Raw genomic sequence first — 71614 nt, forward strand, 5'->3', positions numbered from 1 at the left:
TATTTGCCTTTGTGCAACACTTAACAGTGCAGGAGTTTATCCATGCAAAAGGTGCTCCTGGAGAAAAAGTATGTGTGTGAGAGGGGGGATGGACGATGACTTGGTTTCTTTTTCAGACCCTTAGCGTTTGCTTTCAAGTTTAAGAACACCCTCACCATCTGTATTCTTTAATCTTATATTAATTCATAAACAACTTTAGAAAAACCACCCTATTTTTTTTTCTTGGGAAGACATGATCCTACATTCAAACAGCCTATGAATCTTTATGATTCTTTGTTATATTCTCATGTATTCATCTGCTTTTTGCGCGCTGGCTTCAGTTGTTCTATTGACTGTAGGAAAATCCCCCCCCCCTTTTAAACCTAGAATATTTTGAATGGAAACTTATATCAATTACCTTCTTGGAGGAGGCACAAGGAATTAGGGTTCTTTTCAACCCAGCATCTCCAAGACTATTGCTTTTTAAATATATGTATTTATAACCTTTCCTTGTGGGCTGTGCAATTTTCGAGACTGTGAGTAGGGGGAACTTCAGGTATATGGGCCAAATCAGGCCTGCTTTCCAGTTCGTTTTACCCCTTGCCCTAACTTTGCAAAGAGGGCTAGCAGTTCACCAGGAAAAAAAAAAGTCTGCTTGGTAATGTGTAAAATTAGCCTATTCTCAGCATTACCAGTTTCACATAACTGTAATGCTAAAACACAGCTACAGTAGCTGTTTGGAAAAGCACTTGTTTACAACTTCCATAGGAGCTCTTATTAATTTGGCCACATTTAGGCCTTTTATGCATGGCTGTTTGCCTCGCCTTCATCCCCCTCCCCAACTACTTTGGGGCTTTGTTTTGATTATGAATGCATTTTCCAGCCTTCAGAGTTTGCCTCGCTCTCCCCGCGCGGTTTTCCCTGCATTTTCGGGATGCTGGCTAAACAGCAGCCAGAAAATGCAAGGAAAACGTGCCAATAGATCGAGGCAACCTCTGAAGGTTGGAAAACGCATGCACAATCAAAACAAAGCCCCGGAGTAGTCGGGAGTGACAGTGAGAGAAACAGCCATGCATAAAAGGCCTAGTGTCCCCCAGTCCTGGGTCAAGATTTCCAATGCGTGGGAATATCAGCCTGGAAAATGTGGCCCCCTTCTGTTTCCATTGCTGCTGATGCACTGAAAAGTGCGGGGCGGGGGGAAAGGCAACAGAGCCCCCCAACCCATTACTGCAAGGCTACCAAACTTCTACCCGTGTTACCGCTTAGTACTTGCTGCTTGCCTCATCCTGGTGACGTTCCCAGGCCAAACCAGCTATCTCCCCTTCCCACTTCGGTACCCTTAGCATGTCAGTTGTCAGGGCATACTCTTTGTGTTCCCACTACATTTAGTTTCTCGTTTGAGTACATAAAATCATAGAGTTGGAAGGGGCCATACAGGCCATCTAGTCCAACCCCCTGCTCAATGCAAGATCACCCTAGAGCAAGGGTGTCAAACACATTTGTTATGAGGGCTGGATATAACATAAATGTTACTTGTCTTGCCAGGCCAGGCCTTCCCAGCCCAGATTGGGACTGGGAGTTGGCTGCCTCGTGGGCTGGATAACAGCTCTCAAGGGGCCATATCTGGCCCCCGGGCCATATGTTTGACACCCCTGGCCTAGAGCATCCCTGACAAGTGCTTGTCCAGCCTCACATGAACATATGAACTCCTAAAGCTGCCTTCTACCGAATCAGACCCTTGGTCCATGAAAGTCAGTATTGTCTACTCAGACCGGCAGCAGCTCTCCAGGGTCTCAGGTAGAGGTCTTTCACATCACCTACTTGCGTTGTCCCTTTAACTGGAGATGCCGGGGATTGAACCTGGGACCTTCTGCATGCCAAACAGATGCTCTACCACTGAGCCACAGTCCCTCCCCAGTCTTTAAGCCTCTGCTACTGTAAAAACATTTTTCTTAATATCTAGCCGGTACCTTTCCGCTCACAATTTAAACCCACTAATTGTACAGTTTGCTGATTCTATGAAATCCTGGGCCACAAACGTTAATTCCAGTTTCTTTGGGTCATTAAAAAACAAACAAAAACCCAGCCCATGGTCTTCAAGGGACAATGGCGGCAGGGTGCCAGCTTCATTTGAAAGCTGCCATGTAGTACCTGCGAATGGCTACCATCCAGGTTTTCCGCAACAGATAAAGTACAGGGCCCAACACAACCTGACTGGCATCTTCCAAGTTCGAACACAAACGTGTGGGTGGTGAATCCCGCCCAGCAAACAGAGCTTGGCTGACAGACATGTGGGATTAGTGCAACTCCCTCTACCTGTCCTGGTCCCGCCACCCAAATGGTGATTTTCAAACGGGAACGAGAAGTGAAGGTTTTGTGCTGTTAAAGGGCGAAAACGCATGGTCGCTTTAGCTTTCTTTGTTCCATTTCAGCCCGGATTCAGCCAGGATCGAATGCATGTTTAGCGAAACACATGCTTTCAATCCTGGCTGAAACAGGGAATAAAGGAGGCTAAAGCTACCATGTGTTTTCACCCTAAAGTCTTTTCACAGCTCTAGGAAGTCAAGAAGACTAGAAACTTGTCCTTTGGGGGAAAGATTCTCAAGATTATATGTGATGCTGTAGGCAGAGCCCCCCCAACAGTTATCCCTGAAAGGGGGAAGAGAATTCTAGCTCTGAGACAGCCCGATCCCTCCTTTTGCCCTTGATTCGCCTTTGGTGGGAATGTGGATCCTTAAGAGGGCTTCTTTTAATAAATAAATAAATAAGGGGCACTCACTTGCAACAGGCAACGCTCATCAAACTTTGCTTATGCTTCATAAGAGGCTGGGAGGGAAAAGGGTAAAAGGTGATGCTTCCGGCGGCAGATGACAGGGAAACGCCCTCACAAAACAGGGATAGTGCTGGATTCTGATCTCCGAAGCAATGCATGAAAGTGAACTTGACTGCAGCTGGTGCTGACGCAGCAGCAGCAGCGGCAGGAGGAGGAGGAGACATGCGGAAAAAGGGAATCAGAACTTTTTTGTCCAAAGCTGAATCAGCGGTATCTTTCTCTCCCCCCCACCCCATCCCTTTCATAGCTGTGGCAGCAGGAGAGCGCACACATCCTTCTCCTTCAAAGATCCTTGCCTGCCGTCCCTTCTCACCCCCATTTTCTATTGCATCTCCTTCAAATAGTCCACACTACATGATTGCACTTCTAACAAACAATCACTTTCCGAAATCTCTGGAAAGCTTTCAGAATTCAGGGGGATTTTAACCCAGCGGGCGCACGGAAACTTAAAACCTGGGAAAGTGGGGAGGGGAAGTTTGTAGCTTTGGCATCCTGACTGGGGACACAGGGCCAATGCTGGCTGAAAATTCAGCGACCACCTCTCTCTTTCTCCATCTGTTCCAGTTAACCCTTTCCAAAATCTCGGGAGACAGACACAGCTAGCCCAGTCCAAGAAGCGGTACTGGCTCTTGCCTGGGCAGAAGAGTCCCCATTTTTCCTTATTCCATACAAGGGGATGGAGCGAAAATCTCATCCCTTTAGCTCCATTTGCTTGGACGGAACAGGAACGAGCCTGCAGGATGGGAAGACAGAAGGAAACACAATTGTCCTTCTGTTGTGCACACAACAAGATATGGAGGGGGGAGGCCCACAGTTTTAATTTTCATCCAGGACAGCAAACTAATTTGATCTGGCCCTGGGAATGGCGACCCCTGAACAGCCAGAAACACAGTAAAGAATAACCACCCCCCCGCCCAAAAAAAACATAATATTCCATCCAAAGGAATGTTTCCTTTTCTTTGATCATCTCACCCTATAGTTTCTCCACTACATGCAATATATGTCTTTCTTTTATTCCCCTGGCTTCCCCTCTCCCATAATCCTTCAATCCAGTTTTCCAGTTCTCTCGCTCCATCAGCCCCTCCCGCCACCACTTTTGTGTCCTGTGAGTGTCTTTTTTCCTTCTCAAAAATGCACTTCTTTTTTTCTTTTTCTTTTGTCCTCTGTTCCTTGGGTAAAAAGTACAGAGCATCCATGTGTAGGAGCTGGAGTTGCAAAAAGAGCAGTTGAGAAAAGGGAAGAAAAAAATGAGGGGGGGGATACACTAAAAAGGGTGAGAGCGAGCGGAAAGTAACTTACCAAAACAGATTAAGAGGAATTTAAAATGAGAACGGATAAAAGAAAGAAGCATGGTAAAGAAGGGGGAAACAGAGTCCTGAGTCCTTAGAAAAGGGTGGCTCATAATGAACTAAAGCGACAGGAAGATGAAGCCAAGGTAAAATGTAAAACGAAACAATGCGACTGCAAAAAACAACAGGAAGAACGAAGGGAGGAAACAAAACCGCTGACAAGCAAAAAAAAAAAAAAAGAGGGTAAAAAATAATGGGAAGAAATTGAAGCAGGAGGGGAAGGGCTCTGAATAGATTTTAAAACAAAAGGGAAGAGGGAAATACCAAAGTCTGAGAATTGTATGAAAGGAACAGAAAAGAGGAGAACAAAATCTGCTGCCCAGAGTAGCTGACTTAGCAGCCGGATAATAACCAGTCCTTTCTCTGTATTTCGCTCTCTCGTCTTTCTTCTTCAGTCTTAGCTTCGACGGCCTCAAGGGGCATCATGGCTGAAGGAAGCATGCTTGAAAAAGAGTCCGCAGTTCTCAAGAGTTTCCTTTGGTGCCAAGACATGGCCGTGACACCTGCTGATGGACAATTGAAGGGCAGGGTAGGAATCTTTGAGGCATTGACGGCTGGAAGACACAATTGTTTCCTCACCCCTCTGTTGTAGTGTTGTCTCTCGTTGGCGGGAGCCCAAAATAAAAACTGCCTCTCCGAATAGCACGGCGGGCTCTTCGTCGAAATGCTCGAAGGAAACAAAGATGGCGGAAGCGGCGGCGCCTGTCAGGAACGGTGCGAGGCCGGGGGGGGGGGGGGGGGAATTTTCCAGAAGGGTTTTCTTCCGCGATAGGAAGAGAGATTGAAAACAATGACGACAGGCCATTTCCTGACGGGAGAAGGCCGTGTTTGAGCCAACCCAAGATGGCGGCATAGCGCTTTGCTATTGGGATGCCACAGAGTCTGAGGGCCAAACTACCCATCCGGGTTTTCAACGAATCGGGAGCCAACTTGGGTTTCCCACACAGCTTTTAAAATTAAAGGAGAGACTAAATGGGTTCAGAACAATGACTTGGAAAGTCTCTGTGGGGGGAAAGGAAGGGTTCCTGCCTCACATCTCCGTGTGCACAGAATACTCCCATGTGGAGCAGCAAAAACAGGGAAATAACTCTCCCCGGCACTGTTCCCCTGTGGGAAAACGTCTTGGGGGTGAGGCAGAAACCCTTCCTTCCCCCCCACAGAGGCGTTCCAAGGCCATTTGTAAAAGGGAAAGGTCCCCTGTGCGAGCACCGGGTCATCCCTGACCCATGGGGCGACGTCACATCCCGACGTTTCCTAGGCAGACTCTGTTTACGGGGTGGTTTGCCAGTGCCTTCCCCAGCCGTCTTCCCTTCACCCCCAGCAAGCTGGGGCCTCATTTGAGGCTCTCCTTTATTTATTAAAAAAGCATTTCCTGCAGCTGCTGTGTGCCTGTGTGGAACCTGAACCCAGTGTTAAAACCCCAAACATGTAGTTTGGCCCTGAGGCAGTTAAAAAACATACAGGATAGGTGCTGGAATTGGTCTGTTGTAGGGAATACCAAAATGGTGGCCTAGTCATTTCTTGTCGTGAACTGGAAGTTAGTAATGAGGCACGAAAGGGGTGGGGGAAACACAGCTTTTGGCGGAATTGGTCATTTGTGGGCACAGCAAAATATCAGAGGAAGAATCTTATGCTAGAGTTTTGTATTTATGTGACTGAGATATTGAGAGAGATGAGTCGAAGGAAACATTTTCCGTCGGGGCTAGATATTTTGAGATCAGTAAGCATCGTAATCCTAACAGATGTATGTCACGAACTGAAGTGATGAAAAGGAAAATGGGGGCAAGAAACTTGTTTTTACCTGGTTATCTTTGGCCAAACCAAGATAGCGGTCTAATGTACTTTCTGTCATTACTTTAACAAATGGGCTGGAAGAATGGTTGTTTCTAGGTGAGAAAGCCTGAAGACTGATGGGGTTGGATCTTGCGGATATGTTGTGCTAACAGTTTTTGCCCAGCGAAAGGAACCTTCTGGTGCAAGAAGGTGTCATTTTCAGTCAGAAATGTAGGGAATCAAAAGTAACAAATTATTTTATGTCAAGGTCATTAGAGTTTTTTTGAGGGGGGGCTTTTTGGCAGAAGGAGATGATGGCAAGAGGCCATTTCCTGTCAGGACTTGGATTGACGGGGCGAGAAAAGTCCTGATGGGGATCTTTCTTTCAAGATGTGAACAATGGGGATCGTTTTTTGAAAGCTGCTGTTATTTTTTGTGAGGTTTTTTTTGGGGGGGGGGAGAACACACTAGACGAGCCCCCTCCCCTTCTTGCTAGGCTTTCCAACCACCTGAGCAAGAGGAGAGGTATTTTGAAGCAGTGGAACTGAAAGTAGGAAAACGTATTTCTTAGCTGTATTTCTTCCACTGCTCTATGGAGGAACGGGCAGGGCAGTTGTGACCGTTTACTGTATGTGTGTTGGCTGGACTTTTTTCCCCCAATTTGATAGCTAAGGAGGACAAGAAAATTAGAACAGTTTCCAAGCGGGGTGGTGGGGTAAGGGACATCCGGCAATCTCAAAGTTTGGTTGAACGGTTCCCACCAGCTGGAGAGAAAGAGAGAGGACAATTCTAGCAGAGCAGGTGGTATGAGTCTTCAGAGAGGGGGGGAAGACGGGACCCCCGTTGACAGGGGTGTCTCCTAGGCAGGGAGGGGCAGGACGGTACAGTCTGCAAGCAAATGCTGGCTTCCTTGTCCAACGCGTTCTCCGGCGCGTTTAGCAAGGTGAGGTGGATATGTGCATGTGTTCGGGGTACTTGATGGCCGGTGGGTAGTTCTGAGTCATCTGGATGGAAACGTCGCTGGAGATGTCCGAGGGGCTGCGTCCGCGGTGCCACACCTCCGGGTGCAAGAACTGGCCCGAGTAGTCAGAACAGTCGCTCAGGCGTGGGCGGTAGAAAGCGGGGTGGGGACGGTACATTTCCTCCTCGGCGTAGCGCTTCGTGAAGAGGTAGACAGACATCACGCCTGCGCCCTGCAGAAGCAATGACAGAGAGAAGGAACAAAATCAAGAGAAGCCCTGAAGGTGTCTCTTATTCAGAGGGTGGCCGTGTTCGTTCCAGACTGAATTGCCCCATGCATTTTTAAAAAATTTTTCAAGCTGAACTGTCAGTCCAGAAGTGACTGTGAAGCCGGTGCATACCTGCTTCACATTGCTTAAGAGCCCATTTAACGCGACCTTTGGTGTTTTACGAGAAGAATCCCCTCAAGGAACCATGCAAAATAACAGTGGCACGTTAGCTATCCACATGCTAATGGCTATGCAAACAGGAACGAAGGAGCAGGTGAGTGGGGTGTGTGGAATTTCTCCTTTTGTGTTGGGACCGTGAATAGGCATTTTTTTAAAAGAGCTTTGAGTGAGCATCAAAATTGACCATACATAAATGGCCTTAGATTCGAGTCCAGTAGTGCCTTAGAGACCAACAAGATTTTCAGGGTATGAGCTTTCGAGAGTCAAAGGTCTAAGGTGCTGCCGGACTCAAATCTACCTGTAGATGTATTTTGTCACAAGATTACAATACTGAGCGGTGTGTTGATTCTGATTGCTTTTTAAAAATCGTTCCTCAGCTTCTCAGCTGTTTTATTGATGATTTTATGAGTGGTGTTATGCTGCTGGTGGTTTGCATTTTATTAAGGTAGAAGAAGAAGAGTTGGTTTTTATATGCCAACTTTCTCTACCACTTAAGGAAGAATCAAACCGGTTTACAATTACCTTCTCCACAACAGACACCCTGTGAGGCAGGTAGGGCTGAGAGAGCTCTAAGAGAGCTGTGACTAGCCCAAAGTCACCCAGCTGGCTTTGTGTGTAGGAGCGGGGAAACAAATCCAGTTCACCAGATTAACCTCCGCCACTCATGTGGAGGAGTGGGGAATCAAACCCGGTTCTCGAGATCAGAGTCCACTGCTCCAAACCACCGCTCTTAACCACTACGCCACGCTGGTAAACACTAGCAGCAATTAAAAAAAACGGGGAAACTAAGGAACAGTAAAAACAGCAGACTCTACACACAATTCAGTCCCGTAAACCCATACAAACTGTTATCTACGAGGTGTGTCTGTAAATTTTCTATGTTTGTAATACATTCCGTTCTCATCTCAGTTGTAAATCCCCTTGAGTACTATTTTAATAGTGGGAAAAGCGGGGGCAAAATTATTGTGAATGAATGAATAAATCAGTTTCTAATAGCACAGGGTTTGCATGAACAGGAAATGATAGAATCCTGGTTTCGGATGGGAAACATTATAGACATAATCTAGTGAAAGGTACTCCAAGTCAGAGCTTCTTTAGATATTATGGGCATCCCAAAGAATGTGTTATGTGTGTGCGCGTACCTGTGCGTGTGCAATTATGTCCCTTCCTGTACACAAGATGCATTTCACGTCCCACCCCTTCCCCTAGGGATGCCAGGCATGTCTTCTGTAATGGGGGGCTGCCTGGCAAAGCCCTTTTATTGCCCACTGGTGCTTCAGGCATTGGTGGGAGGAAATGGGGAGGGAGGAATGTGCACCGGCATCACATCAGTGTGCTCATATCACTTCTAGTTAAAACCGGACGTGGCATAGGGATACTTTAGCATTTCACTAAAACTCTATGGTAAAAATGTAGTTTGTGCAAAATGTTAAGAGTGTCCACTATGTGACTTCCGGTTTAAACTGGAAGTGAGGTAAGCGTACCAGCATGATGCTGGTTCAGCAGCCCCTTCTCCCAATTCCTTCTGGGAGTTGCCGGCTGTAGCCTGTACCTCCTCCCAGCATGGTGTAGTGGTTAAGAGCAGTGGTTAGGAGCAGCGTACTCTAATCTGGAGAACCGGGTTTGATTCCCCACTCCTTCACATGAGCAGCGGACTCTAATCTGGTGAGCCATGTTAGTTTCCTCACATCTGCACATGAAGCCTGCTAAGTGACTTTGGGCTAGTCACCATTCTCTTAGAGCTCTCTCAGCCTCACCTACCTCACAGGGCGTCTGTTGTGGGGAGGGGAAGGGAAGAAGATTGTAAGCCGGTTTGATTCCTCCTTTAGTGGTAGAGAAAGTTGACATATAAAAACCAACTCTTCTTCCCCAGAAATTCCTGATCCCCCACCCAACACACTATCAGCCACAATAGCAGGCTTTCGTACCTAACTTTTATCTTGCTAGCAAAGATCTATAGAAATGGGAGTAGCAAGTGCTGGTTTGGGGAGGTAGAAAAGGAAGACCTTTTTTCACATGCAGTAGACGCGTAAATGGATGACAGATTACTGGAAACATAGTGGAACTTATATCGGTCATATTGGAGAGACAGATTCCTTCGACATCATAGATTTTACTGCTAAATTGTGTAGATGACATACCTAAAAATCTTCAAGTAGCAGCTTTACATATGATTACAAGATTGGTCTTTGCTAGGAACTGGAAGCAAGAAAATAGGCCCAAGATTCATGGCTGGCTGATGAAAGTATAAGAGACCTACACAACAATGAAGCCAATGACCTGCCAACAAAACAGAGATTCTTCCAGATTAGACTCATTGTGGTGTAAGAGTTGGGCAGAGAAGGGAACTTGCAGCGACATGTGAGAGAGTTCTTAATTTCACAATTTTTTATGATTTGTAGGAGATGCTTGCCATGTCTCTATTATGTATATATTTATTGTATCTCATAAATAATTTAAAAAGCCAGCATTTTACTCATGCATAATGACATAGTGGAATAACATTAGAATTTCCATGTGCAAAACTGAAATCTGGGCATTTGACCCCGTCACAAACCTAGTTTTAATTTTGATGTCTATACGCTGGGTTGGGTTCTGTTTTCACTGCATGTTTTGGAGGTCAGCATTTGTGTGTGTGTGTGTGTGTGTGTGTGTGAAACCTGTCCATTGGTGAAATTGAATATATTTGCATTACTATGAGTTTATGTTTATACATTCACACCATTTAGGGTTAAACCAGATGAGATGGTGGGAGATCTATAACTTAATTTCCTGTGATTTTTTTTAAAAGTTAAAATAATTCTGAGGCTTTGAATTGGATGAGGGCCACACTGACCCTTGGTCTATCAAAGTCAGCATTGTCTACTCTGACCGGCAGAGGCTCTCCAGGGTCTCAGGCAGAGGTCTTTCACATCACCTACCTGCCTAGTCCCTTTAACTGGAGATGCCAGGGATTGAACTTGGGACCTTCTGCATGCCAAGCAGATGCTCTGCCACCGAGCCACGGCCCCTCTTGAGGTATCCATGTCTTGTGCTGCTGATATTTAAAACGAGGTTGTTGTTTTTAATGCCCTATACGAAGCTACCTAAAATCAAGTCAGACCATTGGTTTGCCTTGCTCAGTGTTGTCTGTTCCATATTAAAGCAGCTCTCCAGAATCTCACCTGCTACCTTCAGAACCCTTTAGTGGAGATGCCAAGGTCTGAACCTGAGACTCTTTGGCATGCAAGGTGTATGCTCTATGTGCCACATCTGCAAATAAAAGACAAGGCCAGCTTACATTGCATTACAGCCCAATGTGGGAATGGCTGGAAATGGCATCAGTGGCCGGCTACTCATATGGCCTTTCAGGCTGGCAAGAGGCCCAACCCATAAAATCCAAATCCCGATCAGCCATTCGAGACCCGGCTGGGGAAGTACAGAGGGGCTTGTCTTCTGTACTGTACCTCTTTAAGCAAGAAGGAAGAAGCAGCAAAGGCAAAGGACCATCCGTAGCGGTACTGAAAGTACTGCTCCGAGCCGCTGGGACGGTTCATCACCTCGTCATTGATGCTGGAGATGTAGAGGACCAAGCCCACCACGAGAGAGAGCCCTACAAAAAAAGCACAAGAGGGGAAGAGGGATGGAGAGGAAGAGGAAAAACTGGCTGTTATCTCCCTCCTCCTTCGTGCCAGCTTGGTTCGCCCCAGAAACCTTTCCTGTGTGCATAACTGCTTTCTGGTAGAGAACTGAACACATGAACGCATGAAGCTGCCTTATACTGAATCAGACCCTTGGTCCATCGAAGTCAGTATTGTCTACTCAGACCAGCAGCGGCTCTCCAGGGTCTCAGGCAGGGGTCTTTCACATCACCTACTTGCCTAGACCCTTTAACTGGAGATGCCAGGGATTGAACCTGAGACCTTCTGCATGCCAAGCAGATGCTCTACCACTGAGCCACAGCCCCTTCCCTGAATAGATCTTTTACAGTTAACTCAGTATCAAATGCAGCTGCTTCTGAGCGCACTGAGGCTTATCATGTTTCCTCCCACCACCCCACAGCCCTAGCCAAGATAGAGGTTGAAGGGTTTTTTGCCCCCGTGATGGTAGCGTCCCCAGACTGCAGTCTATCTTACCAAATGTAATGGAAATAATTGATAACTAAGCCTGCTCTAAGAGCCCCGTGGCGCAGAGTGGTAAACTGCAGTACTGCAGTACCAAGCTCTGCTCACGACCTGAGTTCGATCCCAACGGAAGTCGGTTTCAGGTAGCTGGCTCAAGGTTGACTCAGCCTTCCATCCTTCCGAGGCCGGTAAAATGAGGACCCAGCTTGCTGGGGGTAAAGGGAAGATGACTGAGGAAGGCACTGACAAACCACCCCATAAAACAAAGTCTGCCTAGGAAACGTTGGGATATGACGTCACCCCATGGGTCAGGAATGACCCGGTGCTTGCACAGGGGACCTTTACCTTTACCTTTAAGCCTGCTCTAATCTGCCTAACCCCACCCCTTCATCTGCATACCCCCCACCCTACATTCCATTATTTGGTTATGATGTGTAAGCGCACACAGTCCGCAGTCGGATGCACCTGGCTCTGTGGGGCATCGTGCCATGCTGAGGTGCCAAAGGCTGGTCTCTGCTTGCCCAACACACCACACCGCAGCTGCATCACATCTGATGCTCAGTTCTGTACGGCTGACGGTGAAATTTCCCCTTTGGCTGCCTTGCCACCATCACTCATCCTGCCTCCTTGGTTAGTCCAACTTGCAACCCCGGGCTCACCCCCTTTTTCAGGTTTACCCAGCAGAACTACCAATTCCTTGCAGCTGAAACCATTTGGCCTTAGCTTCCTCTCTACTTTCCATCTCTCCAAATTAATGGGAAAGCAGGATCACAGGCAGTTCTCCCTGCTGCTCCTTCCTCTGGATCTCTTGCTTCGTAACCTGGCTTAGATAAGGAGGGCTTCTCCCAGTTTCACTGAGCTACTGGGCACTTGTCGAATTTTGAGTGCAGGGAGTGGGCACCGCTACAAAATAGCTGCCATGGGTGGGGGCGGGGGCAGCCAACCCAGATTTACAACTGAATTACAACTGATATGATGTAAGTTGGGGAAGTGAAGTTCCCAAATTCCACGGAGCTGGATTTGGCTCACAAGTGTGGTGCAGGCAGAGGAGTTTCAGTAGGGTTGCCAACAGCCAGGTAGCGGCGGGAGATCTCCTGCTAATTCAACTAATTCAGCCAATAGAGATCAGATCACCTGGAGAAAAATTGCCGCTTTGGCAATTGAACTCTATGACATTGAAGTCCCTCCCCTCCCCAACCACGGCCTCTTCAGGCTCTGCCCCCAAAATCTCCTGCCGGTTGTGAAGAGGGACCTGGCAGCCCTAGGTTTCAGCCTTCTCCCCTACTCCATTTTCCTGAGCTGAAATGGCCTGTTTGCCCTGCTGTTTCGGTTTGGGGAAATGGTGCAGGAGGGAAGGCTGAGGGCCCTCCTGTGCCTGCACCACATTTGCAAGCTGAACGTTAGTTCCCTGATGTCAGGTGTGACACTAGATGGGTTGGGGGACCTCTGACCTGCCTTGTGCCAAATGCATTGTTTAGTTGAGCCCCTTAGGAGCATGAGGTCAGGAGGAAGCAGCCAGTGTTTTCTCAATCCTATGGCAGCAGGCGGAGATGGAAGAAATAGAGAGGGAGCAGGAACAGAAGTGCTGGGGAAGTGAGGAGAAGGAAGAGAGAAGAGGGTGGTTCCTTCCCTTTCCAAGCATCCCACACACATCCATTTGATAGGCTAATAGTTGAGAGCTGCAGCTAGTCGTTTCTGCTCCCTAGTAGACAGACGTTTTAAAAAACTTGTGCGTCTGTACATACCTTCCACTATTTCCTTCCTTGCTTTGAACAAAAATGCCACTTACAATGATACTTTCTCAGCGCTTGCTGCACCCTTCCCCACCCCCACTGTGTTTTGTACCCTGCTTAGGTATGGCCCAGTTTTCCCTGGTACTTTAATAAACATATACCACTTGAAAGGAAACCTCCATCACTTATAAAAAGAATCCTCTATCACACTATGAGGAATACGAGAGCCCTGAATAATCCTTCTCTGCTTCATAGAATCATAGAGTTGGAAGGGACCACCAGGGTCATCTAGTTCCAACCCCCTGCACAATGCAGGAGATTCCAAACTACCTCCCCCCACACCCCCAGTAACCCCTACTCCATGCCCAGAAGATGCCCAAGATGCCCTCGCTCTTACATGGTAGCACCCCAGCCCATGTATAGCCCCCTCCCCCGCACAGTGCCAAAGACAGCGCAGACGCTGCAGCCACAGCACCCTCTATTGAGAGCCCCCCCTCCATGCCTCACCGGAGAGGATGAAGAAGATTCCGGAAATGAAAGCCAGGATGGTCCTCTGGGGGCGGATGTGTCCAATGTTGCTAATGACGAACGCGGTGAAGACGAGGAAGAGACTGACCATGGGGAAGGGAGTGGCTGTGCGGATGGTTTCTGCAAAGGGATTGGGGGGCAGACAAGGAAGGCAGGGGAAATCATACACAGGATTTAAACATAAGGCAGTTTTTACCAGAGTTCAGTCTACTTGTATATCGCCTTGAACTGCAAAAAAAGCCAGGGTATACATTTTTTAATAAATGAATTAGAAACTCTTTTGAATGCCAGGACTCAGCCCTATAATATGTGAAGTGATCTGAGGGAGAGGGAGAAACTCTGAGCATGTGCAGAGGTGTTTTCCTTTGCCACCGAATATGTGGCTTGTGTTCTTGTGGGGCCAAAGTCAGGGGAGTTCGAGGTTGACTTGAACCTGTCACCTCTTCTTTCAGAAATTGAACACGCAGGGCCCCGTAATTCAGTGAACGGACTGGAAAATCCTACCATGCTCTCAGCAAACCATGCAGATCCCCAGCTGTCTTACGCAGAGTCTGACCACTGGTCCATCTGAGTATTGTCTACTCTTGAGTACTGAGTATTGTCTACTCTGATTGGCAGTGGCTCTCCACTGTCTCAGGCAGAGAACCTGCTAGCTTCAACACCCGTTAACTTCTTTTAACTGGAACTACTCTGGGTTGAATCTGGGACTTTCTCCATGCAAAGCACAGGCTCTGCCAACTGAGCCATGGCCCACCACAGCACCTCACTTTAAATGTCATGGCTAAAGCCCATCAACTGGCCATTTGAGGGATGGCAGGTAGGAACTCCGCCTGAGTACCACCATCGTTGACATTTCTGGCCTGTCCCATCTCGTGAGCTTTGTTCCAGTTTAATGCATTGCATATACCTATTCAGATTTATTATTAATACAGCATAACCCAGTAAAAAAAAAAAGGTAAAGGTCCCCTGTGCAAGCACCGGGTCATTCCTGACACATGGGGTGCTGTCACATCCCGACATTTACTAGGCAGACTTTGTTTACGGGGTGGTTTGCCAGTGCCTTCCCCAGTCATCCTCCCTTTACCCCCAGCAAGCTGGGTACTCATTTTACCAGCCTCGGAAGGATGGAAGGCTGAGTCCACCTTGAGCCGGCTACCTGAAACCGACTTCCGTCGGGATCGAACTCAGGTCGTGAGCAGAGCTTGGACTGCAGTACTGCAGCTCACCACTCTGCGCCACGGGGCTCCTAACCCAGTAAAACACATGTGTAATTTATACAAAAGGTAAAAAATTATAGCAGTTCAACCAAAAACATTCCTAATTAAAATTTCCAAATAATTTATAATAGACCAAAATTGACCAAATTGTGATTTAATCTAATGGCAGTTGCCCAACATTAGGGGTCGAACTTTATATGCTATTGCACAAAATTTGGGTACCTGTTTTGCCATCTGGGTATTCCCTTCACAGAGGAGACTCTTAATTCTCCCTTCATCTGAGCTGACTGTGATTTGGCTTTTGTATATAAAAGATACCTAATAAAATCTGTTTATATTAAGTGATTAAATCAAAATAATATTCTACAAGCAATCTACCCAGTTCTGAGACCTAGTTATTTTAAATGTTTAACCTGATAAAACCAGGAAATACCTTGTAATGCTTCTAAAATAGTATTTCGGTTGGGTTTTGGCAAATGGGAGGATGATGAAGGGGCAGGATTCGAGGATAACCGTCTACATTTCTTTGACTCAAAAAAGCAAGAGTCCAGTAGCATCTTAAAGACTAACAAAATTTCTGGCAGAGAATGAGCTTTCGTGAGCCACAGCTCACTTCTTCAGATACAGCTAGGATGTGAGTCTATCTGTCCTTAAGTAGAGAAGTGTGAATTCACACATCCAATGGCAAATTGGCAATATGATGTAAATGTCAATACCAGGTAAATGACATTAGCAGGAGTGATTGGATCAGGTGTGATATGCAGAGGGGTAGTAGGCGTGGTGAAATCAGCACTGGTAATGAGACAGCAATTCCAGGTCCCTATTCAATCCAGGAAAATGTTAGAAACAAACAAATAAATACAATAAAATAATGTTTTAAATAAAATAAATAAACACATAACCTCAGCTGGCAAATAACATCCAATTAAGCCTCTATTAAAAGGACAGGATGGTTTTTCTCCAGGCAGTTGGCAACCCTAGAAACAGCTGCTTCTAGCCTGCTAGGGCTTTTTCACACGCCCAGGTTTCCTTTTTGTATTCAATCAGACTGAATAGCCCTGTCTAGCCTGAGCTTGTCAGGACAGCCAGCAAGGTGTAGTGGTTAAGAACGGTGGTTTGGAGCGGTGGACTCTGATCTGGAGAACTGGGTTTGATTCCCCACTCCTCCACATGAGCGGCGGAGGCTAATCTGGTGAACTGGGTTTGATTCCCCACTCCTCCACATGAGCGGCGGAGGCTAATCTGGTGAACTGGGTTTGTTTCTCCACTCCTACACATGAAGCCAACTTGGTGACCTTGGGCTAGTCACAGCTCTCTTAGAGCTCTCTCAGCCCCACCTACCTCACAGGGTGTCTGTTGTGGGGAGGGGAAGGGGATTGTAAGCCGGTTTGATTCCGCCTTAGGTGGTAGAGAAAGCGTATAAAAACCAACTATTCTTCTTCTTGTTGTTAAAAAGTGGAAACTACACAGGGTGGGCCCAAGTTAGTACTTGGATGGGAGACCACCAAAGACTGGGGTTGCTCTGAAGAGGAAGACAATGACCTGTGCTCATCTCTTGCCTTGAAAACCCCATGAGGGTTTGTCGTAAGTTGGATGTGACTTGACGGCACATAATTATTATTTACCATTGTTCTTTGTTCTAACTGCAGCATCTACACATGGCGGTTCCTCTCAAGGTTACACGTCTGTTGTAAGGATATTTTATTTTCCCATCAGTGAAAGGGAAAGGTTATGTTATAAGGAAAATGAGATCCCCCCGTCATACCCATTCCAAGTGGTACTAATGTATGGAACATGGTTGCATTACAGTTGCCAACAGACCTGTAGAAACATGTCCTGCCCTCTTAACAGGGGCTTAACAGGATGCTATTTACCTCTGCAAAACCTCCACTGCCCGTTATCATATGTCAAGCCTTTATTAAAGGGTCAGGACTTTCTTTTTCTCTGGCAGTTGGTAACCCTAGGTTGCATGAATGCCATATTTAGGAGGGGGCATGGCTCAGCGGTAGAGCATCTGCTTGGCTTGCAGAAGGCCCCGGATTCAATCCCTGGCATCTCCAGTTAAAGGGACTAGGCAAGCAGGTGATGTGAAAGACCTCTGCCTGAGACCCTGGAGAGCCGCTGCCGGACTGAGTAGACAATACTGATTTGGATGGACCGAGGTTTTGATTCAGTATAAGGCAGCTCATGGGTTCATGCCTGTATTTTTGGGGAGGGGCAGTGGCTCAGCGGTAGAGCATCTGCTTGGCATGCAGAAGGCCCCGGGTTCAATCCCCAGCATCTCCAGTTAAAGGGACCAGGCAAGCAGGTGATGTGAAAGACCTCTGCCTGAGACCCTGGAGAGCCGCTGCCGGTAAGAGTAGACAATACTGACTTGGATGGACCGAGGGTCTGATTCAGTATAAGGCAGCTTCATGTGTTCATATACAGCCAGAGGGTATTGTTTGTGACATCGCTAATGATGAGCTGCAGAAGTCTTCCCACTCCCTGCATGACTGCACCATTTTGTGACCTGTGCGAGCTTTTGGAAATGTAAAATATTTTTTCAGGTTTACAGAATTGGGCCATTCCTTGTTCTATCCAGCAGGGGGCAGTCATTCTCTCTCTCTCTCTCTCTCTCTCTCTCTCTCTCTCTCTCTCTCTCTCTCTCACACACACACACACACACACAGAGAGAGAGAGAGAGAGAGAGAGAGAGAGAGATTATCTCCTGCCTGCATTCTGTTTCAAAGATCGTGCTCACAATCGTAATAAACCAAATATGATTGCCAGCTGAGCTGAAATAATAGCCCGGTCCGCTCATGCCTTTAAAGGTGACTCAATATCCAGAAATCAGCAAGGGAAGATTTTTTTCACAGCCTGGAGATAAACATCATCACCTGCTAATGTCTGTGCATCACGCTACTGATAAAGAGCATTCGAGCCACGGGTTAGCTGGAGAGTTGGCAGCCGTCAAGCCCAAGATCTGGGGAGACCAGCAGGGACATGTTATTATTTTTAGCCTGGAGTCCATTTTCTTCTGTGGCCTACAGATGGTAGGTTACTGGGCCTCGCCAGCTGTCCATCACATCTTTTTTTTGTTCAAGGATGCAAAACTCCCCAATCAGCTTTCCTGGCTCTTTAAAGCCAGGGCATAAGGCATGAACAGCCATAATGCACAACTCTTGCTTCTTCCTCTTTTTTTCCGGCAGAGGAAACAGCAGTGCAGGGTTATAGCAGCTGCCAACATATTATCTTAAAGATCTAGACGAATGAGCACCACGCCAGGCCAAACAGACACTTAAAGTGGTCAGCCAGGCATTTCTCTTTCTCTCTCATACATACACACGCCATTTGCAGACCCAGGCAGATAACAAAACAAACACACCAACAAACCCAAAAACGGCCCCACAGAGTTTTACGGACCTCCTGGTCGGTTCGGTCAGCTTTATGGAGCCCAAGACCAGGGCTTTGGCATGCAAACAACTGCCTAGTACCAGGAAACCAAGGCTACTGAGGGTGACACCCACGGGATTTTCAAGGCAAGAGACAAACAGAGGTGGTTTGCCATTGCCTGCCTCTGCACAGCAACCCAGGTCTTCCTTGGTTGTCTCAGTGGTAGAGCATTTACTTTGCATGCAGAAAGTCCCAGGTTCAATCCCCGGCATCTCCAGTCAAAGGGACTAGGCAAGTGTGTCTGTTAAGTGCTGTCAAGTCGCTTCCAACTCATGGCGACCCTGTGAATCAATGTCCTCCAAAATGTTCTATCTTTGACAGCCTTGCTCAGATCTTGCAAACTGAGGGCTGTGGCTTCCTTTATTGAGTCAATCCATCTCTTGTTGGGTCTTCCTCTTTTCCTGCTGCCCTCAGCTTTTCCTAGCATGACTGTCTTTTACCGTGACTCTTGTCTTCTCACAATGTGACCAAAATACGATAGCCTCAGTTTAGACATTTTAACTTGTAGGGTTAGTTCAGGCTTCAATTGATCTATAACCCACTGATTTGTTTTTTTGTCAGTCCACGGTATCCGTAACACTCTCCTCGAACATCACATTTCAAAGGAATCTATTTTCTTCCTATCACCTAGGCAAGTAGGTGATGTGAAAGACCTCTGCCTGAGACCCTGAGTCATCTGCCTGAAACCCTGGAGAGCCGCTGCCGGTCAGAGTAGACAATACTGACTTTGGTGGACCAAGGGTCTGTTTCAGTAGAAGGCAGCTTCATGTGTTTATGTGACATGCAGTATCTTTAGGGAGGGGCTGTGGCTCAGTGGTAGAGCATCTGCTTGGCATGCAGAAGGCCCCAGATTCAATCCCCGGCATCTCCAGTTAAAGGGACTAGGCAAGCGGGTGATGTGAAAGACCCCTGCCTGAGACCCTGGAGAGCCGCTGCCGGTCTGAGCTGACAATACTGACTTTAATGGACTAGGGGTCTGATTCAGTAGAAGGCAGCTTCATGTGTTCGTGTGTACTAGCTAGGGCTGACTCTGCTTAGCTCCTAAATATCACAAGATGCGTGTACTTAAAGTTGGTGGGTTCTGCTGCATGGATGCACTCTCAAATCCAGTTAAGCCTTCACAGCATGCTGGATTTTGAGAGAAGAGGATGCCAGCAGGCTCTAGCAGCTCAAACTGAGAACTGTGACAGCAGCTGCCCTCTTCAGGCTTACGCAGGACTGGGAGGTTGCCCTACAAAGGCTTACTTGGAAGTACAGTCCTGTGGAAAGCAATGATACTTAGGCCATTTATGCATGGGAGATTTTGACTTAGATATGCTGCTCTCTGGATGCACATTTTTCCCATCCAAAGTCTCAAAACTCAAACAACAAGCCCCCATGCAGAGTTTTGAGAATTCAGATGGGGGAAATGTGCATCTAGAGAACAGCAAATCCAAGGCAAAGTTTCCCGTGCATAAATGGCCTTACTTGCGAGTTAAGTGAGGGGTCACGAGAAGTGGCAGCCATTTTATACGTACATATCTAACACATAGACCAAGTTTTCTATTTTTTAGTAATATTTCCCTAGTAATCTCAATATGAGAAAGTAGATAATACAATTAGTTATATAAAAAGTTGAAATGTATTCGGAATGTATATTGTATATTGTCATATGTCAATGACCCCCCCCCCAAAAAAATTTGTGTCTATTGCAGACGGACTGTTCTATTCCCTCCCCCTTTTTCTACCCTCTGTATCCCATATATACAATAAAAATTCATTAAAAAAAAGTTAAGTGAGGGGAAACCCTGGGATATAAAGAGGGGGTTTGTACTATCGGGCCTCTGCTTGCAGCCTGAATAGGCAGAACAGGGCTGCGTCTGCTGGCAAAGTTTTCCCATTCGCCTTCTGTTGCTTCAGAAAACGCAGAGGCTTTTTCAGTGCCAATGGGGAGTCCACACGGCAGTTTTCCCCCACGCTTGCCCCAGCTCCCCATAGCCACTCCTCCCCCATGCTACCCGTAGGATTGCTAACCTCCAGGTGGGGCCTGGAGACCTCCCGGAATTACAACTGCTCTCCAGATGCCAGAGATCAGTTCCCCTGGAGAAAACTGCAGCTTTGGAGGGAGGGCTCTATGGCACCATATCTCACAATGAAGTCCTTTTTCTCTCCAAATCCTGTCCGTCCCAGGCTACAACCCCCCCCCCAAATCTCCAGGAATTTGCCAACCTGGAGCTGGCAACCCTAGCTACTAGAGGGCTTTAGAAGCTTTTAAAAACAATGGTAACTCTCTCTCTCTGTGTGTGTGTGTGTGTGTGTGTGTGTGTGTGTGTGTGTTAAGGGCAGTCAAGTCACTTCCAACTCATGGCAACCCTATGAATCAATGTTCTCCAAAACGTCCTATCTTTAACAACCTTGCTCAGGTGTTGCAAACTGAGGGCCGTGGCCTCCTTTACAGAGTCAATCCATCTCTTGTTGGGTCTTCCTCTTTTCCTGCTGCCTTCAACTTTTCCTAGCATGATTGTCTTTTCCAGTGACTCTTGTCTTCTCATGATGTGACCAAAGTATGATAGCCTCAGTTTAGACATTTTAGCTTCTAGGGTCAGTTCAGGCTTGATTTGATCTATCACCCACTTCTGACTAACCCTTACCTCGAAAACCGTATGATGAGACAATCCAAAATGGTAACTATAGGATTTTTAAAAAGCTTGAGAAAGCCCTCCAATGGCGCACAGGGGGGTGAAGTTGGGAGAAAGGCAGTCACAGGGGATTGAGGCAAGAAAAACAGCAGTGATGTAGGTGGGGGACATACAAGAATGCATGCCTTGTGGATCGCGTAACATGCGAAGGCGCTTTGACTGCAAACTCTCCCAAAAGATCATACCAAACCAAGTCTGAAGAAGATCACAGCACAGAAGGGACAATTAAGGGACGGCGCCGTGAGGATGCTCCAAAAAAAAACACCCTGCTGCTTCACTTTAGACACAAAACCAAAACCTCTGTGCGGACACAGCCCTTGACGAGATACTGGAAGTTCCATGTATGGATAGCTCCCAGCATTTTCCCCTGTTGAATAGCAGGTGCGCCGGACCCTGATTCAAATTGGGACCAATGGTGCAGGGTGAGGGGTGTGTGTGTTTAAGCCTTCTCTTGAACTCAAACGCACCCCCCACACAAGTCCTGTATCACACAAGTCCTGTACCCTTATTGAACAAAGTGGGGTTTACCTCCAGGTAAGTATGCGCAGGATTAGGAAGCATTCCAGCTTCCATTCAGAGCAAGAGATAGCAAAAGGCCGAAGTACCTCATATGCAAGGAGATCTGGGATTGGATCTCTTGATTTTTTAAGGGCGGAGCAGCCATGGTGGGTGGGTCTTAATAATCAGGTGAATAATAATCAGATAGCCATTTTCCAGGGTCATTTTTCCTGATCCAAAGCCTCCCTCTGTGATCTCCTCCAAAGCTGCTATTTGCCCTGTGCGAACCGTTTTCTCCTGCAGGGATATTTCAGAGGAAGGGGAAATTTGTTCGTAAAGTGCCATCAAGTCGCTGCCAACTTAGGGTGACCCCATTGGGTTTTCACACAGGTGGTTTGCCATTGCCTCCCTACACATACCAACCATGAACTTCCTTGGAGGTCTCCCATCCAAGTACAAACCACGGCCGACCTTGCTTAGTGTCCAAGATGTTACATGATCAGGATAGCCTGGGCCATCCAGGTCAGAAAAATGACATTGGGGAAAAGGTCAGACATTTCTTCCCTATCTCGTTTCTTCCGAGCTCTACTGCTTGAACTTTCAAAACGGAACAAAACCTGCAGGCAATCTGATCTTGGATCTCCCTACGCCTTGCTTAGCTTGGCCATAACTGTCCAAAGATGTGCGGTGCTGGTGAAGGGCTACAAGGAGGGAACTAAAGGCCAAGGATGAGGGAGAAGCAGTCTCTGGGGATGAGTGGGAACGACTCGCACCACGTTTGAGAGAACAGTTCTTAACAGTAACACAGGAGGACCCAATGAAATTGATGAAGAAGAATTGGTTTTTATATGCCAACTTTCTCTACCACTTAAGGAAGAATCAAATCGGCTTACAATCACCTTCCCTTCCCCTCCGCATAACAGACACCCTGTGATGTAGGTGGGGCTGAGGGAGTTTGGAGAGAACTGTGACTAGCCCACATGAACACACGAATCTGCCTTATTCTGAATCAGACTCTTGGTCCATCAAAATCAGTTTTGTCTACTCAGACCCGCAGTGGCTCTCCAGGGTCTCAGGGTCTCACATCACTTACTTGCCTAGTCCCGTTAACTAGAGATGCTGGGGATTGAACCTGAGATTTTCTGCATGCCAAGCAGATACTCTACCACTAAGCCACAGCCCTTCCCCAGCCCAAGGTCACCCAGCTGGCTTCATGTGTAGGAGTGGGGAAACCAACCCGGTTCTCCAGATTAGAGTCCAATACTCATGTGCTCACGACCTGAGTTCGATCCCGACGGAAGTCGGTTTCAGGTAGCCGGCTCAAGGTTGACTCAGCCTTCCATCCTTCCGAGGTCGGTAAAATGAGTACCCAGCTTGCTGGGGGTAAAGGGAAGATGACTGGGGAAGGCACTGGCAAACCACTCCGTAAACAAAGTCTGTCTAGTAAACGTTGGGATGTGATGTCACCCCATGGGTCAGGAATGACCCGGTGCTTGCACAGGGGACCTTTACCTTTTTACTCATGTGTAGGAGTGGGGAAACAAACCCGGTTCTCCAGATTAGAGTCCACCGCTCCTAACCACCACTTTTAACCACTACACCACACTGCAAGCGGTTTGCGGCTGAGTATGTTTGCCCACTTACTGAGGATGTTTTCCGTATTCTCCGTAACCAGGGGGCCCTCAGGGTCCGGGTCAGGCCGAGGCTCTAGGAAGTACTCAGAAGCAACACAGCTACCTTTTTTCTGACCTGCGGGAGGAGAAAACACATCAGATCCACATCGCTGAAACAGACCAATAAAAGTGTTGGGAAAGGGAAGGTGAAAAGTTAGTTTGGCTGGGAGACAAAAACAAAAACAACTCAGACAGGTCCAAGGGGTAGGAAAGCCTGCATGATTTTAGCGGAAAAGGGGATGCCCCCTGACCAATGGGAAGAGTGGGAAACCAGGGATAGGGGGTGAGAAGAGGTGTAGAGGCAGGGTGGAAAGGAGGCAGGATAGGCTGTGGAGCTGAGAAATAAAGGCCTGGAGATCTCCCGTTAGTACAATTGATCTCCAGACTACAGATATCAGTTCTCCTAGAGAAAATGGCAACTTTTGGAAGGTAGACTCTATGGCATTATGTCCTGCTGAGACCCCACCCTCCTCAGGCTCCAGCCCCCAAATCTCCAGGTATTCATGCACCTCCTGGCACTTCCCTGACTTTTCTCCATCTTTCGCAAACCTGCTTTGCTGCAAAGTTTTGGGAAAGATTACCGTAAGGCCTGTGCAGTAAAGTTCATATTTTCCCACCCATATAGCAGCCATTTTCCACGACCTTGTTCTCATGGCAGCCATTTCCTTCCCCCGACACTGGGGACTTTATTTAAAAATTGGCAATTGAATATCCTTATATTCTAAATATCTAACACAACAACGGTATAGGTTACAGGTTTCCTGAACTGGAGCTTTCAGTTAAGGAAAAAACTAAGTCTCTAGCCTCTTCCATTGTGGCGATAAGGGGGAATAGGTAAAAAGGTAAAGGTAGTCCTCTATGCAAGCACCGGGTCATTCCTGACCCATGGGGTGATGTTACATCCTGACGTTTACTGTGTGTGTGTGTGTTAAGTGTCGTCAAGTCGCTTCCGACTCATGGCGACCCTATGAATGAAAGTCCTCCAAAATGTCCTATCTTTGACAGCCTTGCTCAGATCTTGCAAATTGAAGGCTGTGGCTTCCTTTATTGAGTCAATCCATCTCTTGTTGGGTCTTCCTCTTTTCCTGCTGCCCTCAACTTTTCCTAGCAGGACTGTTTTTTCCAGTGACTCTTGTCGTCTCATGACGTGACCAAAATACGACAGCCTCAGTTTAGTCATTTTAGCTTCTAGGGTCAGTTCAGGCTTGATTTGATCTATAACCCACTGATTTGTTGTTGTTTTTTTGGGCAGTCCACGGAATCCGTAACACTCTCCTCCAACACCACATTTCAAAGGAATCTATTTTCTTCCTATCAGCTTTCTTCACTGTCCAGCTTTCACACCCATGCATAGTAATAGGGAATACGATGGCATGAATTAATCTAGTCTTGGTGGCCAGTGACATATCCTTACACTTCAAAATATTTTCTAGCTCCTTCATGGCTGCCCTTCCCAGTCTCAATCGCCTTCTGATTTCTTGGCTGCAGTCTCCCTTTTGGTTGATGGTGGAGCCAAGGAATAGAAAGTCTTGAACAATTTCAATTTCCTAGGCAGACTATTTTACGGGGTGGTTTGCCAGTGCCTTCCCCAGTCATCTTCCCTTTACCCCCAGCAAGCTGGGTACTCATTTTACCGACCTCGGAAGGATGGAAGGCTGAGTCCACCTTGAGCTGGCTACATGAAACCTACTTCCGTCGGGATCGAACTCAGGTCGTGAGCTGAGCTTTTGACTGCAGTACTGCAGCTTACCACTCTGCGCCACTGGGCTCTTTAGGGGGTAATAGAACATACCTATTCTCTCCAGGATCAGAGGAGCATGCCGAATATATTAGGCGCTGTGGAACACAGTCAGGATGGTGCTGCTGCAGTTGTCTTGCTTGTGGGCTTCCTAGAAGGACCTGGTTGGCCACTGTGCGAACAGACTGCTGGACTTGATGGGCCTTGGTCTGATCCAGCAGGGCTTTTCACATGTTCTTATGTAAGAGAAATCTCCACAACGACAAGGGCTAGATAATTATTATTTTTCTTTTAAACAAAAGCTGGGAGTTGGGAGAATATGTTCTAGATATTATCATAACATTATATTGGTAGAACGATATTCAGTTGCCAATTTTTTAAAATTAAAAAATCCACAGTGTCTGGGGGAGCGGGGGAGCGGACTGCAGGGAAACCTGCCATGCGGCAGCCCCATTGCTGCTCCTGTGTATTGGCAGCCACACCAGCAATGGGGAAAATCATACAAGCCTGCCTCACGTGGAAGCCACCAATGTGCTGTGGCATGGACAGGAGATGCCATGAAAGTCCGTTTCAGGGTCAGGGCCCCAGGGAAAATTCCTGGAGGTTTGGGGATGCAGCCTGAGGAGGAGATGGGTCAGGGAGAGGCCTCAGTGGGGTAGAATGTCATAGAGTCCATGCTATAAAGCTGCCATTTCTTCCAGGGGAATTGATCTCTGCAGTCTGGAGATAAATTGGAATTCTGGGAAATCTCCAGGCCCCACCTGGAGGTTGGCAGCCCTAGGCCAGAAATACTAAGTATGGATGGTGGTAGTAGGTAAAGGTAGTCCCCTGTGCAAGCACCGGGTTATTCTTGACCCATGGGGTGACTTCACATCCTGACGTTTTCTAGGCAGACTCTGTTTACGGGGTGGTTTGCCATTGCCTCCCCCAGTCATCTTCCTTTAACCCCCAGCAAGCTGGGTACTCATTTTACCGACCTCAGAAGAATGGAAGGCTGAGTCAACCTTGAGCCGGCTACCTGAAACCGACTTCCGTCGGGATCGAACTCAGGTTGTGAGCAGAGCTTGGACGGCAGTACTGCAGCTTAACACCCTGTGCAGGGGTGGTGGCATAAATCACACATCGTAATTCTAACTAACCCCCCAAAGCTTGGCATGCAAATCTCTTGTGGTTTTAAATTAGACGAATATGGCTCTCCAGTAAGCAACAGCCCTATAGCTCTGGGTAGTTACAACCCTCCCAAGTCTCTCTTGTTTCTGCCAATACATTCTATCCTCCTCTCCCCCTTTGAATATGAGTTTCCTTGTGGACAGCTGAGTCTCAAACATTTCTGTCATCGTTGTGGTATCCTGGATGATGGCTATTCAGAGAATATCCTCCCTGAGGATCCAGAAGCTGTACTTCCGGATCATACCGCAGATCATGCCAAGAGTACAGCTTCTCAGCAAGCCTGTTGCGAAGAGCAGCTTGAGCTTTGCTAGAGCTCAGCTGCAAGAACATTTCCAAACACGGCAAAACTTGTCCATGTATCTCATACTCAGCACATGGGAAGGGCCGTAGCTCAGTGGTAGAGCATCTGCTTAGCGTGCAGAAGGTCTCAGGTCCAATCCCCCGGATCTCCAGTTAAAGGGACTAGAGGTGAAAGACCTCTGCCTGAGACCCTGGAGAGCCGCTGCTGGTCTGAGTAGACAATACTGACTTTGATTGGCCAAGGGTCTGATTGGCCAAGGGTCTGATTCAGTATAAGGCAGCTTCATGTGTTCACGGGGGTCTCTCAGTCCCAAACACATCCAGGTTGCCTTAATATCTGAATTGCAGGAAGCAGAAGCAGCTATTATGTGCAGATCAGAACTGGCTTGGTGCCCAGGAGTACTGACTTCACAGTCTTTCTTGGAGCCTCTAAAGCAGAAGTCCCCAATGTGGTGCCTGAAGGCATAACGGCACCCATGAACACCTTCGCCTGCCAAGTGTTTTTAAAAAGTAGATGGGCCCATGCGGGGCTTTAGCCCAGCAGAGATTCTGATTGGCCTTTGAAGATTTGATTGGCAGAAGCTGCCACCATAATGCAAGGATCTCCACTTCACTGAAGGTACGTTGTGGCAGTAGGGTTGCCAACCTCCAGGTACTGGAGCAAAAAAGGCACGTTTACTATAAAAGTCAAGCTGAGAGAAAGTATAGTAAGGGCTCTATAAATGACATACAAACTCTTATTCTATAAGCCAGTGAATTTAGTGACAAAGGTGAAAAAATTACATACAATCTAATAAAGGAAACTTATGAAAATAACTATGAGTACATGTGAGGCAATACAATACAATACAAAAATACAAAAATATATTTTTTTGGCTTATCTCATTCAAATACTTATTAGTCTCTTAGAATTTTGTACTGTTCATATGCTTATTGTTCCCTCAGGAACCGGGAGAAAGATGATGGACGATAGGTGGAGAGGAACGCCGTCCGGATGCTTTGCGTTTTCACTACCCCGTGGGCAGCTTCATCAGCTCTCCATTCAATTTGCTTCATCTAAGCAGCTAAGAGCAGAGCAGCCCAGTGGGCGCGTGAAACTTCTAACCTCAGAGAGATTATATGAATATGGTAACTTATTGAAGGAGCTTTGACTCCAATTGAAAGGAGAGCTGATGAAGCTGCCCACGGGGTAGTGAAAACGCAAAGCATCCGGACGGCGTTCCTCTCCACCTATTGTCCATCATCTTTCTCCCGGTTCCTGAGGGAACAATAAGCATATGAACAGTACAAAATTCTAAGAGACTAATAAGTATTTGAATGAGATAAGCCAAAAAAATATATTTTTGTATTGTATTGTATTGCCTCACATGTACTCATAGTTATTTTCATAAGTTTCCTTTATTAGATTGTATGTAATTTTTTCACCTTTGTCACTAAATTCACTGGCTTATAGAATAAGAGTTTGTATGTCATTTATAGAGCCCTTACTATACTTTCTCTCAACCTCCAGGTACTAGCTAGCGTTCTCCCGCTATCACAACTGATCTCCAGCCGACAGATCAGTTCACCTGGAGAAAATGGCCATTTTGGCAATTGGAATCTATGGCACTGAAGTCCTTCCCTTCCCCAAACCCCGCCTTCCTCAGGCTCTGCCCCAAAAACCTCCCGCTGGTGGTGAAGGGGGACCTGGCAACCCTACACTCAGCCTAATTTACCTCACAAGGTTGTTGTGTTTTTTGAAGTCCTTCCCCTCCCCAAACCCCACCCTTTTCAGGCTCCACCCCCAAAATCTCCAGGTGTTTCCCAACCCAGATCTGGCAACCCTACTTGTAGTCTATGCACTTAATTCCTTACTAGAGACCCAACGATCCTTGTTCCAATTGCCTCAAACTTGCTAGGCCTCAGGCTCCATTTCCCAAAGGAATCAGAGTCCTGTTTCTCTACATTGATAGGGTTGCCAACCTCCAGGTATTGTAATCAATGGCAGAACGGGGGCTCGAGTAGTAAAGGAGAAAAACGCTAAGGAGCTTCAAAGGAAAAGGAAAATAATTTATAGGCTGAGGTTAGCCAACAAATTTAAACAACAACCTTAGAAAACACGTATATAAGTGTGTCAAATATATCAAAGATTAAGTTCATCTTAGAAAATAACATCCATAACACATCAAAGATTCTATTCATCTTAGAAAATGTCAGTTTTGGTTGCGTTTTGGCCACTGTGGACGTTGTCTCTTTGTATACCAATGTTCCTTTAAATTACACTCGTAGAGTAATTGAACAACTACTTCTATCCCGAGTTGATCCTGTCCCTTCCTCTAGGTTTCTATTATCCCTTTTAGATATTGTTTTCAAACACAATTTTTTCCGTTTTGACAATCAGCTTTATTTACAAATAGGTGGAATTGCCATGGGCTCTGCCGTGGCTTCGACAATTGCCAACATTTTTATGGTAGATTTTGAGCACAGATTCATTTATAATAATAACCCCTTCAAAGACTCCATATGGGGCTTCAGACGTTACCTTGATGACCTCATCTTTTTGTTTTCTCCTGACATTAATTTTGATGAGTTCATGTTGTGGCTCAATAACTGTGACGTCATTAAGTTTACGGGTAAATGTAACACACAATGCATTCCTTTTTTAGACACTCTGGTGCATAAGAGTGTTGACGGTAAATTAACTGTAACTTTGTATAAAAAAGAGACGGATCGAAATGCGTTGTTACATTTCAACTCATTCCATCCTAGGCACTTAAGACAGAACTTGCCTTATGGTCAATTTGTAAGGACTAAACGAAATAACACCACTCCTAATGATTATGAAGAGGCTGCCAACAACTTGACGTCGGCTCTGACTAACCGAGGCTATCCCTATAATATCATTAATAAAGCCAGAAACAGAGCAAATAATTTGGACAGACAAGAGTTGCTATACAAATCACAAATTAGAGAACAGGAAGACCAATCCCTAACCTTTGCATTGCAATACACACATCTGTCTCCTATGATTGCTCAGGTCGTTAAGAGACACTGGCATTTATTGGCTGATATTCCAGGGTGCAACAATCTACCGAGAATTGGCTATAGGAAAACTGCCTCTCTTAAAGATAGGTTGGTGCACTCCGACATTTATCATAACATTAACACACAAACTACAGTGGGGCATTTCATATGCCACAGATGCCTGGCTTGTAATTTCTCGCTTGAGGTTAAAGAATTCAAACGGACCGATTGTAACTTCACCTTTCAATTACGGTCTTTTACAAACTGTCAAACTAAATACTGTGTTTACTGCTTACTTTGTCCATGTGGCAAAATTTACGTGGGATCTTGTATTCGGGCTGTAAAAACGCACATATTGGAGCACAGATCTAGGATCAGGCTACAGGTGGTTTCTGCCCCGGTTGTAGAACATTTTTTGCGCTTTCATCATAGTGAAAATGACCTCCGTTTTTTTGTGTTATGGAAGCTTAACCCCAAAAGGTTTAATAAGGAAGACAATGTTAGACTGTTAAGGCAAAAAGAATCATATTTTATTCACATTTTGAAAACAGTAGCCCCGTACGGCTTGAACTTAGAGAATGATCTTTCTTGTTTCCTGTAATTGGGTAATATGCCTTTAAGACGGGTCGATCTTGCAGCCGGCACAGCACAGATGTGTATTGTTAACGCTTAAGCCTTCTAGTGTGGATTGGTATTTAGGAAATAGGTTTCACTTTGCATACATGGCTGCCTTAAGGATAATTACCCTTCGTGGGAACTAACATGCATCCAGTATTTTGGAATTTAATCTTTAAGATGTGCAATATTAGAGGAATCTATATGTAAGTATTCTTATATTTATTGTATTTATTAAATGAACTATTTTTGTAATTTTATATTTGAAACATATTATATTTATTGCATTTTAAAATATTACATATTGGAATAGGAAGGACTGATGAAGAATTCTACCCATAAGAATTTGAAACGGCCGTATCCTCCATCAAGTTACTCCTCTAAAATTGGTATTTCTGCTAGAATTGCACACTTACCTACATGGGACTTATAGAAGAATGCAGCACCTTGCCAAAGACCTTGCATTTTTGTAAATTTTGTTAGTGTCTGTGTCACCATCCATGTGGACTTGTTTGGTTGTGCTTGTTATTTTTGTATGCTTGTACATAACACTGTATGTTTATATGTATAGTTGTATTTAGACACCATAGGATAAATATTGGTTGCACTTAACAGTAATTGTTATTGTACAATTTTGTCGCCCCTGTACTGATTTCCTAATCTCCTGATAGTAGTACAGTGGTGTCTTTTTCTCCTGCTACCTGGCAGTTGGCAACCCTATGCAACTACCACAGTTCCAAAGGTGCCCACAGGCTCGAAAGGGTTGGGGACCCCTGCTCTAAACCACGCCCCTGATAGAAGACAATTTGCAAGGAACTCTCGCCCGTCCGGGCCCCTTACCTGCAAAGAAGCAGACCCTCCAGAGGCCAGCGTGGAGCGCCATGACGATCTCGGTGGTCTGGTTCTGCGGGAACACGATCCCTTCCTCCATGAACAGCCAGTAGTCGGTGCTGACCGCGATGCCCACCAGCAGCAGGCCGCACGCTCCAAAGACGCTAGACAGCAGGGTCAGGGCGCGGCTGCTGCAGTTACTCATCCTAGGTAACAGGGGGAGCCACTGGCCACACACTGCGCAAGGACCTGCAGCGGGAACGGACAACAAGGCCGAGAATCCGGGGGTTTTAATTCTTGCATGTTCACACCCATTTCCCTTCCTAAAGACAAGGATGATGTTTCAAGAATCCTCTCCTCAGCCAAACCTATTCACCTCTGGAGTGCCTGGGAGTTACTAACACCCATATTCTCCTGTTTGATTTTTTTTTTTAATTGCATCCCGCCTTTCTGCCCTTGCTAGGGCCACCAAAGCAGCCAACCATTTAAAACATCTGTGACAAAAATCTGTTTTTAAAATAATTACAATCAGCCTCCCCCCAAACACACATCATTAAAACAATTAAAAAGAGAGTTAAAACACATACACATGATAAAAACAGCAATTAAAATATTGAACACATGAACACATGAAGCTGCCTTCTACTGAATCAGACCCTCGGTCCATCAAAGTCAGCATTGGCTACTCAGACCGGCAGTGGCTCTCCAGGGTCTCAGGCAGAGGTCTTTCACATCATCTCCTTACCTAGTCCCTTTAACTGGAGATGCCGGGGATTGAACCTGGGACCTTCTGCATGCCAAGCAGATGCTCTACCACTGAGCCACAGCCCCTCCCCAAAAATGCAGGCATGAACACATGAAGCTGCCTTATACTGATGTCTCAGGCTGAGGTCTTTCACACCACCTACTTGCCTAGTCCCTTTAACTGGAGACGCCGGGGATCGAACCTGGGACCTTCTGCATGCCAAGCAGATGTTCTACCACTAAGCCATGGCCCCTCTTCATGGCTCTCCAGGGTCTCAGGCAGAGGTCTTTCACATCACCTCCTTGCCTAGTCCCTTTAACTGGAGATGCTGGGGATTGAACCTGGGACCTTCTGCATGCCAAGCAGATACTCTACCACTGAGCCACAGCCCCACAAATGATGAAGGAAGGCCAAACGAAACAAAAATGTCTTCACCCGCTGGCGGGATATAGCAACAGAAGGGGACAGATGACTCTCTGTGGGGAGAGGGTTCCAAACTTTGGTGCCATGACCGTGAAGGCCCTCTCCTGGGTTGCCACCTGCCTAATCTCCGAAGGCAGGGGCACTCAAAGCAGGGCCTCTGAAGATGACTGTAGTGCTTGGTAAGGTTCATAAGGGATTAGATGGTCCTTCAGGTATGTTGGTCCCAAACCATATAGGTATGGTTGCCCAATCCCTCTGTGAGAGATCCCCCTCTCTGAGTTTGCTTCTCCAAATCAGTTGCTCAGACGTTGATACAGAAACAATCGATTTATTGAAGCCTTCAGGAGATGAGACAGGCACAGGTAGAAAGTTGCAAGTGAGGGGCTATACGGGTTTACAGAATATATTGACTCCAGGGCACTGGGGCACTGGGGTTCACACTTATTGTTATGGGAAGTTACAAGCTTGGCATAATACAAAACATCAGACAGATCCCAGGAAGTCTGGGCGGCTATCACACTTCCAAGGCCGCATCGGCCTGAGGGAGTACTGGCAGGAAGAACAGCGGGGGGGGGGAAGATACATGGGCCATCAGGCCTGGCGCCTGAGACCAGAAGGTGTGAACTGCTTTTACGAGTTCACTGATAACACAGCAGGTGATGGAAAGCAGAGACACAAAGACAGAGACCCTCACATTCTGCCCCCCTTAAGGCCCCCCCCCGGGGTCCCCGAGAGGACGAGGCTTATCGGGATAAGCAAGGTGGAATTCCCGGACTAAGCGAGGAGCCGCCATGTGGGGTGCGGCCACCCATTCGTCATGAGCGGAGCCAAGGTTTTTCCAGCGAACAAAGTAAAACAGTTTCCCTTTCTTCCATTTGGAGTCTAAAACCTTGGATATTTCCAAATGGGTGTCCCCTCCTACTACGGTAGGAATCTCGTGTGCGGGAGGGGGGTGGAACTGGGGGGCTGCCACATAGGGTTTGAGGAGACTTATATGAAAGACTGGATGGACTCCTTTCAGAGTTTTCGGGAGGTCCAGTTCCACAGTAACCTCGTTGATTACTCTGGTAATGGGGAAAGGTCCCACATAACGGTCGCTCAGTTTTTTGCAGGGGCGAAGAGAGCGGAGGTTTTTGGTGGACAGATAGACTTGCTCCCCCACCTTGAGTTCCCATCCCGGAGACCGGTGTTTGTCTGCTTGTTCCTTGTACTTGCTTTTTGCCCTTTCCAGATTTTTGAGCAACCATGGCCAGGTGGATTTAACCACCTGAATCCACTCCTGAAGGTCAGGGGTAGACTGGAGCTCTGGCGAGACGGGGGCAGAACCGAAAGGGCCGAAATCCGTCCCGTATATAACTTGGAAGGGACTAAAGCCGGTAGAGGAATGAGGCGCATTGTTATACGCATATTCGGCAAATGGCAGCAGGTCGACCCAGTCGTCCTGGTGGAAATTTACATAGCAACGCAAATAACATTCTACCACCGCATTTACTCGTTCTGTTTGACCATCCGTTTGGGGGTGATAGGCGGAAGAAAGGCCCTGCTCTTCCACTCCCATTAACTTTAGGAAGGCCCGCCAGAATTTGGCAACAAACTGGACCCCCCGGTCGGAGAGGACCTTCCTCGGGATCGAGTGTAGCCTGAGGACGTGTGTGATGAACAGTTTAGCTAAGCCCTGGGCTGAAGGAAGGCCTGCACATGGAACGAAGTGAACCTGTTTGGAAAAGAGGTCTGTGATAACCCAAAGAACCGTTTTTCCCCGACTCGGAGGTAGGTCGGTGATAAAATCCATGGCGATGACTTCCCAGGGACGGGAGGGGCTCTCAAGCGGTTTGAGAAGCCCTGGGGGTTTTCCCATCCGTTTCTTGGCTGTGGCGCAGGTGGGGCAGCTGCGCACATACAACTCTACATCAGATCTCATACCGGGCCACCAGAATTGTCTTCGAACCAGGTGAAGCGTTTTTATGAAACCAAAATGACCCGCTAGCCTGGCACCATGTACAAGTCCCAATACTTCCTTGCGAAGAGAGGAGGGGACGTACAGTTTCCCCCCTTGCACCCACCAAGTGTTGGTACGTTCCAGACCAGTGGGGAGGAGATGATGCTCCTCCTCCTGCAAGGAGGCGTCCCGGAGTCGCTGTTGGAAGGCTTCCGGGATGCCTTTGAGTGTAGGGGGGGTCTCCGGTGGTCGGGCTTGGGACCGGGTGGTGACGGCTAAGCTAGGAACTTCCCCTCGCTGCTCGGGAGTGAACAGGGAGTCGACTGGGCGATCGAAATCGTTGCGATACTGGGGAAGTCGTGACAAAGCGTCGGCTAGGGCATTTTCTTTGCCAGGGACATGTCTGAGAGTGAACCGGAACTTAGCGAAGAATTGGGCCCACCGAACCTGTTTGGCATTGAGTTTTCTAGCCCCCTTGAGGGCCTCAAGATTCTTGTGATCGGTACACACTTCGAATGGCAGTTCGGCCCCTTCCAAGAAGTGTCGCCATATGGTAAGGGCATGTTTGACCGCTGCTGCCTCCTTCTCCCAAATGGCCCAGTTGATTTCAGACTGGGAAAACTTCTTGGAGAAGTAGGCGCATGGTCTCAACCGTCCCCCCTCATCCCTCTGCAATAGGGCCCCGCCCATGGCTACATCCGAGGCATCCACTTGCACCACAAAAGGCTTGGTGCAATCTGGGTGAGCCAAAACGGGTTCGGATGAAAAAAGTAGCTTCAAACGTTCAAAAGCTAGCTGGCACTGGGGGGACCATTGCAAACGGGCTGAGGGAAGCGCGGCGCTAGCCCCCTTGTCCTTGGTACGCAACAGGGCAGTGAGGGGAAGCGCAACTTGGGCAAAGTTAGGAATGAAGTTCCGGTAAAAATTGGCAAACTCCAAAAACTGCTGAAGTTGGCGGCGGGTAGTGGGGGGTTCCCAGTCCCGCACTGCCTGGACCTTGGCGGGGTCCATTTCCAACCCTTGGTGGGAGATCACATACCCCAGAAATGTAATGGAGGGTTGGTGGAATTCACATTTGGACACCTTAGCATACAGTTTGTGCTCCCGCAGCCGCTGGAGCACCTCTCGCACTAGGCGCACATGGTCTTCCATGGTTTCAGAGTAAATAAGGATGTCATCGAGAAATACCACCACCCCCCGAAACAGCAAATCATGCAAAACCTCATTAATTAATTGCATAAAGACACTCGGAGCCCCCGAAAGTCCGAACGGCATGACTAGGTACTCAAACATCCCAAAACAACTGGAAAAGGCCGTTTTGGGTTCGTCTCCTTCTTTGATGCGAATGCGGTGGTAGGCTTCTACCAAGTCCAGTTTGGTGAAGATTCGGCCCTCCTTTAATTGTGCTAGAAGGTCAGGAATAAGAGGGAGGGGGTAAGCATTAGACTGGGTGACTGCGTTCAGTCTGCGAAAGTCAATACACAGTCTTAAATCTCCCGTCTTTTTCTTTACAAAGAAAGCTGGGGCTGAATAAGGAGCCTTGGAGGGGCGTATGAAACCTCTCGCCAGATTGACATCCAGATAGTCTCGCAACACTGTCTTTTCACTAGGGCTCATGGGGTAAACCTTTCCCTTAGACAGTTTGCCTTCCCCTACAATCTCGATGGCACAGTCCGTTTCTCTGTGGGGAGGCAGTTCGTCGCACTCTCTAACATCAAAAACATCAGTAAATTGCGAGTACTCAGAGGGTAATTGAGGAGAGACTGGGGCGGGGGACCCTACCAGTGCGGCGGCTGGAGTCCTGAGTACCCGTTCCTTGTCATGCAACCCACAGGGGTTTTCGGGGAAGGAAAGCACCCGTTTAACCCAATCAATGGAGGGATTGTGCCCCCTTAACCAGTTCATCCCTAACACCACAGGGGTTACAATAGGGGCGATAGTGAAATACAACCGTTCCCAATGTTCCCCCACGGACATAATCACGGCTGCAGTTCTGTGGGTCACCGGGCCCCGTTTAAAGTCACTCCCGTCCATTTGGGAAAAACGGAGGGGTCCCGGAAGCCGCTTGCGCCGGACACCCAACTTCTTGGCAGTTTCCTCATTTATCATGGTGCGGGCACACCCCGAGTCGACCAACGCGGGGACCTCTAACGGGGGACCCCCTTTGGGTAGGGACAGATGGACACGCACAAATACATTGTCCTCTTGGGCGCTTACCATCGGTGGAGCTCCTTGCACAACGATAGGGACGGTCTGCTGCGGAGCCCCCTCTACAGCAGACCGACGGCGTTTTTTGCCGGCTGTTCCCACTCTTCCTCCTCGCTGGAAGAGGGGGACGGGGTAGTGGCCTCCGGGGAGCCGTCCGAATCAAAGACGGTATTTGTAATCCGGGACCCCGATGGGACCGTAGAGTCGGATGCCCCATCCTGGGGACGTGCGTGGAGAGCGGAGGGTGCGCCGGAGCGCCGGCTCAGTGGTCCACTTCTGCGGCGAGGCTGGCTGTCGGCGGCCGGTTTCGTCGGCTCGGCCTGGGTTTGGCGGGGAGGGGTCGGACGGCCTGAGCGAGAGGGGCATTGCGATGCAAAGTGACCCTTTCCCCCGCAGATCAGGCAGACGCCGGCCTCGAACCGCTTGCGGCGTTCCGCGGCCGAGAGGACCCCGCCACCCCCTTGCCGGAGTTCCCGGCCACGGTCACCCCGGGGCCTGGGGTCTCGCCCAATCCGTTGCTTGGACAAGTTCAGGAGTTGTTTGCGATTCTCGATGTCAGCAGCATGGCGAACCCAACCTTCCACATCCGGGGGGTTCCCTTGCATGAAGGCCCAATGTTGGAGGTCTGGGTTGAGACCCTCCCTGAAACATTGTACCAAGGTAGCCTCACTCCAGTCCAGAATTCGGCTAGCCAGTGACTGGAACTCACTTGCATACTGCGCCACCGACTTAGTCCCTTGGCGCAGTTGCATCAGGGAGGCTTTAGCCCGCTCACCTAGAGTCGGGTCCTCAAAACGGTTTCGGAGTGCTACCATGAACTCGTCCAGGGTTCGCAGCACCGGCGAGCGGAGTTCATACTGCAACACCATCCAGGCAGCCGCCTCCCCTTGCAGTAAGGAAGCCACGTACTGCACCCGGGACTCCTCAGAAACGAAGGTTCGGCCTTGTTCCCGCATAAAAATGTCTACTTGGACCATAAAAAAGGTCAACTGGTCTCCCGACCCGTCATACGTGACTTTCAGGTCCCGACGGGCCGGGGGGGCAGGGGTTGCGGGCGGAACTACTGGCGCCCCGTCTGGGGGAGCACCGGCTGGAGGTTGCAATTTCAGCGCATCTAGGGTCGTGGCCATCTCACCCATTACGCGTTGCATGATCTCCATCTGTTCCTGCATAGCCCGGCGGTCTTCCTGCCACTGCTTTCGTTCTTCCTCCATGAGGGCCTCTTTGCGGGCCGGGTCCCCTTCGAGTCCCGTGCTGGGGAAGGCCAACCGGCGATCCTTCACCGCAGTCCGCGAGAGCGACCAGCCCTTGGGAGAGTCCAGCCAATAAGTGAGCCCCCGGGGACGTCCGTCCCGATCTTGGTCGGGGGCGCGACCCTTCGGTTTCTTTGGCTTGGCTCCCTCCTCTTTAGGGTCCGGCTTCTCCGGCTCGTCCGGTTCCTTGGGGGCATCGGGGTTAGGGGTGGTGTCCTCGTCGGCTGACATTCTGTCCAAAGCGGTACAGCTGCAGTCCGAGAGGCAAGGACTTGCAACTTAATGTGAGAGATCCCCCTCTCTGAGTTTGCTTCTCCAAATCAGTTGCTCAGACGTTGATACAGAAACAATCGATTTATTGAAGCCTTCAGGAGATGAGACAGGCACAGGTAGAAAGTTGCAAGTGAGGGGCTATACGGGTTTACAGAATATATTGACTCCAGGGCACTGGGGCACTGGGGTTCACACTTATTGTTATGGGAAGTTACAAGCTTGGCATAATACAAAACATCAGACAGATCCCAGGAAGTCTGGGCGGCTATCACACTTCCAAGGCCGCATCGGCCTGAGGGAGTACTGGCAGGAAGAACAGCGGGGGGGGGGAAGATACATGGGCCATCAGGCCTGGCGCCTGAGACCAGAAGGTGTGAACTGCTTTTACGAGTTCACTGATAACACAGCAGGTGATGGAAAGCAGAGACACAAAGACAGAGACCCTCACACCCTCTTTGCTACCTGCAGGAGGTTTTGGGGGCAGAGGCTGAGGAGGGTGGGGTTTGGAAAGGGACTTCAATGCCATAGAGTCCAACTGCCAAAGAGGCCATTTTCTCTAGGTGAACTAATCTCTATCGGCTGGAGATCAGTTGTAATAGCAGGAGATTGCCTGCTAGGACCTGGAGGTTGGCAACCCCACATATAGGGCTTGGAGGTCAAGACCAGAAGGACCTTGAAATCTGACTGGAAACAAATTGGGAGCCAGTGTTTGGGGGTCAAGACTAGAGTGATACGGTTTGTACGACCCCACATCCAAGGAAAACACGAAGTGTTGGCTCAGAGCTTCACCCCAAACCACTAAGACCTCTCAAATTACTCTTCCGGCCACAAGACCCTCTAACTCGGTGGGTTTTAAACTTCTCCAAGGATCCTTTCTACGTTGATTTTTCTGATGAGGAACCACTGTAAGTTGGCCAAGGAATCCTTGCACATTGCAGAGAATTCTGGGGAATGTTCTAGGATGTGCTCTCAGTTTGTTCAGGGCGCCATCCAAGCTTGTGTTTTAGGGACTGATAATGTGATCATGATACCCTGGGGGCTGCAAGTTGAGGGGGAAATACTGGTAATGGCAAACATCTTGTCTTTTGGGCCATTACCGGTCTTTACAGAAAGAAAAATAAGCTGAGCACAATGATCATACGCAGAATCACATTTGGTTTATGCTTGTTCTGGCTGTTAAAGCTAATCTTCCATAAACAGTCAATGTTGACCCAGATTAATGCAGAGAAGGCACCGTATTGCATTAGATGCTATAGGTAAGGCTGATTTCAGTACACACATGCAAGTGTACACACACACACACGTGCACACACATGAAAGGTGGCTCGGAGAAGGTTATGTAACCCGAACGGTGGGTTTTAGACATATCCCATCTTGAAATGTTTACAAATAATTTCGGTCATCTTTCGTTGGAGTATGTTGAACTTCATCAGTTGAATTTAAGCTGGCAGAAATGGGACACTGTCTATACCAGTGGTCCCCAACATGGTGCCTCTATAATGGTGACTCTATGGGGCTCATGACCCAATAGGTGGGACTCGGCAATCCACCCGAGGGTCATGACCCAATAGGTGGGGCTCAGCAATCCACCCGAGGCAATCCACCTGAGGGTCATGACCATTGCACTAAGGCAGGGATTTCCCAAACTCTGCTCCATGGAGCAATTGGTGCTCTGCTAAACATCTCTTAGTGCTCCATGAAGAGATTGGAAAGAAAAATACTACTGTCATACTGCCATTCGGTTTAGTATATAGGTGCTAGGTGAAAATTAGTGCTCCGTGACGAATTTCTCTCCTGAAAAGTACTCAACGGCTCAAAACGGTTGGGAACCACTGCACTAAGGGATTTGTTGGGGATCCCTCTGGTGATGACCCCATGATGATGTTTTAAATTAATACAATTTAAAAAGAAACTAAGAGATGGACTGGGGTGGAGTGATTCAGCGCCACAGGGAGAACAGGTGGCAGTGGAAGGAGCTATAGCCCTTTTCAAAGGGCGGGGGGGATGAATGTACATGTGATCGTAGCAGGAAGCCATAGTATTCAATGAAATGTATGGCCAGGGGCATAAGGGATGCAGTTAGAACTCTGCTTTTAAGGTTCCTGATTGTATGATCAGTTCACCTGGAGAAAATGGCCGCTTTGTCAATTGAACTCTGTGGCATTGAAGTCCCTCCTCTCCCCAAACCCCGCCCTCCTCAGGCTCCGCCCCCCAAAAACCTCCCACCGGTGGAACGGGAAAGCCCATCTCTGGCCATGCCCATCCTACGGCCTTCACAAGTAGGCCAACTACCCCTCCCCCCTTTTTTCGCCTGGCAGCGCTCCAGCACCTTAACAGTTGTATGACAGGCAGCTATTCGGCGGGGGCGGCTTTCCCCATCTGTGCTGCTCCCTGCTGAAAAACCTGCAGCACTTCCATTTCTCTCTCTCTCTCTGTCTCGTTTGCAGATGTTAAAGGCACAAAACATAAATGGGCCAGGCCTTTGTGAGACCCAGGCCAGCAGATGGGAGTCACATGGGAGAGAACTTTGAAGCAGAGGTCCCCAACCTACTGCTCACAGGCACTATGATGCCCACCAATACCTTTCCTGGTGTCGTCAAGTGCTTTTAGAACGTGGGTGGGTTGAAGAAGAAGCGTTGCTTTTTATATGCCGACTTTCTCTACCACTTAAGGGAGACTCAAACCAGCTGACAATCACCTTCCCTTTCCCTTCCCACAACAGACATCTTGTGAGGTAGGTGGGGCTGAGAGAGTTTGGAGAGAACTGTGACTAGCCCAAGGTCACCCAGCAGGCTTCATGTAGAGGAGAGGGGAAACCAACCTGGTTCACCAGATTAGCCTCCGCCGCTCCTGTGGAGGAGTGGGGAATCAAACCTGGATCTCCAGATCAGAGGCCACCGCTCTTAACCACACCACCTCTCTGGCTTTTGCCCAGCAGGGCTTCTGTTTGGCCACTGGAGATCAGATTGCCTGTGCAATCTGCCTGAAATGTTGGAGAGAGTTACTATAAAAATTACCCATAACCTCACTCCCTAACATGTCGTGGTTGGCTCCGCCTCCTGCGGCAGCCATTTTGTAGTTGCGCCCAACCACCCTGTGTCACAATTCCAAAGGTGCCCCCAGGCTTAAAAAGGTTGAGGACCATTGCTTTAGAGGCTGTGGAACACACTGTTTCCAGCCCGTGATTGCCTTCTCTGCTCCAAGAATATGGACCTCCATGGGGTTGCCAACTCTGGCTTGGGAAATTCCTGGAGATTTGCAGGCAGTGCCTGGGGAGATACTTCAGTGTCTATACCACAGAGTCCACCCTCCAAAGGCGCCCTTTTCTCCAGGAGAACTGATGTCTATAGTCTGGAGATGAGATTTAATTCTGGGAGAACTCCAGGCCTCACCTGGAGGTTGGTAACCCTAGACCTCAGTGATCCCGACCCCCCCCCCAGCCAATTGCATCCTCCCAGACACCTTAACACCCCCAGTCAGTTTTCTCCAAGAGATGTTTGTGTTTCAGAGTTCGGCATCATCCCCCCTCACAATAGATTTTCAAGCACTTTTTTCCCTGGCTTGTGTCTCCAGGGGTTTCTATTTATGCCCTCCTTGACTGCATCTGTGCAGAACAGAGGGCCCAAAAAAGACCTGAAGTGTGTGCGCGTGTTTGTGTGTGGTGGCAAGGACAGGAAAGTATCTGTAGGCTAGCACGGAGGGTGGCAGGAGGAGGGAAAGGGGTCCGGTTGTGTTGCAGAGGCTGCTGGAAGGCCCTGGGAAGACGGAAGGAACGGTTGCCAGGTCCCTCTCTGCCACCCGTGCGAGGTTTTAGGGGTGGAGACTGAGGAGGGCGGGGTTTGGGGAAGGGAGGGACTTCAATGCCATAGAGTCCAATTGCCAAAGCGGCCATTTTCTCCAGGGGAACTGATCTCTATCGGCTGCAGATCAGTTGCAATAGCAGGAGATCTCCAGCTAGTACCTGGAGGTTGGCAACCCTAATCCTAAAAGCAGACAGAATTCTACTTCCTCAAGAGCTTCTTTATCCAGAAATGCTCTGGAGGCCTCTACAGGACAGTCTCCCATTTCATAGGCCCAGTTGAAACAGGCTCCCACCTATGTAGGGTTGCCAGGTCCCTCTTCTCCACCAGCGGGAGGTTTTTGGGGCAGAGCCTGAGGAGGGTGGGGTTTGGGGAGGGACTTCAATGCCATAGAGTCCAATTGCCAAAGCCGCCATTTTCTTCAGGAGAACTGATCTCTATCGGTTGGAGATCAGTTGTAATAGCAGGAGATCTCCAGTTAGGACCTGGAGGTTGGCAACCTGAGGAGGGCAACCTGAGGGGGGCAAGGTTTGAGGAGGGGCTTCAATGCCATAGAGTCCAGTTGCCAAAGCGGCCATTTTCTCCAGGTGAACTGATCTCTATCGGCTGGAGATCAGTTGTAATACCAGGAGATCGCCAGCTAGGACCTGGAGGTTGGCAACCATATGGAAGGGCCTAAACCAAGCTATTCGCCCCTTCCACTTTAATCCTGACCATTCTCCACCCCCCGAAGAGTAGCGGCACCCCCTATTACCTCCCCACAGCATTACACTTGTTGGTTGCACAGCCTCTTCCCACCTTCCCTCCCACTCTTGGTCGAGAACCTTTATTTGATTTCTCCCATCTGTGATTATTTTATTTTGGTTACAGAAGGCAGCTCTGGGGATGACAGAAGCGGTACAATATGGTCACCCTACTCACACACATTCCTCTTCCTGTTCCAGATCTGTGTATATATACACAACACCACAGGGGGAATGTGTGTGTATGTGCGTTGTGTGCACCCACGTGCAAGGAAAGAGAATATAGATAATTATGGGAACGGATAGAAGGAGGGAGGGAAGAGTATGTCTGAGGACCGACAAAGACAAAGGTAAGGATAGGTGGTGAAACAGAAGATCACACAGGCAGAGAGATGTTTAATTTGGAATCTCTGTTGTGGGGTGGGGGGTAAATGTACAAACATAGTATTGGGGGTATATTTACTACCCCAAGCCCAGCTCCAAATAACTATTGTCAACAAGCACTCCTGTTTTCGTAGCAGCATAAGCAAGTGGTGGATAATTCACCAAAATTCGAGCCCAAGATGTAAGAAAACCAACCCAAACATTATAGGAAAACATCTACCATTATTAATCACCAACAGTGTTGATATTGGGCATTCTTTTTCTACCCCTTGCACCAATCTGCGCAGGAGAAAAGGTGGCATGGTATAGCCCAATCTCATCAGATCTCAGAAGCTAAGCAGGGTCGGTACTTGGATGGAAGACCGCCAAGGAAGACGCTGCAGAGGAAGGCAATGGCAAACCACCTCTGCTTCTCATTTGCATTGAAAGCCCCTTGCTGGGGCTGCCATAAGTCAGTTGCAACTTGACGGCATGTATGTCGGTAGCACATATCTGATCGTGGGGAGCCAAATGTTCTTCACTTAAGAACATGAGAAAGGCCATGCTGGATCAGACCAAGGCCCATCAAGTCTAGCAGTCTGTTCACACAATGGCCAACCAGGGGCTTCTAGGAAGCCCACAAACAAGACAACTGCAGCAGCAGTATCCTGCCTCTGTTCCACAGCACTTCATATAATAGGCATGCTCCTCTGGTCCTGGAGAGAATAGGTATGCATCATGACTAGTATCCATTTTTACTAGTAGCCATGGATAGCCCTCTCCTCTAGAACATGTCCACTCCCCTCTTAAAGCCTCCCAAGTTGGCAGCCATCACCACATCCTGGGGCAGGGAGTTCCACACTTCAACTATGCGTTAACTTGACTTCAGTGCTTCTCTGGATAAAGTTTCTTTTGCAAAACACTGATGGGCCAATTTTACATCCCAATATGTTACAGTGACTGGGGTAAAAAAAGCACCTTGATGGTGAAATCAGTAGAAGTTGGGTTATACACCAGCTGCTTTTCTGTTCACAGAAAGATAACTGGAATTGGTGAGCAGCTGTATTTTGGAGATGTTGTTCATTAATGCTCAGATGACACTGTCCTAAGAAAGACAAAGTTGTTGAGCTGTATACATTCTACCAAAAAAAAGCACGGGATGGAATTTCCCATTCGGATTACTTCCGATGACTGATTAAACAGATTGGACGCAGAGGATTCAAAGGCACTTTCCCGCTCATGGGGGGAGAGGTGATGTGATAACCATCTTCAAGTACTTGAAGGGCTGTCATATAGAGGAGGGTGCCGAGTTGTTTTCTGTTGCCCCATAAGGTCGGACCAGAACCAACGGGTTGAAATTAAATCAAAAGAGTTTCCGTCTAGACATTAGGAAGGATTTTCTAACAGAGCGGTTCCTCAGTGGAACAGGCTTCCTCGGGAGGTGGTTAGTGCTCCTTCCCTGGAGGTTTTTAAGAAGAGGTTAGATGGCCATCTGTCAGCAATGCTGATTCTATGACCTTAAGCAAATGATGAGAGGGAGGGCATCTTGACCATCTTCTGGGCATGGAGTAGGGGTCACTGGGCGTGTGGGGGGAGGTAGTTGTGAATTTCCTGCACTGTGCAGGGGGTTGGACTAGATGACCTTGGTGATCCCTTCCAGCTCTGTGATTCTAACTCCTTCCACTGACAAAGGAACTGTAACTCATGGAAGGTGAAGACGTCTTCCGTGAGCAGAAACATGAGCCACAAGGGCATCTCCGGGAGTTGAAAGGCACCTTTGGAGCCTGCTCATGGATCAGACCGGATGGATGTGTGGATACAGACAAGAAAGAAGAAGGGGAAAGGACGGGCGGCAGAGGGATGCGCAGACATTAATGGGAACAATGGATGCTTAGATAAGTGTGTCTGACATGGATGAATGTCTCTTCTGTTGCTCGAGTGAATGAAGTAAGAATGGAGTCGTTTATGTATGCGCTGTACTTTTAGCAGCATGTTGTTGGGTACACGGTCATCAGGGCAGGAAGGATGGGAAAAACCCAAGCTGGTCTGCTTGGATTTCTCTCTCCTAGAGAGACACCCGCAAAAATGTCACGTGCTGTGAGGAATAGGTGCATGCGCAAATGGTGGACCAGAAATGTCAGAATAGATTGACACCGAGGAAAGTGCTAACTAGTGCAAAACCTCACCCACTATTGAAATAGTTGCATGGTTGCCTACATTGGTTCATCATGCAACAAGCCTGCGGAATTTCAAGTCCTGGTGCGCACGTAGAGCTCTTCCAATTCTGCAGCTGATTAACTGATCCAGAACCACTGTCGTCCTTTGCGCTTTCAGTCCCTTACTCTAACTAGATCCTTTACCTACCCTTTTCGCCACGCTGAGCATCTAGTTTACCAATGCCAAAGGACAATTGTGGCATTAAGTGGCCCCTAAACTGTAATCTCATTTTGAGCATGTACTCCTAGCCAGGGCAGAATCTCTGGGACAAGGGCCAATGTGGACGAAAAGGATGTGGGCAGAATGGAGCGGGTGCAGAGGAGAGTGACAAAGATGATCGGGGCAGGGGGGGCTGGAGACCAAGCCCTACGAGGTCAGGGGCCTGGAGACCAAGCCCTACAAGGAAAGGCTGCGGGAGCCGGGAATGTTTAGTCTGGAGAAGGGGAGCTCGAGGGGGGACATGATTCCTCTCTTTAAGTAATTGAAGGGCTTTCACTTAGAGGAGGGCAGGAAGCTGTTCCTGTTGGAATAGGATAGGACTTGCAATAATGGGGTTAAACTGCGGGCGGAGAGGTACCGGCTGGATATTAGGGAAAAGTTTTTTACAGTAAGAGTTGTTCGATAGTGGAATCAGCTACCTAGGGAAGTGGTGAGCTCCCCCTCACTGGCAGTCTTGAAGCAGAGACTGGACAAGCACTTGTCAGGGATCCTCTAGGCTGATCCTGGATTAAGCAGGGGGTTGGACTAGATGGCCTTTATGGCCCCTTCCAACTCCATGATTCTATGGTATAGTTGATAAGAGTGTCAGATTGGGACCAAGGGCTGCAATGAAGGTTGTCACCTTCTTTTGCCTGGCCCTTCTGTGCATTAACAGAATCCTGACACAAATTTAGCAGGTGGAAGCTTTGCCAACCCTTCTTTGTGCCAGGTAAAGCTTCTTCTCTTGAATGTCTTGATGAAACAGGGCTGTTCGAAGGACCAGGAACAGGGCCAGTCATAAAGGAGGCAATTCTGCTCCCAGTCTAACCTTCCCCACAGCCCCCCGTGTAGCGTAGTGGTTAAGAGCGGTGGTTTGGAGTGGTGGACTCTGATCTGGAGAACCGGGTTCGATTCCCCACTCCTCCACATGAGCGGCAGATGCCAATCTGGTGAACTGGATTTGTTTCCCCATTCCTGTACACGAAGCCAGCGGGGTGACCTTGGGCTAGACACAGCTCTGTTAGACTTCTCTCAGCCCCACCTACCTCACAGGGTGTCGGTTGTGGGGAGGGGAGGGGCAGGTGATTGTAAGCAGGTTTGATTCTTCCTTTAAGTGGTAGAGAAAGTCAGCATGTACAAACTAACTCTTCTTCTTGTTTGGATAAAGCGAGATAACACTACCCTGGGCTCTTTGGAGAGTGGGGTTTTAAGCTTAGTTAAGAAATGGCCCTGACCTGGATGGCCTAGGCTAGCCCAATCTCATCAGATCTTGGAAGCTCAGCAGGGTCGGCCCTGGTTTGTACTTGAATGGGAGACCACCAAGGAAGTCCAGGGCTGCTACGCAGAGGCAGGCAATGACAAACCACCTCCGTTCATCTCTTGCCTTGAAAACCCTACTGGGTTGCCATAAGTCGACAGTGACTTCATGAGCACCACCAAGAAACAATACTACAACAAGAAGAAGAAGAGTTGGTTTTTATATGCCGACTTTCTCTGCCCCTTAAGGGAGAATCAAACCGGCTTACAAACACCTTCCCTTCCCCTCCCCACAACAGACACCCTGTGAGGCAGGTGGGGCTGAGAGAGCTCTAAGAGAACTGTGACTAGCCCAAGGTCACCCAGCTGGCTTCCTGTGTAGGAGCGGGGAAACCAACCTAGTTCACCAGATTAGCCTCTGCCGCTCATGTGGAGGAGTGGGGACTCAAACCTGGTTCTCCAGATTAGAGTCCACCACTCCAAACCACCACTCTTAACCACTACACCACGCTGGCTCTCTACATTTAATTTAAAGTGAAATTCAGAGTGAATTTGTAGGACCCTTCTCAAATCAAATCTATGAAAAGTGCCACGGAGAACCCAAAGAGGTTACAATAGGAGAGTTTCACAGGCATCTTTACAAAACCCCACCCTGGCACACAGGCCTCCGAAGCCGGCCAGGCCAAACCTGTCTTTTTGTCATCTCTGCACAAAGAATAATGCCCATAAGGGGGGGAGGTGTTCGCTCCCACTAGTGTAACCCCGAAAAAGGTAAAGAAATCTCTCCCCCTCCCCTCTCACCGTACTGCTGAGCCCCACCTCCCGCCCTTGACACTGAAAAACGAGGCCGTATCTCTCTCTCACACACAGTGGCAACAAAAATAGCATCCCTGCCACGTACAGCCTGCTTGACCCCTCGGTAGCTGTTGCCTCCATATGCTGAATTAAATCTCACCCATTAGCACAACACTACCGCTAGATCCACCCCCAAGTCCCTCCCCCCCCCCAGTAGTCGCACACCCTCCCTCCGGCAATCAGTGTACCATATTCAGCTGTGGCGGGGAATACAATCTCGCAGCAACGTCACCATCTGGGACTACATTAGATGTTGGCATTGGAGGGGAGGAATCAAGATTGGGAAGTACAACGTCTCTTTTGCGGTCAAAAAAATCTCCCCGTCTCCCCCCTTCCAACACACTCTGTGTAGAATCACAGAGTGAGGAATACGGCTTATCGGCACATGCTTGGCCCTCAGAAATTACAAAAAGAAAAGAAAAGCCATTAGCTTATCCACACAGACACCATTCCATGTTTGGGTGCACACAGAAATCCATGTTTGGGTGCCCACATGTAAGGGGTCTGGAGACCAAGTCCTATGAGGAAAGGCTGAAGGAGCTGGGTATGTTTAGCCTGAAGAGGAGAAGACTGAGAGGGGATATGACAACCATCTTCAAGTACTTGAAGGCTGTCATAGAGAGGATAGTGCTGTTTTCTGTTGCCCCAGAAGGTCGGACCAGAACCAACGGGTTGAAATTAAATTAAAAGAGTTTCCATCTAGACATTAGGAAGAATTTTCTAACAGTTAGAGCGGTTCCTCAGTGGAACAGGCTTCCTCGGGAGGTGGTAAGCTCTCCTTTCCTGGAGGTTTTTAACAGAGGCTAGATGGCCATCTGTCAGCCATGCTGATTCAATGACCTTAGGCAGATGATGAGAGGGAGGGCATCTTGGCCATCTTCTGGGCATGGAGTAGTGGTCGCTGGGTGTGTGTGTGGGAAGTAGTTGTGAAATTCCTGCATTGTGCAGGGGGTTGGACTAGATGACCCTGGTGGTCCCTTCCAACTCTATGGTTCTATGTACCAGCACTGAGAAGTCACACACACACACAAAAAAACACATCTCCAGTGCTGAAAATCCACACATATCAGCGTTAAAGGAATTCACTTTAGGTGCACGACACATTACTCTCTCATAGAGGCTAATCAACAAATAATTAAAGGGAAATACACAAGCAATAAATCCAGTGTCATACAGGTATGGAATACACCCACAGATGCTCAGTTAGACAAAAGTATAAAGCTGTCTTCCCCACTAAAGAACAATACATCGTTTTTATGCACCATGTCAGAGAGGCGTCGAACAAACCACCACTCCCAAAGTCACAAGCACGGTGTGCGGTTGCATTGGGGAAAGAAAGCCATTAAAAATTCTGTTGACACCGCTGTTTGTGGCTCGCGGTGTATTAATCCGGTGTGGAGAGACGGGAGTAAATAGGGTGCATGCACAAAACCACGGGAAATGAAGCGTGCATGCTCACAGACAGCCCCGTTCTCCATTTCACACTATAATCTAGACAGGAACGGTGTTAAAGGAGCTGAAGGAAACACAAATACCCAGGACACACATGCACTGCAAACTATTATATCCTTCATTACTGCGTTTTTGAGTGCAGGAATGACAGAAGCCCAGCATGCCAACATCGACACAGTGTGGGCTAAAGAAAGAGTACCCAGTTAGTACACAATGCATTGTTTTCAATCACAGCCACACACTGCCTGTGTGCTTCTGTAATGCACAGAGAAAGGCGCTAAAGGAATTCACATGTAGATGGATACACACATGCACTGCATGCTGATGTAGCACTGCCCCATCATACTATTCTGTTTGCAATGCAACACGAAAACGGCATGGAAGAAATATAGGGAACCAGGTACACCACACTCAACCCCATTTACTAGCACGACAGAGGAAGTGTTTATTAAGGCATTAAGGGCACCCTTCAACACCGAAATTATGCAGTCGATCGTGTGAAGTGAAGTCAGCTACACAAAAATCCTTTAAAAAAAATATATCAGCAAACCAGTGTGAGATCTGGATGTCTGTCTCTCACCTACACATCAAATTCAGAAAAATATGCAATCGAATACTAGATAACGCGTTCTCACACGCTGCAACGGCAACCACACACATACACAGGGCACAGCCAATGCAAAACAAGTTCTCCAAAAGAATGAGCATTCTGTATCTTGAGTAGATTGTAAACACGTAGCATATATGTATACTGTCAGGGAAAGTTGTTACCTGTACAAGCCCCACAATCCTGTGGGAAGGGAGGTGGGGGGTAAGAGTACAAATTACTTATAGTGTGCCCCCGAAAGACACTCCCCACAGCAGCAAGTTCAGTTCACTGCCACAAAGGAATCGCAACACACATCCGATATGCATTATAGGGGCCAGAGAGAACGAAAACCTTTCAGAGTGGATCTACAGGAATTCACAAATAACACCGATCAGAGGACCCCAGAGTTAAGCACCTGCGGTCAGAGACGCTGTCCAAATACTCGTCCGGCTGGCCCTAAATGAAAGGCCACATATTCACACAGGCCAAAGTTGCACAAAGTTGACACTCCCAACATCAACAACATGTAAAAACCAGAAAAAGTGACACAGAGACCCGTGAGTTTTCTTCTTCTCCTCCTGGGCCAGCGAGTAGTTTATAGCGGGTGCAAGCTTTGGACTTAGACAGAGTCGGCCGGTTTTCGCCCGGTGGAGAGTTCTGTGTAACTCAGAACTGTGCATCCCATTTAAAACCGACGGCTGGCCCCAGAATACATGCCATCTTACTGCCTCTCTGTTTCCTAACTCTGAGGGACAAATGGCACAAGCCTGGCCATGAGGGAATGTGTCCCAGGAGGATGGAACATACACGGAAGAAATTGGGCTGTTTTCTCACCTTGCCGTTAGATTCCCACCAGGACCTTAAGTTCCTTGCTCTTCCACCGCACCTGCATCGCTTTCCGCTTTTAATTTCTCCTTTTCCTTGCGCCAATGTTCCAAAGGAGGGCAGGGGCCAGGCGCCCGTCCCCTCTTTCCTAAGTGGGGAGATATTTAGCCGCTCTTTTTTAATAGCTGTCCGGTGACGACGCGACCCCAAGACAAAGGGTCTCTATTGCTGAAGCCCCCATCCAGAAGTTGCAGAAGCCAGGGGTGGTGGTGGTGGTGGGTGGGGGGAACGAAGGAAGAGACAGAACGAAAGAGGGAGCGAGGGAAACGAATGCAGCAGTAGCCGGGGTGGTAGAGGAGGGGGAAAGCGGGTGGTAATATATCGAGCTGGGGACTGGACAACCCGAATGCAGCAGGGAGGAGAAATAACGGAATGGAGGGGAAAGGATTCAGCAGGAATGAAGAAGAGAGAGGAGAAGGGATGCAGCAGACAGAGGGGAGAGGGAGAAGAGAGGAGGGAGCGCAGGAGAGAAGAAAAGCAATAGAATGAGGCGGGGGGAGGATGGGTGCAGGAGAGCGGAAAAGTGAGGGAATGAAGCAGAGAGCGGAGAAGAGGAATGCAGCAGAGGGGGGTGGGGGGGGGAGTGAATTCCCTGCGATCAGGGATCCCGGCTGCAGCAGGAGAGAGGGACGGGAAGAAGGGCTGGGAAGGAGGAATGCAGGAGGGCAAGGGCTGAAAAAGCAGCGCAATTGCGAGCGGCAGATGGGGGGGGGGAATGCAGCAGAAGGAAAGAGGGAGAGAGGGAGAGAGAGCACAAACACACACAGAAATCAGGGCAGGCGCCCAGTCCCAAGTCAGGGCACAGCAGAAATGGGGGTGGGGGTGGTGTCGATGGATAAATCAATAGATGGGGCGAAGGGGGAGATGGAGATGCTTTGGGGCAGGGAGGGAAAGGGGTCTCCCTTTCCCTGCAGAGACCAAGGAGGGAAGGGGGGGGTGACTGTGTGTGGGGGGAGGGAAGGGTCTCGTCGGATGGGGGAGGGAGAGTGGGATGCGGCGGAGGGGCGGGCGGGAGAGAGAGAGAGAGAGGCTGCTACTGATTTTGTCCTGGCGGGGGGGGGGGGGGCTTCGATCGGGCAGCGATGCCGCAGTCGGATGCCGAGAGGCGGCTATCAGTCAGTCTGTCTGTCTGTCTGTCGGTCCCTGTCCCTCCCTCTCTCTCTCTCTCTCTCTCTCTCACACACACACACACACACACACACACACACAGACACTCACACACAGCCCGAGGCTGGCACGCACAGGGCGCCCCCGCTGCCGGATCCCGCTCGATCACGGGATCCGCTCGGCCGGGGAACCGAGGGGGATGCGAGGCGAATCCACAATCGCCCTAGCCCAGCATCCGCCGCCCCGGATCCCTGCAGCTGGCCGTGATGTCAGAGGGACCACTCTTAAAGGCACAGGCCGCCTGCCGGCCAGGGAGAGCCGGGCTTCCGCACTGCACACCCCGGGCGTGCGCGGGCGGCGTCGGCGTCTGGAGACACCTGGGAAGCACGCGCGTCCTCGCGTTCGTGGGAGTGAGCCCAAGACGGGGAGAGAGCGCGCGCGCGCCGGGAAGGGGGTGACATTGACATGGGGACGTCCCCATTCGCCAGATTTCGGACATTCCCCGCTCGCGAGGATCCCCGGCACGTTTCGGTGAATGTCCAAAAATGTCCGACTGCCAACAGTCCACTGGTCAATGTCCGAAAACACAGACCAGTTATGCCTGGGAGGTTTTGCCTTGGGTTTGCCGCTCCCTAGATGCACATTTCCCCCATCCGAATTCTCAAAACTCTGCATGGGGGCTTATTGTTGAGTTTTGAGAATTGTGTGTGTGTGTGTGTGTGTGTGTGTGTGTGTGTGTGTGTGTGTGTGTGTAAAGTGCCGTCAAGTCGCAGCCGACTGATGGCGACCCCTTTTTGGGGTTTTCATGGCAAGAGACTAACAGAGGTGGTTTGCCAGTGCCTTCCTCTGCACAGCAACCCTGGACTTCCTGGGTGGTCTCCCATCCAAATACTAACCAGGGCTGACCCTGCTTAGCTGCGGAGATCTGACGAGGTCAGGCTAGCCGGGGCCATCCAGAATTTAGATGGGGGGGAAATGTGCGCCTAAACAGTGGCGGATCCAAGGCAAAATCCCCCACGCATGAATGGCCACAGATTCTCTGCGCGGCTTTCACCAAACGGATTGTCAGCTTCCACACAAACATTCTCCGACTTTTGGAGACATTTCGGTGCCGTGTATGCCGGGTTTTCTTTTCTTGGTATTATAACCCTTAATATCATCGATCCGTCGACGTTGCCCTCAAAACCCTGTTAATTAAAAATATTCATAGCAATGGCACGGGAAAGAAGACCGTAAGTGTTATGCACGCATCTCTGGCTTGGAACATTCCCTCCCTCCCCCACCTTTCTGGGCTCCACACCTCTATGGATTACACATAAATGCACACACATGCGCGGGAGTGTCTGCACATAGCGTGAGAGAGAGCAGAGGGCGAGGCGGGGAGCCTGATGATAATCTTTGCATCAAGAATGCCAGGGATGGGACTTCAAGGATCAAGCTCCTGGGTTTTTTGGGAAATGCCATTCCGAGTATCTTGGAGGAAGGACGGTCTTATAATATGGATGTGTGTGTGTGTGTGTGTGGGGGGGAGCCAGGACACCTGGCCTCCCTGGAAGGATAGCGGGAGCTTGTTCAACTGGGTCAGCTGAGTGAGGTCTTCAGGCAGTGGCTTACCTGGAAACTGGGGTGTTTGGACATCAGCACGGCTGTGTTGTTCTGCCAGATGAGCATCATCTGGAGAAAGGGGCGCATCGTTCATTGTTGGTGGGCTGCAAAGGTAGCAGAGGCAAGGTTTGGTTTTTTGTTTTGTTTTTTGCAAAGGTGATGAACACATGAACACATGCAGCTGCCTTATACAGAATCAGACCCTCCGTCCATCAAAGTCAGTATTGTCGACTCAGACCGGCAGCGGCTCTCTAGGGTCTCAGCTTTCACATCACCTACTTGTCCAATCCCTTTAACCGGAGGTACCGGGGAATGAACCTGGGTCCTTCTGCATGCTAAGCAGATGTCCTACCACTGAGCCACAGCCCCTGCCCTGATCAGGGGAAGGAAGCTGAGAATGTTAATAATAACAATAAATAATAATAAATAAATAAATTTTATTTGCGGCTGGCATGCCAGATAAAACAGAAACTGACCATACAGAGTAGATGTTTACAACCAAGGCCAAAAAAAATCAGGAATCACCCAATTTTACAATTCCACAGATTAAGGATGTACATTAAGGCGACGTAGCTTCATTGCTACTGCACAGTATTTTGCGACCTCCAGTTAATCACAATACTATACAGCACTCTTGCTCAATAATAAACATGTAATTCCCTCTAACCCATATGTCATGGTGTTAGGGTTGCCAACCTCCAGGTAATAGCTGGAGATCTCCTGCTTTTACAGCTGATCTCCAGCCGATAGAGATCAGTTCACCTGGAGAAAATGGCAGCTTTGGCAATTGAACTCTATGCCATTGAAGTCCCTCCTCTCCCCAAACCCTGCCCTCCTCAGGCTCCGCCCCAAAAACCTCCCGCTGGTGGCGAAGAGGGACCTGGCAACCCTATTGGGTGGTGATTGGTGAGCTGTCTCCCAGCAGAAAACCTTTTGGTCCATTCACCCTCACCGCCAGAGCCCATTTCCCTAATCAAAGTTGGCTGACTTGTAGAGGGGACCTCTGAAAAATACATGCTCAATGGTTTCCAGCTCCCCTGTGTTACACGGGCAAAGTCTCTCCACCCTGGGGATCTTCTTAAAATAATAACAATAACAATAATGACACAAAGAAAAATACAGGAATCAATAAAACCTAGCAGGCACGTGAACCATAAAAAAAATTGTATAAATGCATTCATTCTTCAAGTTCCCTTGAAGGAGCCAAGTCTCTAAATCTGGAAATAAATAATTGGCTTCCGAATTCGGGGACTACCACCAAGAAGGCCCTTCATGGTTGCTACAGACCTCAAAATATGTTACCATCAGACACAGTGGTTTTTGATCAATCTTAAAAGAATGGAAAAGGGTATGTATGGATTTAAGAAGATCCCCAGGGTGGAGAGACTTTGCCCGTGTAACGCAGGGGAGCTGGAAACTGTTGAGCATGTAGTTTTTAGATGTCCCCTCTATAAGTCAGCCCGCTCCATTCTTGTTGACCCTTTGATTAGGGAAATGGGTGCTGGTGATGAGGGTGAATGGACCAAAAAGGTTTTTGCTGGGAGACAGCTCACCAATTAACACCCAGGTGGCAAAATACTGCGCCTTAGCAATGAAGGTATGTCGCCTCAATGTACTCCCTTGATCTGTGGAAATGTAAAATTGGTAGGGCTGCCAACCTCCAGGTACCAGCTGGAGATCTCCTGCTATTACAACTGATCTCCAGCCAGTAGAGATCAGTTCCCCTGGAGAAAAATGGCCGCTCTGGCAATTGGACTCTATGCCATTGAAGTCCCTCCCTTCCCCAAACCCTGCCCACTTCAGGCCCCGCCCCCCCAACAATCCCACCAGTGGCGTAGAGGGACCTGGCAACCCTAAAAATTGGGTGATTCCAAATTTTGTTGGCCTTGGTTGTAAACATATTCCTTGTAGGGTCAGTTTCTGTTTTACTAGTTTTATCCGGCACACTAGCTGCAAATTTATTTATTTATGGGTATGTATGCAAGGTGTAAGACAGGCTTTGCCTCCAACCCCCAAATCATTTCTCCATTGGTTTGCCCTGAATGGTTTCTTAGGAAGGAATGGAAGCAGTTCCACAGGTGGGACTGTCTCCGGGTTGGGAAATACCTGGAGATTTTGGGGGTGGAGCCTGAGGAGGGCAGGGTTTGGGAGGGGAGGGACTTCAGTGGGGTATGATGCCATGGAATCCACCTTCCAAAGCGGCCATTTTCTCCAGGTGAGCTGATCTCTGTCGACTGGAGAGCAGTTGTAATACCGGGAGATCTCCAGCTGCCACCTGGAGGTTGGCAACCCTAAGTCTGTCCCTCAGCTTGGATCTTGGCAGTCACAGCTGTAGAGATCCCTTTCTTTCCTAGTACTTGCACAGTTTCAATCAAAACACTTGTTTTATTTGGGGTTGCTGAAATGAAGACAGGAGTGAACACCAACGACTGACTGACTGACTGACTGACTGACTTTCTTTCTTTCTTTCTTTCTTTCTTGCTTGCTTGCTTGCTTGCTTGCTTGCTTGCTTGCTTGCTTGCTTGCTTGCTTGCTTGAACGGAAGGACTATGGATTCGCAACTCACTGGGCTGCTGAGCATGTGAAGTGCCCCTTTTTAGCTCTGTCTGACAAGAAGTGTGGCAAGGAAGTAGGGTGAGAGTTGTGTGTGTGTGTATGTAGGAATATGCTGTAAGCATCCCTGCCAGGGAAGAGAGGATGAAAGTGTGTGTGTGTGTGTGTGTTTTAATAGTACAGAATATGCACTCTGGTTTCACAGAGATGTGGGACAGGGCTTAGCTTCTAAAGAGTGGTAGCATAACTGTTTGGAGACAAGCTACATCCAATTGTCATAGAATCATAGAGTTGGAAGGGGCCATACAGGCCATCTAGTCCACCTCCCTGCTCAATGCAGGATCAGCCTAGAGCATCCCTGACAAGTGCTTGTCCAGCCTCTGTTTAAAGACTGCCAGTGAGGGGGAGCTCACCACCTCCCTAGGTAGCTGATTCCACTGTCAACAACTCTTCCTGTAAAAAACTTTTCCCTAATGTCCAGCCGGTACCTCTCCGCCTGCAATTTAAACCCATTATTGCCAGTCCTATCCTCTGCTGCCAAAGGGAACAGCTCTCTGCCCTTCTCTAAGTGCCCTGCAAGTCCCCCTAGGAGTGTAACAGGTTTTCCCATTAATAATCTAACAGGCACTCTGCGCATGCCCAGAGACATGCTGTAACAGCAGGAGAAGGAGCCAGGCTGCATCACCAGCAAAGGCACAGTTGTCTCGCCTCGCTTTCCTTCCCCCACAAATCTGTCTCTGGACCTGCAGTTGCCAGGCCCCCGGGCCCCCCTTTGGTAGCATGGTACGGAAACGGCCCCGTTCTAATGTGTGAAATGTTAGGGGTGTCACTCCCGTATCTCCCTCCATTTCTCTGGTTCCATTGCTGTTAGCTTTCTTGACCCAGTTCAGCCGTTTCCCACCTTTGCAGCCACTTTTCACACACACACACCCTCCCCCTGAGATTGTCCAGTCTTGACCTTTTGTTATTGCTGGACATAGGTACGGGAACAAAAGCTTGCCCTCCCCTATAAAATAAAATAAAAATCCTCAAATCCTCACGCTTTTTAACAAAGCAAAATTGTTGTGATGTCTGGTGCTAGCAGAAATCTTTCATCTTTGAGACTAAGTCTCACAGATAATTGGGCTGGTTATCTTTTTTTCTCATGCGGTTCCTTAAAAATGGTAAGCTTTAACAAAAAACCTTTGCCGTCTGGCTTTGTGCTGATCACTGACTCTCACCATTGGTGTTCCTCACCTATAAAATATGAGTATTAATGGGTTATCTTGGACCAGATCTTTGTATACCTTGTCTCCGTCCTCAACAACAACCCTAGGAGGTAGAGTATCTCTCGTTGCTGCTCAGCTTGGCTTGTTGCTGGAATGTTTTAATGGACCAGTGTGCTCCTGATGAAGTAATACACACGCCCACTCAAAGGGGTAGGGGACAAGACCAGTGTGAGAGCCAGTGTGGTGTAGTGGTTAAGAGCGGTGGTTTGGAGTGGTGGACTCTGATCAGGAGAACTGGGTTTGATTCCCCACTCCTCCACATGAGCGGTGGAGGCTAATCTGGTGAACTGGATTTGTTTCCCCACTCCTCCACATGAGCAGCAGAGGCTAATCTGGTGAACTGAATTTGTTTCTCCACCTCCTCCTCCTGAAGCCAGCTGGGTGACCTTGGGCCAGTCACAGTTCTCTTGGAACTCTCTCAGCCCACCTACCTCACAGGGTGTCTGTTGTGGGGAGGGGGAGGGAGGGTGATTGTAAGCCGATTTGATTCTTCTTTAAGCGGTAGAGAAAGTCGGCATATAAAAACCAACTTTTCTTCTTCATCAAGGCCAGAGTCTAAAAGTGCCTGACTGCACCACTACCCGGCAGAGGGAAAAGGTGGGGATAATTTTCAGTGGGAAAATGGCCCATGGAGAAAAGCAAAAAAAAAAAAAAAAAACCCTCTCAACCCCCTCCCCCGGCCACCCTTCACCTTCAAATTCCAGCATCAGTGGCTACATTTTTATAAAAAACACAAATTGTTCCTTTAAATAGTTATGGAACAACAGACTTGTCTCATTTCCCTTGTAGTCCCAGATTACATTCTTCACACGATGCATAGTTTAAAGGTAGAGAAAATCGGGGTATAAAAACCAACTCTACCTCTTCTTCCTCTTTCACAACAGAATGCCTTAACCTGTCCTTTTGCCAAAGCATATGCAGTGCTAAATTTCTCAACACGAGGGGTGGGGGAAAACAGAAGTGTGAGGGTCAAGTCTGCATGAGATCCCTAGCCCCCAAATCCCAGGGTTGTGGAAGCTAGCAGTGGTTATTCAGTTATGAAGGGTGCGCTCTGCACATGCTCAGAGGCAGTCACCCTTAGTATTTATTTACTTTGTTTGGACCACACTTTTCTCCCCAGTCGGAACCTAAGTATGCTTCCTCCATTTTATCCTCACAGCAGCCCTGTGAAGAAGGGTGGGCTGTAAGTGTGTCACTTTTCCAAGGTCACCCCACAGCAAGCTTCTGTGGCCGAGTGGAGATTCGAACCTGGGCCTCTTAGATCCTAAGTCCAGCACTGTCACCACAGCCTGATTTGATCTGCAGCATGGAGCTGCTGATTTTCTGCACGTTAAAGACACAGGAGCCCTGCCGACAAGAGGAAAAGCTGTCAGTCTCATCTTGGTCAGTGACACTTAACAGCCAGGCATTCCCGGTGATAGAAAAAAGCCAGCTGGCCAGTTTCCCCCCATCTCATCTGAAATCTGGGGCTCTGTTTGCATTGGGTGCTGCAGAAACACCAAATGGCATTAAATTCCCTGCCTGGAGGCATTTTGAGTGGGTGAATGTGGAGATATATTTATCATCATACAGTAAGGGAGCATAAGGTGCCTTTTATTCTTCTCCCCCCACCCCACCTCACTCCTGCAACACAGTTTTCCTCTGCTCTAGTGACAGAGGTGAGGGAAGATGGAGAGAAATCGGAGACACTGATCTGGCTAGACCAAAGAGAACGGCACCCAAAGTGGAAACAGCAAGCGTTTAGCATCCGGTGTTTCTACAGATTCTTCCCCCTCCCCTTCTTGTGGTAGGGTAGTGTGAGTGATCTGGTGTGTGTTTTAATTCAGAAATTGTCATATTTCTGTCACATATAATTCCTGAGCACCTTTGGCTAATCAGGTGCCGCTGCATTTCTCAGAGTCCCAGAGAGCCAGCATGGTGTAGTGGTTAAGAGCGGTGGTTTGGAGCGATGGACTCTGATCTGGAGAACCAGGTTCAATTCCCCACACCTCCACGAGTGGCGGATGCTAACCTGGTGAACCGGGTTGGCTTCCCCACATGAAGCCAGCTGGGTGACCTTGGGCTAGTCACAGCTCTCTCAGAGCTCTCTCAGCCCCACCTACCTCACAGGGTGTTTGTTGTGGGGAGGGGAAGGGAAGGTGATTGTACGCCGGTTGGATTCTGCCTTAAGTGGTAGAGACAGTCAGCACATACAAGCCAACTCCAACTCCTCCTTGCTGTGGAGTAAGAGCCAGGATCTAGGAACTGAGGACTGGAAGGAAGAGATCACCAGCCAGACGCAAGGAATCTTGAGCCACACTCTGGCTGTGCCTGTCAGGATCAGGTGTCTGTCCCTAGCATCCCATAAGCAAACTCATCCAGACAGGTAGATCTGAAGCAGTAAGACTTTATTAGGAGCAAAAGACATATTAAAGAACTGACTACCCTCAGATAGGTAAGGCTGGTAATGTCTGAACACAGGCAAGTTACATGCTTAAGACACTATGGACTGAAAAGGTAAACATTGCTAGGCAACCCTGAGATAAGCAGTTCCCAGGAAGACAGACTAAACATTACCGCAGCTGCAGAAAACAGGATGAGCGAAACTGTACACAGATGTTCACAGGCATGAGAACCAAGGACTTGACGTGTAGCCAGAACCTGGTCTAACTCATGTCAAGAGCCTTTACTCCAGCTAAAAGGCAAAGGCCTGACATTCTGCTCCCCCTAAGGCCCCCCTCCCTCCCAACAACCAGGCGAGGTTTTTGGGGGTAAGCATCGTGAAACTGGCGAACCAGACGGGGGGCAGTCACATGGTGCTCAGCCACCCATTCATCTTGACCAGGACCCATGTGTTTCCAGCACACCAGGTAGTAGAGCACCTTATTGCGGACCCGGGAGTCTAAGATCTTGGAAACTTCGAAATGTTCCTCCCCCTCCCCCACCAACACCGGGGGCTCGGGAGCAGGATCGGGATGCCATTCTGGTACTTGCACGTATCTCTTTAGCAAACTGATATGAAACACAGGATGGATGCCCCTCATGGACTTTGGAAGACCGAGTTCTACTGTGAATTCATTTATGAGCCATGAGACTGGGAAGGGTCTCACATACTTCTCACTGAGTTTTTTATACGGGCGTAGGGAGCGAAGGTTTTTTGTGGACAGATATACCTGGTCCCCCACCTTAATGTCCGACTCCGGAGAACAGTGTTTGTCCACTTGTTCTTTGTACTTGCGCTTGGCCCGTTCCAAATTTTTCTGTAACCAGGGCCAAGTATTTTGTACCAGGTTCACCCAATCAGCCACTTCAGCGTTGGCGCCCACCCCAGAACAATCCACACTCCTAAACGTCCCGAAGTCCTTTCCATACAGTACCTGAAACGGGCTAAAACCAGTGGACTGATGGGAGGCATTATTATAAGCATACTCAGCAAAAGGCAAGAGATCCACCCAATCATCCTGATGGTAGTTTACATAGCAACGCAAATAACATTCTAGTACAGAGTTGACATGTTCAGTCTGACCATCGTCTGGGGATGATAGGCACTGGACAACCCTTGTTCAAGCAAATTCCCATTCTGACCAGGAAGTTAGTTAGGAGGAACCCAACAGCTAGCCCGCAAACTGGCAGTCACTCCCCAGCCAAGAAGCCATCAATGGTTTTAGGGAACCTCCAACCTATTGCAGTGACGACTCACCAAAATGGGCAACACAACACATTAATCCAGGCCTCCAGCGGCATCCCCGGCAGTTCCTGATAGAGTCTGTTGCCCAGATGTGTGTGTGTGTGGGAGGGACTATGTGACTGTCTCCTCCCAAGTGTCACCCTGGTAACGTGTAGTGACAGATCAGGTGACTTGGCAGAGTAATTAACACAACAAAGATGCACAACCTGACAAGAAGGTAGATAAAGCTTTCTTCAAGAACTAACATTCTTGATAGTGAAGAGGGGAGACCGAGATAGAGTCCTAACTTGACGGCACTTCACACACACACAGCTTTATTTTCTGCCTGCCACAGATAACAATAGTTTCCAGTGCAAAAATGTGTGTGTGTAGGGGGGGGGGGGTTGTATGGGCCAGGATGTTCCAATTCCTATCATGTTTGGCACTGCAACTCCCATGATCATTTAGAAGATCGTGGCCAATTTTGAGGCTCCTAGCTTTATTTTTGGATGTGCTATGCCTGTCACAGTCAACAATAGCTTCCAGGGCAAATTGTGTGTGTGTGTGTCCAGAGTTAACCTGGGCCAGGATGTTCCGATTCCCTTCATTCCAGGCACAGCAATTCCCATTATCATCCTGAAACTAGAGGGCAATTTTGAGGCGCCTTGCTTTAGTTTTGGATGAGTAGTACCTGCCGAAAACAACCATAGCTTCCAAAGCAAACAGCAGGGAGGTGGGGGTTTGTGGGTATGGCGCACCCCAGGATGCTCTGATTCCCTCCATGTTGGGCGCTGCGACTCCCATTGCCATCCTGAAGCACGTGGCCAATTTTGAGGCTCCTAGCTTTATTTTCAGATGAGTTATGCCTGCAACAGACAATCTTAGCTTCCATTGCCAATAACTTTCGGGGGGCTTCTGCCCATAAGCCAGGCCAGGATCTCTTGATTCCTTTTCTTCTTGGCAATGCTGCTCCTATCATGATCCTGAACTGGGTATCTAAATGTCATATGGCTAGCTTTATTTTATGGTAAGCTGTGCCTTCCAGAGACAACTTCCAGTGCGAAAAACAGCAGGGCTGAGGGTTTCTGGTGATGATGCCGGCCAGGATATTCTGATTCCCTTCATGTTTGGTGCTGCAATTCCCATTACCATCCTCAAGTGAGTGGTCAATATTGAGGCTCCCAACTTCATTGTCCGAGGAGTTATGTGTGCGGTAGACGGACAGATCCTTTAGTTATTCTAGAAGGTTTTGTGTATTTACTTCACTTTTCACCAAAGGACTTTACACAACATTTTATATATCATAATAAGCTGTGTTCCCCCACCCCCCAATCCTGGGAATTAAAGTTTGGTGGCACAGATATTAAAAAATCTGTTAGTGTACTCTAAGGCCCTTCCTCACAGAACTACAATTCCCAGAGTTCCCTGGGGAGAAGGAAAGGCTGTTAAACCAATATGTCTGCAGTGTAGATATGTCAGCCAGAAGAAGAAAAACTGCAGCCTGGTTTTCCCATGCAGCAAAAAGGCGTGGGAGGTGGTGGAATGGCCTTTTCAGCCTGCTGATTTTTGGATTCTGTTCCTGTCAAAAGACTCCTTGCAAGTCAAAACAAAACAGGGAGAACGGACTGGGTAGGGTTACCAACCTCCAGGTGGTAGCTGGAGATCTCCTGCTATTGCAACTGATCTCCAGCCGGCAGAGATCAGTTCGCCCAGAGAAAATGGCTGCTTTGACAATTGGACTCTATGGCATTGAAGTCCCTCCCCTCCCCAAACCCCGCCCTCCTCAGGCTGAGCCCCAAAAAGTTCCCGCCGGCGGCGAAGAGGGACCTGGCAACCCTAACTAGCAGGAGGTTTTTTTTTAGATTGTAGGAAGTTTTCAAAATGCAGGTCCTCATCTGTACTCTGTTGTCGCCTCATCCATCAATTCTGTTTTTCCAACTAAAATGTGGCTTCCAGGCAGGGTTGCCAGGTCCCCCACCCCGGCTACTGGCTGGGGATGGATGGGGTTGCCAGAACCAGGTAGGGAAACTCCTGGAGATTTGGGGATGGAGCCTGGGGAGGAAGGGGACCTCAGTGGGATTCAATGCCATGGAGTCCACCTTCCAAAGCATCCATTGCCTCCAGGGAAATTGGTCTCTGTAGTCTGGAGATGAGTTGTAATTCCAGAATATCACTAGGTCTTGCCTGGAGGTTGGCAACCCTGCCTCCTTCTCATGACCTCAGTGGGATCTTATCTGGAAAGGCTGAAGGCTACTGGTCTAGAGGAGTGTAGAGATCTGGGTACAAAAGTGCTGGTTACTTAGGGTTGCCAGGTCACCACCGGCGGGAGGTTTTGGGGGCGGAGCCTTAAGAGGGCGGGGTTTGGGGAGGGGAGGGACTTCAGTGCCATAGAGTCCAATGGCCAACGCGGCCATTTTTTTCCAGGTGAAGCAAACTCTATCGGCTGGAGATCAGTCGTAATAGTGGGAGATCCCCCGCTAGTACCTGGAGGTTGGCAACCCTATGGTTACTCGACCAAGGAAACAAAAAGAAAGACTTGGCATAAAGCTAGGTAGTGGTGAGAGATGCTGCCGGAGCAAGATCTTGCCCTTCGCCAGGTCTCAGGGATGCCCATCTTCCCAAAAATAAAGGCCTTTCTTGGGGCCAGCGCCCAGTGTGCCCATTTCTCTTTTTAAACTGCGCCCGCTGAAGAGCTGCGATCACAAAGCAGCTCTGAATGGTCGGGTTTTGGAAAGAAGATCAGGGGAAAGAACAAGGGCAGTGTTAGATAACGCCGAAGTCAGCACCTCTGGCTCGGCGCGCTGAATTGTCTTCTCCCTTCGTCCCCTCTCCGCTCCCGGGTACGTTTTCCTCCTTTAAGCGCCTCGTGTTTCCCTTGCCTCAGCTCTCACGGCGCACGTCCCCTTCAAAGATTTGGCTTTGAAGCACAACATTATTTATTGAACAGCCAGTTTGGCAGCGGATGGGAGGAGAGGGAAGAGAGAGAGAGGCGTCCCTGCCCAGGGTCTACTGGTGCTCCTCCGTGCCCCTCGGTCCCATGCACAAAGTTTAACCCCCCCTTCCCTCCAGTTTTGTCTGGGCCCGCAATCCTGACCCACTGTTTTCACCTGCTATCAGACTATCACAGCCACTGGGCCCTTTCCAGATCTGGTGGTGCTTTTCCGTTTCGATTCCCCTTCCTGTTTTGCGCCAAGTCGGGTGCCTGGTTGCCACGAACCCTCTGGTTAGAGGATCCCAGTCTGGTTAGAGAGGCAGCACGGTATAGTGGTTAGGGTGGGAGGCTCGGGTTCTAATCCCTGCCCCGCTACGCAAGCTCGCTGGGAGATTGCAAAGAGAATGGTATTATTTGGCCCTGTTCTGCTCCAGCTGGTGGAACTGGCAGTCTAGCCTAGGGGATGCTGTTATGGAGCAGCGGATGGTCAAGTGAACAGGAGGAAATGGCAACACGAACCTGGAAAAGGTATACTTATAGAGTTAGACTTATAGAATCATAGAGTTGGAAGGGACCACCAGGGTCATCTAGTCCAACTCCCTGCACAATGCAGGAAATTCACAGCTACCTCCCTCCCCCACCACACACACCCAGTGACCAGAAGATGGCCAAGATGCCTTCCCTCTCATCATTTGCTTAAGGTCATAAAATCAGCATTGCTGACAGATGGCCATCTAACCTCTTCTTAAAAACCTCCAGGGAAGGAGCACTTACCACCTCCCCAGGAAACCTGTTCCACTGAGGAACCGCTCTGTTACAAAATTCTTCCTAATGTCTAGACGGAAACTCTTTTGATTTAATTCCAACCCGTTGGTTCTGGTCCGACCTTCTGGGGGCAATAGAAAACAACTCGGCACCCTCCTCTATATGACAGCCCTTCAAGTACTTGAAGAGTTCACGTGTAGCCCTCAGTGGAGAGGGTATTTGATTCTGGAGGGTTGAACACATGAAGCAGCCTTATACTGAATCAGACCCTTGGTCCATCCAGCGGCGACTCTCCAGGGCATTGGGCAGAGGTCTTTCACATCACCGACTTGTCTAGTACCTTTAACTGGAGATGCCGGGGATTGAACTTTGATTTTTGAGGTGGAGCCTGAGGAGGGTGGGGTTTGGGGACTTCAACACCGTAGAGTCCAATTGCCAAAGCGGCCATTTTCTCCAGGTGAACTAATCTCTAGGCTGAAGATCAGCTGTAATAGCGCGAGATCTCCAGCTAGTACCCAGAGGTTTTGAAGCAACAGGAGCAAAATCAGAAAGTCAAGATTTTCGTGCACAGCAGCAACAGACTTCTGATGAAGCTAATACAATTAGCTAAGCAAGGATAAGATTCGTGAAACCTTGTAAACTTGCATAGATTGTTTTGTCGCAACTTGTGTAGTTTGTTTTGTTGCATAACTTGTACAGATTGTTTTGTTGCGTAACTTGAATCATTTGTTGGAAATCACGTTTTTGAAATTACATGAACCATTACGTTCAGTGTATCAGTGGTACTTTATGTATATGTGTGTTCCAGGTACTACTTCCCTTCTGGTATTGTATACTTAGTACCTGGAGGTTGGCAACCCTATCCCCTACCTTTGTTGTTTCCATTCTTGGCCCTTTGTGGTTTCTTTTGCCGTGGCTCAGTGGTAGAGCATCTGCTTGGCATGCAGAAGGTCCCAGGTTCAGTCCCTGGCATCTCCAGTTAAAGGGATTAGGCAAGTAGGTGATGTGAAAGGCCCCTGCCTGAGAGCCATGGAGAGTGGCTGTGGCTTAGTGGTAGAGCCTCTGCTTGATATGCGGAAGGTACCAGGTTCAGACCCCGGCATCTCCAGTTAAAGGGACTAGGCAGGTAGGTGATGCGAAAGACCTCCGCCTGAGACCCTGGAGAGCCGCTGCCGGTCTGAGTAGACAATACTGACTTTGATGGACCCAGGGTCTGATTCAGTATAAGGCAGCTGATTCAATATAAGCTCATGTGTTCCACAGCCTCCACCCACCTCAGTTCTCCCGGCCTCATCCCTGGGCCCGCTATAGTCTTTGTTGCCTTCTCTTGGACAAGATGGAGCGGCTCTTCCCTCCCTGCTTAGGCTTGCAATGCCGCTCTCTGCGGTGACAATAGCACCCTCTGTCGGCTCTCAACCCACGGCTGATTAATTTACTTTTTGGAAATGCCTGTAAAGCCGACACATTTTCAGGGTATTGTACAGGACTGCAGATCATGGGGGCAGGTGCTGGTGGTATCAGTGAATCTCTTGGGAGCCAGCGTGGTGTAGTGGTTAAGAGCGGTAGTTTGGAGTGGTGGAGTCTGATCTGGAGAACCGGGTTTGACTCCCCACTCCTCCACACGAGCGGCGGAGGCTAATCTGGTGAACTGGATTTATTTCCCTTCTCCTACACACGAAGCCAGCTGGGTGACCTTGGGCTAGTCACACTCTCTCAGCCCCAGCCACCTCACAGGGTGTCTGTTGAGGAGAGGGGAAAGGATGGTGATTGTAAGCGGGTTTGAGTCTCCCTTAAGTGGTAGAGAAAGTCGGCACATACAAACCAACTCTTCTTCTTTTGGGGGAACCCGGAAGGGTCGAGGTACGGCCAGAAATTGCTCAAACATCCCTCCTGAAGGGGGCAGCCCGAACACATATTCCAAACCGTGACCCACAGGCAGGGTTACCAGGTCCCTCTTCACCACTGGAGGGAGATTTGGGGGGGGGGGCCTGAGGAGGGCGGGTTTGGGGAGGGGTGGGACTTCAATGCCATAGAGTCCAACGGCCAAAGCGGCCATTTTTTCCAGGTGACCCGATCTCTATCGGCTGGAGATCAGTTGTAATAGCAGGAGATCTCCAGCTAGTACCTGGAGGTTGACAACCCTACCCACAGGGCCTGTCCGCGGCTTTGATACTGTATGGCCAATTATGCATGGTTGTTTCCTCGCTGTCACCCCACCGACTACTTCAGGGCTTTGCATTGATTATGCTTGCATTTTCCGACCGTCAGAGGTTGCCTCGCTCTCCCCACACGGTTTCCCTGCATTTTCTGGATGCTGCCTAAACACTAATCCAGAAATGTGAATATGAAGACGTATCCTTACTCTGAAGGGAAGTCGTATTGAGAAAAGCACTTGGATTGTTGATAATCTTTCAAGCATACTTTAATCACACACGTCTTCCAAGCAGCTCAGAGCTGTATATGCAGTTTCTTCCCCCTTCCATTTTACCTTCATGACAGCCTTGTAAGGTAGGCTAGGCTGATGTCACCATTGAGTGTGCAGATTAGAACCCTGGATCGCCCCAGTTCTCATCTTGCCACATTGGTTCCCCTCTACCAGTCTTAGGGTTGCCAATCTCCAGTTGGTGGCTGGAGATCTCCCACTATTACCACTGCTCTCCAGGCGACACAGATCAGTTCACCTGGAGAAAATGGACGCTTTGAAAGGTGGACTGCGTGGCATTATTCCCCACTGAAGTCCCGCCCCTCCCTAAACCCCACCCCCTCAAGCTCCACCTCCAAAATCTCCAGGTATTTCCCGACCAGGAGCTGGCAATCCTTACCAGTCTGGAGTCTTCTTCACTGGGCCACCCCCACCTATCTATACCTCTTCTGTCCTTTGTTGTCAGGGACGTGGGCCTGTCGTATAAAAGGGTGTCTTCTCGGGTTTACTTAATGCAAATTTAAAAAGGTAAAGGTCCCCTGTGCAAGCACCGGATCATTCCTGACCCATGGAGTGATGTCACATCCCGACGTTTACTAGGCAGACTTTGTTTACGGGGTGGTTTGCCAGTGCTTTCCCCAGTTGTCTTCCCTTTACCCTCAGCAAGCTGGGTCCTCATTTTACCAGCCTCGGAAGGATGGAAGGCTGAGTCAACCTTGAGCCGGCTACCTGAAACCGACTTCCGTAGGGAAATAATACAAATTAACTTCCCTGTAATCCCTTTTAATGATATTCACATACTGGCAAAATTATGGCCATAACAGAAGGGCAAACGACGGCACATCCTTTTCTCCTGCGTGCGAATGGCCGGAAGGGGGATTTTAATCCATGTGAATAGTATTGTGCGTGAATCCGGGGGTTGTGGTGATAGGTGCAGATAAGGGAGCATGGAGTGGGCGCATGTTGTCTTTTTGTGCAGTAGTGCAAAAACGCGTGTTCAGCGTTGGCCTCGAGATCTTGATCACAGTCCTACTTTGCCACCTGGTGGCCACTTAACTGTCTTTTGAGGGAATGCATCTTTCTATGCTGTTTCCGCTGTTCCTTAAAAACATGCTGCGCTCATTTTGAGCTGGTCAAAGATACAACATCTGAAGAACAGTGAGGCTGGTTTGCACACCCCTTCAGTACCTTTCCCTCTCCCGGATCAAGCTATGAAATATTTTATTTAATCTGCAAGTTTACTGCAAAAGGCAACTATGGATGGTACTGATTGGCTAGCACAGTGGTTCCCAAACCTTTCGGGCCACTGCCCCCTTGATTCCACAAACTCAACCCCAGCGCCCCCTACCCGATCCTATAAAAAGCATTATTCAAAATAGGGGTTTGCATGACGCACTGAAGAAGATAATAACAAAATTTCAAAACAGTGACAATTAATTGCACATCTATTCAAAATCAAATTACAATTTTTAGTTGAAATTTATTCAACAGAACTGGTGAACTTGATCCAGTGGTACCAGCTCTTCAAAGTTTGGGGGGGAAATCTGATAGTTTCCACCAAATTTGCCAGCCTGGTGCCAGAGCTTGATCTATTGTAAATTAGTGAACAACACAGTTGAAGGGGCCCACCTCTAGCGCCCCCCCCACTCCTCCCCCCTTGCCTCTTAGTGCCCCCCTAGGTAACACCACCTCCCCCCTGGGGGTGGTACTGCCCACTTTGGGAACCACAGGGCTAGAACCTGTAACATCACCAAGATACACACCGCCCAAATCCCTGGAGCTGTTTGCAACCATTTATTTCGGGGAGGGGGAATCAGTTTTGAAGATGAACATACCTTTGGTACTTTTAAAAATAAAAAGTAGGCAGCTTGCCTAAAACTGGGTGAAAGGGCGGGAATTTTGACCCGTTAGAATGTACGTCGGTCATGCAGATTGGAAAGGTTGCATTACATTTGTCTTACCCTTAATGTTGAGAGCCAGCGTGGTGTAGTGGTTAATAGTGGTGGTTTGGAGCTGTGGAGTCTGTTCTGGAGAACCGGGTTTGATTCCCCACTCCTCCACAGAGGAGTGGCAGAGGCTAATCTGGTGAACTGGATTTGTTTCCCCACTCCTACACATGAAGCCAGCTGGGTGACCTTGGGCTAGTCACACACTCTCAGCCCCACCTACCTCACAGGGTGTCTGTTGTGGGGAGGGGAAGGGAAAGTGATTGTCAGCCAGTTTGATTCTTCCTTAACTGGTAGAGAAAGTCATCATGTAAAAACCAACTCTTCTTCGATTCTTTTACAAGATTTACATATCCTGGTATATGCTGCCTTAGATGCCATTCCTACTAAGGAATCCTCACCAGATCTATGAGCACACACTACTAAATGCCATCCAATTTCCACAAATCTAGCTCTAACACTAATGCTAGGAAAAGTTGAAGGCAGCAGGAAAAGGGAAAGACCAGACATGAGATGGATTGACTCTATAAAGGAAGCCACGGCCCTCAGTTTGCAAGACCTGAGCAGGGCTGTTGACGATAGGGTGTTTTGGAGGACATTGAATCGTAGGGTTGCTATACGTCAGAAGCGACTTGACGGCACTTAACACACACACACATCTCTAACTCCCCTGTTCTTATGTGCACCAATAATGCTCACTGCTGGGATGGGGCCGTGGTTCATTGGAAAGCACGTGCTTTGAACCTGGGCATCCTCCCCAAGCTTCCAGGTAAAGGGTTTTAAATAGCAAAAACTGGGAAAGGATTCTTTTTTTTTCTCTGAGAGCTGCTGCCAGTTAGAGGAAATGGTAATGATCTACCCTAGTTAAAAAACCAACAACCCTGTCATCCGTGGGTGTTTTGCAAATATACAAAGCATGAGTACATATTCAGAAGGACCTCTTAACAGCTGGCATAACTAATGTCTGTTAAGTGTTTCTGAGTATATACACTCTTGTTTAAGAGCATAAGAAGTATTGTCGAAGGCTTTCACGGTCAGAGTTCATTGGTTCTTGTAGGTTATCCGGGCTGTGTAACCGTGGTCTTGGAATTTTCTTTCCTGACGTTTCGCCAGCAACTGTGGCAGGCATCTTCAGAGTAGTAACACTGAAGGACAGTGTCTCTCAGTGTCAAGGGTGTAGAAAGAGTAATATATAGTCAGAAAGGGGTTGGGTTTGAGCTGAGTATTGTCCTGCAAAAGTATTGTCCTGTAAGTATCAAGATAATGTGCTAATGAGGGTATGGTATGTTAATATGGAACCATTGTATCCTGAAGTGATCTGTTAATGTGTGTAATCCAAAACTAATCTGTATGGCTATTGTTGAATGTTGTCTTTGTCTGGAGGTGTTTCAGGGCAGGAAGCCAAGCCTTATTCATTCTTAAACTCTCCTCTTTTCTGTTAAAGTTGTGCTGATGTTTGTGAATTTCAATGGCTTCTCTGTGCAATCTGACAAAATAGTTGGTAGAATTGTCCAGTCTTTCAGTGTCTTGGAATAAGACCCTGTGTCCTGTTTGTGTCAGTCCATGTTCAGCCACTGCTGATTTCTCAGGTTGGCCAAGTCTGCAGTATCTTTCATGTTCTTTTATCCTTGTTTGTATGCTGCGTTTTGTGGTCCCGATGTAAACTTCTCCACAGCTGCAAGGTATACGATATACTCCTGCAGAGGTGAGGGGGTCTCTTTTGTCTTTTGCTGATCGTAGCATTTGTTGTATTTTCTTGGTGGGTTTAAACACTGTTTGTAGGTTATGTTTTTTCAAAAGTTTCTCCATCCTATCAGTGACTCCTTTAATAAATGGCAAGAATACCTTTCCTATGGGAGACTGTTTTTCTTGAGTTTTCTGATTTTTGTTTGGTTCAATGGCCCTTCTGATTTCATTCTTGGAGTAGCCGTTTGCTAGCAGTGCGTGATTTAGATGGTTAGTTTCTTCCTTGAGAAACTGTGGTTCACAGATCCGTCTTGCACGGTCCATTAATGTTTTGATTATTCCTCTTTTCTGTCGGGGGTGGTGGTTGGAGTTTTTGTCCAGACAAAGACAACATTCAACAATAGCCATACAGATTAGTTTTGGATTACACACATTAACAGATCACTTCAGGATACAATGGTTCCATATTAACATACCATACCCTCATTAGCACATTATCTTGATACTTACAGGACAATACTTTTGCAGGACAATACTCAGCTCAAACCCAACCCCTTTCTGACTATATATTACTCTTTCTACACCCTTGACACTGAGAGACACTGTCCTTCAGTGTTACTACTCTGAAGATGCCTGCCACAGTTGCTGGCGAAACGTCAGGAAAGAAAATTCCAAGACCACGGTTACACAGCCCGGATAACCTACAAGAAGCATAAGAAGTATTTGCTGGATGAAATCAGCATCTACCTAGTTCATCATTCTTGACTAGAACCCCCCCACCCCCGGCTAAACGCTTAGGGCTGTTTAGCTTGGAAAGAAGGCTGCTAACGGGAGACATGATAGAGGTCTATAAAATTATGCATGGTTTGGAGAGAGTGGACAGGGAGAAGTTTTTCTCCCTCTCTCATAATACTAGAATGTGGGGTCATCTGCTGAAGCTGGAGGGTGAGAGATTCAAAACTGATAAGTATTTTTTCACACAAATGCATAGTTAAATTGAGGAACTCCCTGCCCCAGGATGTGGTGATGGCTGCCAACTTGGAAGGCTTGAAGAGGGGAGTGGACATGTTCATGGAGGAGAGGGGTATTCATGGCTGCTAGTTAAAATGGATGCTAGTCGTGATGCAGACCTATTCTCTCCAGGATCATAGGAGCATGCCTATTATATTAGGTGCTGTGGAACACAGGCAAGATGGTGCTGCTGCAGTTGTCTTGTTTGTGGGCTTCCTAGAGGCACCTGGTTGGCCACTGTGTGAACAGACTGCTGGACTTGATGGGCCTTGGTCTGATCCAGCAATGGCCTTTCTTATGTTCTTATGGCAGCCAGAAATTGGCTTACTAGTAGACTACAGGCTACTTTCTAATCAGTGGACTCTAATCTGGAGAACTGGCTTTGATTCCCCACTCCTCTACCTGAGTGGCGGATGCTAATCTGGTGAACCAGGTTGGTTTCCCCAGTCCTACACATGAAGCCAGCTGGGTGACCTTGGGCTGGTCACAGCTCTCTCCCAGAAAACAAAAGCTTGCTTCAACCATGCCGGAGCACAAAGTAGCAAAAGGGGCAGAGTAAAGCGTGCCAACTGAGACGGATTACAGGCGACAGCTTGGAATGTTCCTTC

General features: G+C 48.5%; 1 protein-coding gene across 1 annotated transcript; it reads right to left on the reverse strand.

Moving 5' to 3' along the window:
• Window positions 1-6803: 6803 nt before the first annotated feature.
• CACNG7 (calcium voltage-gated channel auxiliary subunit gamma 7) lies at window positions 6804-50084 on the reverse strand. The gene is made up of 6 exons (XM_056864028.1): window positions 50015-50084; window positions 30875-31114; window positions 23180-23284; window positions 13687-13827; window positions 10790-10935; window positions 6804-7127 (listed from the first exon to the last, which is right to left on the reverse strand). Exons 2-6 carry the CDS (start codon window positions 31068-31070, stop codon window positions 6870-6872), a joined length of 846 nt encoding a protein of 281 aa, XP_056720006.1. The 5' UTR covers window positions 31071-31114; window positions 50015-50084; the 3' UTR covers window positions 6804-6869.
• Window positions 50085-71614: the final 21530 nt, after the last annotated feature.

This window comes from Euleptes europaea, chromosome 18 (genome assembly GCF_029931775.1).
Source record: "Euleptes europaea isolate rEulEur1 chromosome 18, rEulEur1.hap1, whole genome shotgun sequence".
Lineage (NCBI taxonomy): Eukaryota > Metazoa > Chordata > Lepidosauria > Squamata > Sphaerodactylidae > Euleptes > Euleptes europaea.

Bases quoted from the DNA above. Each gene is read 5' to 3' on its own strand.
- CACNG7 (XM_056864028.1), bottom strand. From the start codon at position 31,070: ATGAGTAACTGCAGCAGCCGCGCCCTGACCCTGCTGTCTAGCGTCTTT. The intron at 23,285-30,874 runs GTAAGGGGCCCG...CTCCTCCCGCAG, and splicing joins GAGGGTCTGCTTCTTTGCAG to GTCAGAAAAAAGGTAGCTGT. The intron at 13,828-23,179 runs GTAAGTGGGCAA...ATCCCTTTGCAG, and splicing joins GAATACGGAAAACATCCTCA to AAACCATCCGCACAGCCACT.